The 72,089-nt window shown below is 41.5% G+C and overlaps 1 protein-coding gene across 1 annotated transcript; it reads right to left on the reverse strand.

Moving 5' to 3' along the window:
* Nucleotides 1–1,890: 1,890 nt before the first annotated feature.
* On the reverse strand, nucleotides 1,891–50,038 carry LOC134045530 (mucin-5AC-like). The gene is made up of 45 exons (XM_062495355.1): nucleotides 49,966–50,038; nucleotides 48,007–48,150; nucleotides 47,033–47,092; nucleotides 45,807–46,068; nucleotides 44,784–44,898; nucleotides 44,226–44,316; nucleotides 43,701–43,813; nucleotides 43,016–43,232; nucleotides 42,549–42,674; nucleotides 41,422–41,539; nucleotides 40,506–40,644; nucleotides 39,092–39,202; nucleotides 38,634–38,703; nucleotides 37,718–37,855; nucleotides 37,470–37,634; nucleotides 36,653–36,747; nucleotides 35,598–35,724; nucleotides 34,801–35,056; nucleotides 34,153–34,202; nucleotides 33,454–33,554; nucleotides 33,174–33,325; nucleotides 32,516–32,654; nucleotides 32,307–32,420; nucleotides 31,834–32,013; nucleotides 31,088–31,327; nucleotides 30,365–30,521; nucleotides 29,651–29,779; nucleotides 29,180–29,321; nucleotides 28,510–28,553; nucleotides 28,216–28,422; nucleotides 13,445–27,367; nucleotides 13,242–13,284; nucleotides 12,003–12,229; nucleotides 11,527–11,777; nucleotides 10,107–10,290; nucleotides 9,547–9,745; nucleotides 8,464–8,642; nucleotides 8,172–8,241; nucleotides 7,407–7,438; nucleotides 5,490–5,524; nucleotides 5,003–5,125; nucleotides 4,008–4,136; nucleotides 3,338–3,395; nucleotides 2,601–2,706; nucleotides 1,891–2,122 (listed from the first exon to the last, which is right to left on the reverse strand). The coding sequence occupies exons 1-45, from the start codon at nucleotides 50,036–50,038 to the stop codon at nucleotides 1,891–1,893; spliced, it is 19,866 nt and encodes a 6,621-aa protein (XP_062351339.1).
* Nucleotides 50,039–72,089: the final 22,051 nt, after the last annotated feature.

The raw sequence follows: 72,089 nt of genomic DNA on the forward strand, positions 1-72,089 counted from the left end.
ACCGGTGAGATTTGCCGAGACCCTCCTCAACTTTCCCTTACTGCCCCTTCTGGGCACCCATGTCCAGTGCTTGTTCCCTATGGACTCTTCACAGATGCCCCTGGTCTGCTTCTCCTGTCTCCTGGACGATCTCGGGTACCCCATCAATCTGCTGGTGCTGGCCAGCACTGAAGGGAGCTGTCACCAAAACCGGGTGAGGTACCTCCGGCTGCTCCTGCAGGACCCAGACGATGGAAGGATCCTGGATGAGTCACCAATTGTCAGGAAAATTGCACAAATGCCAGAAGTTTATGCCCAAAAAGGAGGCACAGGAGTCCTCCAACGTTATTGAAATGGAGAGAATCCACCAGGACACACACCTGTGGAGTGTTTCAGAGGGGGCACAGCCTCCTTTTATCCAAAACTCCAGGCACCTGCTGCCCTCTTCCTTTGCCCATTGCTGAGGCACCAGGAAGGCACAGCCTTCCTGAACCACCCAGCACATCTTCCCCCCTTGAACCTGCTGTGTTACCCCAAAGTGCAGAAACTCAGGCTGTGCATTCCCTTGTCTGTGTCAGGAGCTGAGCTCTGGGCTCCATCCAAAGCCAGTAGAGACACTGGGACCCCTTTCAAACACATCAACACCCACACCTTCACCCAGCAAATCATTTGTAAAGGCATCAGCTTTCCTCTCAGTAGTAATTGCATAGATTTACAACAGTGCCATGTCAGAGATTTACCTATGTTGCAGTGGGCTCTAAAACATGAGACTGGTTGGAAATTCTTTGGATAGTTTTTGCCAGTCAGATAAAAAACTTTCAGGACTACAAAACATGTGCAGACTCAGAGGTGTGTGCTGTCTGAGAATTCACTACTTGATAGCACCTGAAGTGATGTGTTTGTTTTTGAGTGTTTTTCATTCAAAGCAGTATCAAAGCTCTATAGGGGGTAAGGTACCACAGCCCACATTGACATTAGACCTGGAATTATGTTTTATGCAGCCACCAACTGTCGTGCAAGGGATTCACTGAAAAGTCAAAGCAGATGTGCTGTAAAATGCTCAAAATTTATTAATCATAATTTCTTTTTTGTTTCTTAAGGAACAAAAATAAAATAATATTCAAAACCAAAAGAAAATATACCATACCCAGACAACATGACAGAGAGTAACAAATGGGATAACATTAATTCTGAAAGAAATTTCCAAAAAAAAATCAGTTAAAAAAATAATAAATAGCAGTGGTTCAAGTTTTTAAAGCTTCCTAGGAAAGAATTTACAATTATTATTATTATTATTATTATTATACTTCTGTTTTAAAAAATCCTTCATATGCCTCTGTTGGCAAATATATATATATATATTCCTTCTGTAAACAGTTAACAACATAACAAACAAAATAAAAAAATCTGTATTTTCATACAGCTACTATGCTGACTGTGTTATGTAAACAAAATGTAGTGTGCAGCAGCTTCTCACAACAGGACTTTTTTCCTTTTCCTCATGAAATAGGGAAAATGTCCATCACAAATTGTTCAAAGTATTATAGTTTTGAAAAGCATGGGAGTACAGTTTTCCTTGGGCTTGTTTTTTTTTCTTCATTTGTCTTTTGATTTTTCTCTGTGAACTGGAATGAAAATGTTATTAAAAGTCCAGCACTTTGCAGAAGACAAATGAACAGAATATTTCAAGATGAACTTATGCTGTACTTCTCAAAGTGTAAAAGAAAAGAAAAATACAATGGGAGAGATACTGATAATGAAAACTGAAATTCTGTAGACAGACATACTGGGGGTTCATGCAGAAAACATCTGTTCATCCAAAATTTTAGCTGCTCTTGACACTTTTGTATTTTTTGAAGTTTCTTTATTTAGTCTTATGATCAGCCCTTGTCTGAGGACTTCTCTCTAGTTCTAATTTTTGACATTCGCTTGCTCCTGAGAGGTCTTTGTCTGCTGTGTCTGCTGTTGGCTGCTGTCTTGGGTAATGCACTCAGCACCCACACAGCTGCATTTCTCCACATAGGTGTAGGAGTGATCAAGGGAGGTTCCATCACTGCACGTCAGAGTCACCTTTCTTTTGCTGGTCTTCATTTCCTGACAACACGAGCATTTGTGCACCATTGTGTTTGTCATTTGAGAATATCTGATTGAAAAACCAATGAAAGCAAGAGATTCAGAATTTATGTGAGGAATAACACTGCCCCTCCCACCCATCACAAAACATAACCAGAAGTTGTGTGTGCTTACAGTATTGTGTGAAATAGAGTTAAATTGCTCCTCATTGTAAAAATTGATGACTAAGTCTTCATTAAGCCACAGAAAAAGTAAAGAATTATTCCAGATCACATAGTGAACCAGTCCAGTGAGAGAATAATGAGAAACAAATAACCTCAGTTTTAAATGGGCAAAATCAAAATTCAGGTCTATTCACTATAATACTGAACAGGCTGTTAAACACTGCATCTTGAGGTAATCAAGCTAGTAGATATCATGTTAATTAGCACAATGGAAACAGTTGATGAATGGGTGGATCACATGAGAAAAGCACTTGTGATTTGCTTGATGTAATTGGTGTAAAGAGTAGAAGACAAGAGACCACAATTATCTTTCACGCCACTTACCGTGAGTAAGCATCGCAGCTGCCTTCACAGTATGTTATCTCAACAGGTGCAGGAGATACACAGCCATTATAGTTGATGACAGTAGTCATATTGTGCTTCGTGCAAACTGAGATCACCACAAAGCAAAGGAAAATAGGTTAAAATACATGTGCATATAAATAGATAGCTGTGTACAATACAATAGTTTGCAACTGAAAACTGAGGGGATGGAGCTGAAATAGGAGACTAAGTCACTGCATTTTTCTTTTAATTGCTGAGGGCCAAATGAAGACTTGCTGTTTCTGTTATCAGTGGATGAAACTTTCCCTTTTTCTTACGAAACTTGATGCAGGATGCAGAAATTAAGAGCAGTAGTGTGGCAGCTACTCAATGTACACCCATCTCTCAGAACTGGCATCTCTTTCCTCCTTAAAGACAATGTATCTATGAAAATTGGAGAATAGTCATAGTCCTCATCCTCCCACAAAAAAAGCCAGAATTGAACTTTAGGAGGTGGGAAAGTTTGCTATCTGTTTCACAAGGACCTAAAACACGCTGCAGAAATGTCCCATTCCTTTCTTTTCTGCCTGTTTCCTTTCTCACCCCAGTGAAGTAGTCAACACAAACCGGGTCAGTTCACCTCTTCTATCTATGCACCCATTGTGCAAAATGGGCTATGCACCCATTGTGCAAAATGGGCTAATACACCTAATCAGGCACAGAAAGCCAATACTTTTAACAAAATTATTATTACTTACGTTTCGGTGTTCTTCGGCACACTAAACAGCAGCCATCATCAGATAATTTGACATCCTCCTTAGTGGGAAAACACAAAAGGATAACTCAGGTTTCATATCTGCATACTAAAGTAGACTTTCCCTGCTTCTTAATTTTCTTTGGCACAAGGGACTTTTTTTTTTTTTTATTGACACGTAATCTAACTTCAAGCAAGGCTAAATATTAAGGGCACTTCAGTAATATTAATAAGAGTTATTTGAAAGTTGAAATACTAAACTCAGTTTAGCAGTACAATTTCAGCAAGCAATAAAGCTCATAACATCTGTAAGTCAAAATATTGTGACCAAAGTCCATAGAGGTGAAGGATTATAATAGGGTAAAAAAATGAATTGAATAACTGACTTGCCAGAGGCTGATTTTAGCTTCTAGGTCACCTGAAACTTTTAGGAATCCAAAGCATTATGCTTTTCTCTAATGTCAGATCCTCAGTGAGGATTGAAATATCACTCATTTTAATTTGGAGTTGATTTTCTGAGATAAAATTAACTGGGTTCAGAGAGAATAAAAGGAGATCTACTTCCTGCATGATGCTTCTGCTAAGTTATTTTCATTGAACACCATGATCCCTCTATCATTGGTGCTAGGCACTGCAACCTTTCCAAAAATGAGAATTGGTGGAACAGTACTTACTGGATCACACTCATCAGGGTTATAGGCAGGACAGCTTGCCTTTTTGATGACTTGAATGAACTGGTCAGCATGTTTTTCACATGTGTAAACAGTACAGTTATCACCAGGTGGATTCCAGTATTCTCCTTCCTGAAAGTAGTCAAAATTAAATAAAATTAAAATAATCTTATATAAAAATGAAACACCCCCCTCTCCCCCAAATGGCTTATTGTTGCTGTGTATAGTAGTTTGATTATTCCAAGCAAATTCCTTGAATTTCAGCTGATAATTATTTGCCATATTATCATGCTGCTATTAGGTGTTTTTCATTAATCAAGTGAAGAGACTATTTTTATCTGGCTAGGGATGTGCTTTTTGTGTGAATAGGGTGAGTACGTGGACTCATTTGGAAGGAATAATTTACATTTCGATGGTTTTGTCATTATAATCTATGGATGTGTCAAAATGCCTCCACAGATAAAATTATCCTTCGAACAAAATGTGTGCTACAGTTACAGAACAGGAGGCAAACTGAAGCCCATTGCTTTCACCTATGTATTGTGCTATGTTCATTTCTGAAAGCCATTGTTCAGTATCATATCACAGTTGCTTCCAGAAGTCTTAGAACTGGCATTTTGTAGTGTAGGGTATTGCTTAAGCTATGTGGAGACTGTCCAGTCCCTGCCTGAGTAAGCATTTGTATAATATGAGAAGAGATGGAGGAAATAAATGTGACACATACAAGGAGAGGAAAGAATGGGAAGACTAGCAGAGCTTCCCAAAAGTGAACTAAACCAGAGATAATTACATGGAGCACATGTGTGATGTTGTCTCCCACAGCCACTACACAAGCTGCTGCCTTGCACGTGCCACAGCACTGTCCTGGTTCCACTGTGTATTTATAGCCCTGTTTTGAAAGAAATGGAGAGAATAGCAATAAGTCAGGTCACAGATCTTAACTGGTTGCTACTCAAGCTAAGTGGGGTAGGGATTTCTGAGAGCAGCACAGCACTCACCAGCGGGCAGTAGGTGTCACAGATTACAGTCTGGCACCTGACTGTAGGGCGTTGAGGTCTTGAGGGAGAGGATTCAGAGCAGGTACATTCTTCACAGGGGCCTGATGGAATGGCAGCTCCAGGCTAGGGCAAGTTGGGAAAAAACATTATTAGTCAGTTAAAACAAGCTGCTCTGTGCATACACATCACAGAAAATACAAAGATGAACTATGTATAGGCTAAGCTATCAATAAATAAAATTTTGGTTGTTTTATTTAAGCAGAGTTTCTGGTTTGGTAATACCAATTTTGGAATCGAATTCTGCTATTGTAGAAAGGAGAGCAGAAAATGCTTTTGCTTGTACAGAGAGTGTTAACCTCAGTGAAATAATGAATAATGTTTTATCACAAGCCTTCCTAGAAAATACGGACTGTGACAGGTGTCTCAAAAACACTGCACTGTGAACTATGTGAAAGTGTATTTTTATAGTGAGTAGCTCTGTACTTACTGCATAATAGGTTTCATTGACTACACAGCCTTGTCCTGTAAAGAAGGAAGAAGGAGGTATAAGTTTTAAGAGGCAGAAATGCATGAAAAAATTTCTGCTTTGTAGGCTGGCTTCATAGGCCTGTGGCAGCAGCCTTTATTCACATATGACCAATATGATAACACAGATAATTTGCATCTCTCCCATAAGGCTTTTGTAACTTTGAAAAATACAGCAGTAAATATCACATGAAGAGGGTGCACAATACTCACTGCAGTCAAAGACAGGACAGCAGTTTCCAGGTGGCATTACTGTGATTATTTCCTGTCCCTCTAAGCACTGGGGTGTGATGCCAGGGCAGAGGCTTGTGTTGCAGTCTGTTTCATATAAGAGAATATAGAAAATAATAAGCTCATAATAAATAATTTAATTTAAGCAATTTTGTTTTACTTAAATTTCTGAAGTTTTCCCGAGGTGCTTACACAAGATAGTTTAATGACTAACTCAGTCTACATGCCACAGTGTTTTCAATGTGATCAGGTTTTCCCACAACCTTTGTAAAACAAAACACTGCAAAAAACAGAGTGGTAATTGTTGGAAGGAGATAATTTCAAAGACAAATTTGTAGCAATGGGGAAATCTGATGACTCTCTGGTCTGACAACTGGTTCTGGAACTTTCCTGAGCAATTTTTAAATAATCAGGACTGGTTTTAAAAGTTAATTTTCCTAATATTGGTCTTTGAAATAGAAAGTGTTTTGAAGGGTTTTTGTATATTGTTTCAGATAGAGGCAGTATTAAAGGCTTTCAATGCTAAATTATGGAAGATTTTCAGTTACTTTTCTATGTCTAACTAGAACAAATCTTTTAGTCTTTTAATTTGTTATCTTCAGGCATTTACTGTATGCTCTGCAAGAAGGTTCAAAAAGCAGGATGAGGGAGAAAAGCATTATGACATCAATGCAAAGTATTAAAAAAGGAGAAATGATTGCTGTTGTTTCCTAAAATTAATATAGCACATTCCTCATGATAAAGAACTAAGACAGTACTTACAGCACTCAGTCCTAGTGCAGCATGGATCTTCTGGTATTGGTATCTGAACAGGTACGTAACCTGGTTCTTCACAAGATACTTGCTGTGTCAGAGAACATTCATGTTTTGTACACTTCACCTTAAGAGTGTTTTTGTCACAGACACATTCCCGGCAATCTTTTGTCCATTTTTCTCCTGGCTAAATAGAAAAGAAAAGCACAGACAAAGAAAAAAAATTAAATATAAAAATAAACCAAAATAATTTAATTTGCTTCCGAATGACATATTCATGCATATAATGATAACTGATTATATAATCTTTTTCATATTTTAGATTTTATAGGAGACCCTCAAACTGCTTATTAGGGGAAGATATTGGAGGCCACTAAAGGTTTGAGTTCACAAAGCTATTACTTTCTATTTGCTAATAGTGTTGGTATGAGGGTTACTGGAGTTCTAAAAGAAGTGATTGAATCGCTTCACATCCTTTTTTGAATAAGAAATTATCATATGACATACTCATTTTCACATGAGGTTGCTGATTTCTATGCATCTGAGAAACTAAGAATGCAGGCATGATAAGTATCAGGTAAATTTTGTTATCCATGTTCCCCTTCATTTCTAGTAATTTTAGTGACCCAAACTTGTGGAAATGAAATAAGCACATATGCCTAACTTCTACTATTACCATCTCTCTCTCTTTTTAAGTTTTTTTTCTGTGTGTGAGGTTATTGAAATAATATTTTATCACTTTTTACTGTTGAATTTCTTAGAGGTACTCTAGAACGTACTATTTTTAAGATTGAAAGTGAACAAATATTTGTGACAGAGCTTCGATTTAGCAGAACACTAAAGATCATCTTGTTTCACTTGTCTGTGCTCATAAAGCCACACTCGTGATACTCACCCATCTGGACATTCCATTTGGTTCTCTGCAGACTGGAAAGAAAGAAAAAAACAGACAAACGGATGGGTATTTACAACACTGAAAACTCACAAAGGAGTACATATATGCAGTTTCAAATAAAAATACTGTGAAGATAAAGCTAACAAGAAAACAAACATGCAGACTAATTTTGCTGAACTATAGAATTCTACCATCTTGGTGGGTCTCACGTAAGGAAGGATGATGGGGAAAAAAAAGGTACTATTGACTATTATTCAGTTTGTAATTGGGGCACTTAGGGAGGGTGATTTGCAATGATCTGACCATGTAGAAGATCACTGTAGAGCTCAGGCCTCCTGACTAACAATGCCAAGGTCTATTTATTCCCCAAACTAGCTACAGATAACTCACCACATTCAGAGACACAGATGCTGCTCTCTGCACGCAAAAGTGTCATTCCTTCAGGACAGAAACAGCCTTCAGTTATTCCATAACCGGGACGCTCATAGCTGGAATGGGAAGAATATATGTGCTTAAGTATAACATTTGTGGTGAGGCAGGGGGCAGAGCAGCATATTGTGTCAGATACAAGACAAAATTTACACTTTCCAAAGGGCGACAGGAAGCACATGTTCCTAGAGATGACTGGTATTTATAAACCTTGAATAAATTGGTGAAATACACAACACATTTCATAACGAAATAACTCAAATTTCTGAGGAAAGTAGATAGATAAGAAAAATATAAGCAGCTATTTCAGAGTGGGGTTTGTTTGTTTTTCCATACCTTTGGTCACAGTTAACTGGATTAATAGGCCCACATGGCTTATATACCAAGCTTGATGGACAGCTGAATGCTGTATGGAAAAAGACAAAAAAAATTAAAAATTGACAGCAAATGTATTTGTTTTCAGCAAAAAATTACTATAGTTTTGCCTTCCTCATCTGCAGCTTCTGTGAGAAAGACCCCATTGGATTTTTGTAGACAGTAACCAAGTGCCAGATATAAGGCATGTTTAGTGAATAAAACACTAATTTCTAGCATTTATCACACATATTTTGAGTCCTGCAATACTTACAACATGTATTGTTGGTCATTCCTCTCCAGTCAATGCAGACACCTCTAGCAGCACACTCTGTTGCATATATCTCCAAACTGGAACACTGCATGAATTCATCGTCTATGCGACATCCATCAAAAACACAGCCTTTGAAAAATGGTTCTGGTGGTATCACGGTATGACATTCCGCAAAAACCCTGCGGACAATAAAGAAATCAAACCCCTTCTATGTTAATGAACCATTATACAAAGTCTGTTCTTGTCAGACAATACTTTCCAGTTAATAACACGTGACTCTGCTTCAGAAAGAAAGGTATGAGAAACAAAACCCTAGGAATGGCCAATAAGCTGGAGGATAGATTCAGGAAAGACTAAGAAACCTGAAGTGTCTTTTTTTTCTGAAAACGTTAATGGTCATAGTATTTCTGTATGTGTACACAACTTTTTAGCAGTTTGACACCAGAAATTTAGTGTAAAAGGCAACTGCACCAGATTGAGGAAAAAAGGAATGAAAAAAGTAGCAATAGAAAACTCACACATAAAATAGCTCCAAACTTACTAGATACTACAGAAAGCATGTATAAGAGGATCTTTATAAATAACTTGTCTGAAAAAGGCTTTTGTCAGCCTACACAGGTAGAGGAAATATTTCAGGAAAACAAGCCTTTATTCTTTTCAAACTCCATGTTCTAGGCAAAATGTACAAAGAATGAAGGACATTTTTCAGCTGTTTGCATCTGCTCTCTTCACCTGTTTGGTAACTGGATTCTTTATGATTTGCACTGCAGACCCTGTTCAAATTCAGAGTTCAGTTTTTGCTTAATAGTTGATGAGCATACTCTGGAAGTCTTGCATCCAGGGAGTACTGATTTTAGTGCTTGCTACATCCCTGATTTTCTGACTTTACCTCTCTTTGCTCACTTATCTTTGGAATGCAAGTCATTAAGGCAGAGCAGTTTCTTTTGCAAAGGCCTTTGACTGTATAGATTCTGCTGTTAAGCTGACATTTTCAGCTGTTAACACATGCTAAAGCTTTATCTGTTACTCTTCTTTTAAGATACTGAGACAGTTTTTCTAGAAAAACTAAATTTGTTTTCTTACTTGCTCAAGATAAGCTTGCAGAGGCGAGGTGTTTCACATTGTGGCTTTGGTGGAGGTGTGGTTACAGATGGTAATATTGGTATTCCATGGCACTCCTTGTTGTTGTCAACAATCCAGTGATGAGCCATTTGGGGACAAGAGGAAATGATCTTACCACTTGGTAAGCGGCATTCATCTGCTTTATTGTTTGTACATGTTCCTGGAAAAGACAAGCTAGGTAAGTCTCATAGGCCACATCAGAGATGCACAATACATTCCTGGGCTGATATGTTTAGGTGTGATGTGTTTATGAAATGCATATTTTGTCTTGCTTCACAGGGAATGCTTTCTCTAGTTATGTGAATTTTAGGTTATGAAAAAACATATGTAAAACCCCAAGCCCAAAGAAATATTGAGCTTTTGACATCCTACAGATGTTGAAGAGCAGAACTGTACTCGCTTCCATTTGCTGCTGTTTCAAAACTTCTGTAAAATTTAAGACTGCATTTCCAGAATGGGTGAGCATAACCAAGGTAGGAGTGGGGAAAGAGGACCCCCTCCAATGTGCGCATCCTTCTTACCACATTGTCCTTCTGTGTTGTTGCCGAATTTGCTGTATGGGAGCTTCACAGAGAAAATCAGACCACTAAAGGTTATAACAGCACCAATTTCTTCTATTTCAACAATCATATTGATGCCAAGAGTGGAGAAAGAAATACCATCTTTTTTGAAGCCTGGTTCAACAATCTTTTTATTGAAGTACATCTGAATGCAGGGTTAAAAAAACAAAACAAAACACCACATCAGAACAAGCACTGCTTCTGCCTGATTGTTTTAAATAATATATTTTCTAATTTTCATAATTAGCAAAACTCCATATTGTTCATCACATACAGCTCCCATTAGCATCCTAATGATAGCATATATTTGCATTAATATCTTGGCTTGTATTACTATATTGCTAAAATGTGATAATAATCGAAGTGATCTCTGTGTACTGTGCTTGTGCTGATTGTATACACATACACAATATTCTATGCATATAAATCCAAGTATTTTCATTATATCCCTCATGATTACGTGTATTGGAAACATTTTTCGTATGAAAATGTGTGGTAATTTCCTTTAGCACCATCCCTATATTACATAGTAATTGACATTGGAAGTGTTGTCTGAATTCAGAATGAAGTCAGATGCCCTTAGTGCCAGTTTTACATAGTAGTGATCATATTTATTTGTTAAATTTTTCAGTTTGTAGCCAGTATCTTATATGAGCTAATAAAGTTAAGTGTATTTGCCTAATAGTTTTTTTGTCAGAAATTGCTCTGCAACTCTCTTCTCACTGAATCAGGCTAAAGCATGAGTTAAAATTGTCGGTTACTGTTTTACTTCACAGGGAATCACTGGAACCAAGTGCATCTGACTGAGAATTTGTCAACGCACTGTAAGGCAAGTGCCTATTCAGACAAACTTTTCTCCCTTCCTATAGATTCTCCAATGTAAGAGAGGGACTATCTTTTCATTTTCATTGGTTTGCCAGCAATACATTGGATCATGAAGGTGATGTCACCATCTTAGTCAACCCTTTTCTACAGCTGTACCTTTGTTCACAGTAGGAAATTGAAGGGGGAATCACCTCAGTGCTGTTTGCTGCCTGAAGATCCATATATAGAGAAAGCATTCTGAGTCATCCAGCAAAAAAGGGAAACATATCCATCTTCCCCCCAAAAGAAGACTCCTACTTTCAACTTGCACTTGTTTTTTGTCAAAGTGTGTTTGTTTACATAAGTGTATGGCACAATGCACCAGTTTTCATGAAATACAAATTTTGTTCTAAGCATCCAGTGCAATACTTCCCCCCCCACCAGTGATATGATCTGCCCTGATCACCTCAATGATGTGACAGACTACCTAGACAATTCAAAAAAACTACCTCAGAATAGCATCAGTAAGGCTTATAGACACTATTTCTTGGATGCAAAAATAGAAAAAAATATTTACCACATTAGTCATCACACCATTCACGAGTTCACGAGTCAGCACCACTTCTGCAGATTTGTAGAAAATAAGAATGGATTTAGGGCAGGAGAGTCCATCTTTTGCATCGCAGTAATAATTGTCAATGTAAACACGGAAGTTGTCATATCTAGGGACAATCTGTTTCACCAGGACGTAAGTGCAGTTTTCAAGGAAGGTATAATAGGTTCCATCAAAAGTAATGTAATGAGGATCACCCCATCCACTACACACACCTGGTACAGAGAAAATATTTGGAAGATTAAGATGAGAATTTATGCAGAAGAAAAGTTAAAAACTGAGGATACTACAATTTATAGAACAACCCTAAGAAATTTAAATGCCCATATAATCTGTGTAAAGTCCAGGGGTTTTTTTTGTTTGTTTGTTTTGTTGTTGTCGTTGTTGTTTTTTTTTTTTTTTTTTCAAAAAATACAACTCCTGAATCTAGTGGTGCTTACATTGACACTCATATCGATAACAGCATCCATTTTCATCAGGTACCAGCATTGGTGGATATTTGTTTGCACAGGTAATTTCCTTTACAGGTGGGCAGTACGTTGGTACTACATCTATGTCATTGTCTCCATTACAGATGACTTCTGTGCAGTTGGATAATTTGAATCTTTCTCCAGGCTGAAAAACGAAGAATAGGTTTTTGTCACAAAATTCTGCAAACAAACATAACCTTTACTCCTCTTCTTATGTTTATGCTATAATGTTTCCAAATAATGGCGATGTTGGAAACAAAATCAATGTGTTACTTCTCTTCAATTTGTGGTATTAATGATTTTTAATGGCAACTAGAGGTTTTCAAAATTCTGACCATGGTATGGGGAATAGAAAATGCTTGCTTTAATAAATCTAAAGGCAAAAACTGAAAATGAATATTCACAGTGATAGTAAAAAGTGGTCTACAACTTTTCTGTATATTCATATATCGAAATAAATATTCTCCAGGATTCATTCTTAACACTTAAAAGGATGTGGGAACATAAACTACACTTGTTTCTTCTGCATGAAGAGCTCTTCTGGGGCTTGGGGGCCATGTATTAGGTTACAGGAACTGATTTCCTCTACTCTGTGTATAGCATACTTTAAGGACAAGACAGAACGTAACAATAAAAGAAGCTTAAATGACCATACATAAAAGGGCAGGAGAACAGAAAAAGATGCAAGTTTTACTTAAATATTTCTCCATAGTAAAAAAATAAGATCCACAGGAAAACATCTACTATTATGTTAGTGAAAAGACAACTTATATATGCAGAGCATCAAAGAGTCTTATGAAAAATAAAACAACAAAAAAAAATATTGTAACTTGCCTTAGCAGTATGAAAAACTAAAATTCAGAAAAAGGAAAAATCAAATATTATATCCAATATAGGGCACTTCATTAGCAAACTAATTAAGACAATTAGCATATGTAAAGTTTAAAGACCAGAAACTGTTCCTATCTGGTACCACGCAAGAAATTATATTATATCAAGAGCAGAAAAATAACACAGAAATGACGTACTTGTAATGGAGGATAAATAGTGGAAACACAACCACGAAAATTAGCACTTGTAGAGGTGGGAGGCAGAGGAACTGATGTTGTTATTGTAGACCATTCAGAGGAAGTAATGGCTGGTGAAGTTATGAAGTTGCAATGCACACTATGTCGTTCAATATTACATGTTGGGCTACAGATAGCATACAATCTACATCCTTCACTGTCGACTCTGTTGTAAATCAAGTCACCTGAAGAAAAAAAGAGAGAGAAATAGGGAAAAAAAATTAAGGGATGGAGGGGAAAAAAAAAGGTAGAATAAAAATCAATAAAAAAAAAAAACCACAAAACAAGCAAAAATGGAAAAGATTGGAAAACAACAAAAAGGATCCAAAAAAAAATTTAACTAACCCGGAGAAAAAATAGCATCACCAATCTTGCAAAAACACGGTGTAGTTGAAAAAAAAGGAGAAGAGGTGGTAGAAAAATATGGACTTCCGGTAATAATGGGGGATGGGCTGGAAGTGGTCAAGGGGGTAGAAAAGAGGCAGTGGTAGTTGGGGGTGCAGCAGAGCACGCGGATCCTGTAGTTGAGGCACATCTTGAACTTGCCCGTCTGGTCCTCGTTCTTGCACACCAGTCCAAAGTGGACGTCGCACTGCACCACCTGTCCCACCTGCTGGATGGCTACGTCGGGGTAGTCCTCCGCCTGGCACTCAATCTGCTTTGGCTGCCGGCAGACTCGCTTGCCGGCGGCGCGGATGTGCGCGTAGGTTTCAAAGTCTCCCTGGTTGGGCCCCGAGGAGGGGAAGTCGACGTCGAACCACTCGCTCCAGCTGCACACTTCGGGTTCACAGGTGGTGCTTGTGGTGGACGTGGTGGTGGAGCTCACGATGGGGACTGATGTGGAAGATGTCGTCGGCGTAGAAGGGCTGGTGGTGGTGATGATTTCGGTGGAGGTAGGACTCGTGGTGCTGGAGATGTAGGGCGTGGAGGTGGAGGACGGGACTGTTGTGCTCGCCGTGCTGTAGGGGCCGGGGACTGAGCAGTTGTAGTTGGGGGTGCAGCAGAGCACGCGGATCCTGTAGTTGAGGCACATCTTGAACTTGCCCGTCTGGTCCTCGTTCTTGCACACCAGTCCAAAGTGGACGTCGCACTGCACCACCTGTCCCACCTGCTGGATGGCTACGTCGGGGTAGTCCTCCGCCTGGCACTCAATCTGCTTTGGCTGCCGGCAGACTCGCTTGCCGGCGGCGCGGATGTGCGCGTAGGTTTCAAAGTCTCCCTGGTTGGGCCCCGAGGAGGGGAAGTCGACGTCGAACCACTCGCTCCAGCTGCACACTTCGGGTTCACAGGTGGTGCTTGTGGTGGACGTGGTGGTGGAGCTCACGATGGGGACTGATGTGGAAGATGTCGTCGGCGTAGAAGGGCTGGTGGTGGTGATGATTTCGGTGGAGGTAGGACTCGTGGTGCTGGAGATGTAGGGCGTGGAGGTGGAGGACGGGACTGTTGTGCTCGCCGTGCTGTAGGGGCCGGGGACTGAGCAGTTGTAGTTGGGGGTGCAGCAGAGCACGCGGATCCTGTAGTTGAGGCACATCTTGAACTTGCCCGTCTGGTCCTCGTTCTTGCACACCAGTCCAAAGTGGACGTCGCACTGCACCACCTGTCCCACCTGCTGGATGGCTACGTCGGGGTAGTCCTCCGCCTGGCACTCAATCTGCTTTGGCTGCCGGCAGACTCGCTTGCCGGCGGCGCGGATGTGCTCGTAGGTTTCAAAGTCTCCCTGGTTGGGCCCCGAGGAGGGGAAGTCGACGTCGAACCACTCGCTCCAGCTGCACACTTCGGGTTCACAGGTGGTGCTTGTGGTGGACGTGGTGGTGGAGCTCACGATGGGGACTGATGTGGAAGATGTCGTCGGCGTAGAAGGGCTGGTGGTGGTGATGATTTCGGTGGAGGTAGGACTCGTGGTGCTGGAGATGTAGGGCGTGGAGGTGGAGGACGGGACTGTTGTGCTCGCCGTGCTGTAGGGGCCGGGGACTGAGCAGTTGTAGTTGGGGGTGCAGCAGAGCACGCGGATCCTGTAGTTGAGGCACATCTTGAACTTGCCCGTCTGGTCCTCGTTCTTGCACACCAGTCCAAAGTGGACGTCGCACTGCACCACCTGTCCCACCTGCTGGATGGCTACGTCGGGGTAGTCCTCCGCCTGGCACTCAATCTGCTTTGGCTGCCGGCAGACTCGCTTGCCGGCGGCGCGGATGTGCGCGTAGGTTTCAAAGTCTCCCTGGTTGGGCCCCGAGGAGGGGAAGTCGACGTCGAACCACTCGCTCCAGCTGCACACTTCGGGTTCACAGGTGGTGCTTGTGGTGGACGTGGTGGTGGAGCTCACGATGGGGACTGATGTGGAAGATGTCGTCGGCGTAGAAGGGCTGGTGGTGGTGATGATTTCGGTGGAGGTAGGACTCGTGGTGCTGGAGATGTAGGGCGTGGAGGTGGAGGACGGGACTGTTGTGCTCGCCGTGCTGTAGGGGCCGGGGACTGAGCAGTTGTAGTTGGGGGTGCAGCAGAGCACGCGGATCCTGTAGTTGAGGCACATCTTGAACTTGCCCGTCTGGTCCTCGTTCTTGCACACCAGTCCAAAGTGGACGTCGCACTGCACCACCTGTCCCACCTGCTGGATGGCTACGTCGGGGTAGTCCTCCGCCTGGCACTCAATCTGCTTTGGCTGCCGGCAGACTCGCTTGCCGGCGGCGCGGATGTGCGCGTAGGTTTCAAAGTCTCCCTGGTTGGGCCCCGAGGAGGGGAAGTCGACGTCGAACCACTCGCTCCAGCTGCACACTTCGGGTTCACAGGTGGTGCTTGTGGTGGACGTGGTGGTGGAGCTCACGATGGGGACTGATGTGGAAGATGTCGTCGGCGTAGAAGGGCTGGTGGTGGTGATGATTTCGGTGGAGGTAGGACTCGTGGTGCTGGAGATGTAGGGCGTGGAGGTGGAGGACGGGACTGTTGTGCTCGCCGTGCTGTAGGGGCCGGGGACTGAGCAGTTGTAGTTGGGGGTGCAGCAGAGCACGCGGATCCTGTAGTTGAGGCACATCTTGAACTTGCCCGTCTGGTCCTCGTTCTTGCACACCAGTCCAAAGTGGACGTCGCACTGCACCACCTGTCCCACCTGCTGGATGGCTACGTCGGGGTAGTCCTCCGCCTGGCACTCAATCTGCTTTGGCTGCCGGCAGACTCGCTTGCCGGCGGCGCGGATGTGCGCGTAGGTTTCAAAGTCTCCCTGGTTGGGCCCCGAGGAGGGGAAGTCGACGTCGAACCACTCGCTCCAGCTGCACACTTCGGGTTCACAGGTGGTGCTTGTGGTGGACGTGGTGGTGGAGCTCACGATGGGGACTGATGTGGAAGATGTCGTCGGCGTAGAAGGGCTGGTGGTGGTGATGATTTCGGTGGAGGTAGGACTCGTGGTGCTGGAGATGTAGGGCGTGGAGGTGGAGGACGGGACTGTTGTGCTCGCCGTGCTGTAGGGGCCGGGGACTGAGCAGTTGTAGTTGGGGGTGCAGCAGAGCACGCGGATCCTGTAGTTGAGGCACATCTTGAACTTGCCCGTCTGGTCCTCGTTCTTGCACACCAGTCCAAAGTGGACGTCGCACTGCACCACCTGTCCCACCTGCTGGATGGCTACGTCGGGGTAGTCCTCCGCCTGGCACTCAATCTGCTTTGGCTGCCGGCAGACTCGCTTGCCGGCGGCGCGGATGTGCTCGTAGGTTTCAAAGTCTCCCTGGTTGGGCCCCGAGGAGGGGAAGTCGACGTCGAACCACTCGCTCCAGCTGCACACTTCGGGTTCACAGGTGGTGCTTGTGGTGGACGTGGTGGTGGAGCTCACGATGGGGACTGATGTGGAAGATGTCGTCGGCGTAGAAGGGCTGGTGGTGGTGATGATTTCGGTGGAGGTAGGACTCGTGGTGCTGGAGATGTAGGGCGTGGAGGTGGAGGACGGGACTGTTGTGCTCGCCGTGCTGTAGGGGCCGGGGACTGAGCAGTTGTAGTTGGGGGTGCAGCAGAGCACGCGGATCCTGTAGTTGAGGCACATCTTGAACTTGCCCGTCTGGTCCTCGTTCTTGCACACCAGTCCAAAGTGGACGTCGCACTGCACCACCTGTCCCACCTGCTGGATGGCTACGTCGGGGTAGTCCTCCGCCTGGCACTCAATCTGCTTTGGCTGCCGGCAGACTCGCTTGCCGGCGGCGCGGATGTGCGCGTAGGTTTCAAAGTCTCCCTGGTTGGGCCCCGAGGAGGGGAAGTTGACGTCGAACCACTCGCTCCAGCTGCACACTTCGGGTTCACAGGTGGTGCTTGTGGTGGACGTGGTGGTGGAGCTCACGATGGGGACTGATGTGGAAGATGTCGTCGGCGTAGAAGGGCTGGTGGTGGTGATGATTTCGGTGGAGGTAGGACTCGTGGTGCTGGAGATGTAGGGCGTGGAGGTGGAGGACGGGACTGTTGTGCTCGCCGTGCTGTAGGGGCCGGGGACTGAGCAGTTGTAGTTGGGGGTGCAGCAGAGCACGCGGATCCTGTAGTTGAGGCACATCTTGAACTTGCCCGTCTGGTCCTCGTTCTTGCACACCAGTCCAAAGTGGACGTCGCACTGCACCACCTGTCCCACCTGCTGGATGGCTACGTCGGGGTAGTCCTCCGCCTGGCACTCAATCTGCTTTGGCTGCCGGCAGACTCGCTTGCCGGCGGCGCGGATGTGCGCGTAGGTTTCAAAGTCTCCCTGGTTGGGCCCCGAGGAGGGGAAGTCGACGTCGAACCACTCGCTCCAGCTGCACACTTCGGGTTCACAGGTGGTGCTTGTGGTGGACGTGGTGGTGGAGCTCACGATGGGGACTGATGTGGAAGATGTCGTCGGCGTAGAAGGGCTGGTGGTGGTGATGATTTCGGTGGAGGTAGGACTCGTGGTGCTGGAGATGTAGGGCGTGGAGGTGGAGGACGGGACTGTTGTGCTCGCCGTGCTGTAGGGGCCGGGGACTGAGCAGTTGTAGTTGGGGGTGCAGCAGAGCACGCGGATCCTGTAGTTGAGGCACATCTTGAACTTGCCCGTCTGGTCCTCGTTCTTGCACACCAGTCCAAAGTGGACGTCGCACTGCACCACCTGTCCCACCTGCTGGATGGCTACGTCGGGGTAGTCCTCCGCCTGGCACTCAATCTGCTTTGGCTGCCGGCAGACTCGCTTGCCGGCGGCGCGGATGTGCGCGTAGGTTTCAAAGTCTCCCTGGTTGGGCCCCGAGGAGGGGAAGTCGACGTCGAACCACTCGCTCCAGCTGCACACTTCGGGTTCACAGGTGGTGCTTGTGGTGGACGTGGTGGTGGAGCTCACGATGGGGACTGATGTGGAAGATGTCGTCGGCGTAGAAGGGCTGGTGGTGGTGATGATTTCGGTGGAGGTAGGACTCGTGGTGCTGGAGATGTAGGGCGTGGAGGTGGAGGACGGGACTGTTGTGCTCGCCGTGCTGTAGGGGCCGGGGACTGAGCAGTTGTAGTTGGGGGTGCAGCAGAGCACGCGGATCCTGTAGTTGAGGCACATCTTGAACTTGCCCGTCTGGTCCTCGTTCTTGCACACCAGTCCAAAGTGGACGTCGCACTGCACCACCTGTCCCACCTGCTGGATGGCTACGTCGGGGTAGTCCTCCGCCTGGCACTCAATCTGCTTTGGCTGCCGGCAGACTCGCTTGCCGGCGGCGCGGATGTGCGCGTAGGTTTCAAAGTCTCCCTGGTTGGGCCCCGAGGAGGGGAAGTCGACGTCGAACCACTCGCTCCAGCTGCACACTTCGGGTTCACAGGTGGTGCTTGTGGTGGACGTGGTGGTGGAGCTCACGATGGGGACTGATGTGGAAGATGTCGTCGGCGTAGAAGGGCTGGTGGTGGTGATGATTTCGGTGGAGGTAGGACTCGTGGTGCTGGAGATGTAGGGCGTGGAGGTGGAGGACGGGACTGTTGTGCTCGCCGTGCTGTAGGGGCCGGGGACTGAGCAGTTGTAGTTGGGGGTGCAGCAGAGCACGCGGATCCTGTAGTTGAGGCACATCTTGAACTTGCCCGTCTGGTCCTCGTTCTTGCACACCAGTCCAAAGTGGACGTCGCACTGCACCACCTGTCCCACCTGCTGGATGGCTACGTCGGGGTAGTCCTCCGCCTGGCACTCAATCTGCTTTGGCTGCCGGCAGACTCGCTTGCCGGCGGCGCGGATGTGCGCGTAGGTTTCAAAGTCTCCCTGGTTGGGCCCCGAGGAGGGGAAGTCGACGTCGAACCACTCGCTCCAGCTGCACACTTCGGGTTCACAGGTGGTGCTTGTGGTGGACGTGGTGGTGGAGCTCACGATGGGGACTGATGTGGAAGATGTCGTCGGCGTAGAAGGGCTGGTGGTGGTGATGATTTCGGTGGAGGTAGGACTCGTGGTGCTGGAGATGTAGGGCGTGGAGGTGGAGGACGGGACTGTTGTGCTCGCCGTGCTGTAGGGGCCGGGGACTGAGCAGTTGTAGTTGGGGGTGCAGCAGAGCACGCGGATCCTGTAGTTGAGGCACATCTTGAACTTGCCCGTCTGGTCCTCGTTCTTGCACACCAGTCCAAAGTGGACGTCGCACTGCACCACCTGTCCCACCTGCTGGATGGCTACGTCGGGGTAGTCCTCCGCCTGGCACTCAATCTGCTTTGGCTGCCGGCAGACTCGCTTGCCGGCGGCGCGGATGTGCTCGTAGGTTTCAAAGTCTCCCTGGTTGGGCCCCGAGGAGGGGAAGTCGACGTCGAACCACTCGCTCCAGCTGCACACTTCGGGTTCACAGGTGGTGCTTGTGGTGGACGTGGTGGTGGAGCTCACGATGGGGACTGATGTGGAAGATGTCGTCGGCGTAGAAGGGCTGGTGGTGGTGATGATTTCGGTGGAGGTAGGACTCGTGGTGCTGGAGATGTAGGGCGTGGAGGTGGAGGACGGGACTGTTGTGCTCGCCGTGCTGTAGGGGCCGGGGACTGAGCAGTTGTAGTTGGGGGTGCAGCAGAGCACGCGGATCCTGTAGTTGAGGCACATCTTGAACTTGCCCGTCTGGTCCTCGTTCTTGCACACCAGTCCAAAGTGGACGTCGCACTGCACCACCTGTCCCACCTGCTGGATGGCTACGTCGGGGTAGTCCTCCGCCTGGCACTCAATCTGCTTTGGCTGCCGGCAGACTCGCTTGCCGGCGGCGCGGATGTGCGCGTAGGTTTCAAAGTCTCCCTGGTTGGGCCCCGAGGAGGGGAAGTTGACGTCGAACCACTCGCTCCAGCTGCACACTTCGGGTTCACAGGTGGTGCTTGTGGTGGACGTGGTGGTGGAGCTCACGATGGGGACTGATGTGGAAGATGTCGTCGGCGTAGAAGGGCTGGTGGTGGTGATGATTTCGGTGGAGGTAGGACTCGTGGTGCTGGAGATGTAGGGCGTGGAGGTGGAGGACGGGACTGTTGTGCTCGCCGTGCTGTAGGGGCCGGGGACTGAGCAGTTGTAGTTGGGGGTGCAGCAGAGCACGCGGATCCTGTAGTTGAGGCACATCTTGAACTTGCCCGTCTGGTCCTCGTTCTTGCACACCAGTCCAAAGTGGACGTCGCACTGCACCACCTGTCCCACCTGCTGGATGGCTACGTCGGGGTAGTCCTCCGCCTGGCACTCAATCTGCTTTGGCTGCCGGCAGACTCGCTTGCCGGCGGCGCGGATGTGCGCGTAGGTTTCAAAGTCTCCCTGGTTGGGCCCCGAGGAGGGGAAGTCGACGTCGAACCACTCGCTCCAGCTGCACACTTCGGGTTCACAGGTGGTGCTTGTGGTGGACGTGGTGGTGGAGCTCACGATGGGGACTGATGTGGAAGATGTCGTCGGCGTAGAAGGGCTGGTGGTGGTGATGATTTCGGTGGAGGTAGGACTCGTGGTGCTGGAGATGTAGGGCGTGGAGGTGGAGGACGGGACTGTTGTGCTCGCCGTGCTGTAGGGGCCGGGGACTGAGCAGTTGTAGTTGGGGGTGCAGCAGAGCACGCGGATCCTGTAGTTGAGGCACATCTTGAACTTGCCCGTCTGGTCCTCGTTCTTGCACACCAGTCCAAAGTGGACGTCGCACTGCACCACCTGTCCCACCTGCTGGATGGCTACGTCGGGGTAGTCCTCCGCCTGGCACTCAATCTGCTTTGGCTGCCGGCAGACTCGCTTGCCGGCGGCGCGGATGTGCGCGTAGGTTTCAAAGTCTCCCTGGTTGGGCCCCGAGGAGGGGAAGTCGACGTCGAACCACTCGCTCCAGCTGCACACTTCGGGTTCACAGGTGGTGCTTGTGGTGGACGTGGTGGTGGAGCTCACGATGGGGACTGATGTGGAAGATGTCGTCGGCGTAGAAGGGCTGGTGGTGGTGATGATTTCGGTGGAGGTAGGACTCGTGGTGCTGGAGATGTAGGGCGTGGAGGTGGAGGACGGGACTGTTGTGCTCGCCGTGCTGTAGGGGCCGGGGACTGAGCAGTTGTAGTTGGGGGTGCAGCAGAGCACGCGGATCCTGTAGTTGAGGCACATCTTGAACTTGCCCGTCTGGTCCTCGTTCTTGCACACCAGTCCAAAGTGGACGTCGCACTGCACCACCTGTCCCACCTGCTGGATGGCTACGTCGGGGTAGTCCTCCGCCTGGCACTCAATCTGCTTTGGCTGCCGGCAGACTCGCTTGCCGGCGGCGCGGATGTGCTCGTAGGTTTCAAAGTCTCCCTGGTTGGGCCCCGAGGAGGGGAAGTCGACGTCGAACCACTCGCTCCAGCTGCACACTTCGGGTTCACAGGTGGTGCTTGTGGTGGACGTGGTGGTGGAGCTCACGATGGGGACTGATGTGGAAGATGTCGTCGGCGTAGAAGGGCTGGTGGTGGTGATGATTTCGGTGGAGGTAGGACTCGTGGTGCTGGAGATGTAGGGCGTGGAGGTGGAGGACGGGACTGTTGTGCTCGCCGTGCTGTAGGGGCCGGGGACTGAGCAGTTGTAGTTGGGGGTGCAGCAGAGCACGCGGATCCTGTAGTTGAGGCACATCTTGAACTTGCCCGTCTGGTCCTCGTTCTTGCACACCAGTCCAAAGTGGACGTCGCACTGCACCACCTGTCCCACCTGCTGGATGGCTACGTCGGGGTAGTCCTCCGCCTGGCACTCAATCTGCTTTGGCTGCCGGCAGACTCGCTTGCCGGCGGCGCGGATGTGCGCGTAGGTTTCAAAGTCTCCCTGGTTGGGCCCCGAGGAGGGGAAGTCGACGTCGAACCACTCGCTCCAGCTGCACACTTCGGGTTCACAGGTGGTGCTTGTGGTGGACGTGGTGGTGGAGCTCACGATGGGGACTGATGTGGAAGATGTCGTCGGCGTAGAAGGGCTGGTGGTGGTGATGATTTCGGTGGAGGTAGGACTCGTGGTGCTGGAGATGTAGGGCGTGGAGGTGGAGGACGGGACTGTTGTGCTCGCCGTGCTGTAGGGGCCGGGGACTGAGCAGTTGTAGTTGGGGGTGCAGCAGAGCACGCGGATCCTGTAGTTGAGGCACATCTTGAACTTGCCCGTCTGGTCCTCGTTCTTGCACACCAGTCCAAAGTGGACGTCGCACTGCACCACCTGTCCCACCTGCTGGATGGCTACGTCGGGGTAGTCCTCCGCCTGGCACTCAATCTGCTTTGGCTGCCGGCAGACTCGCTTGCCGGCGGCGCGGATGTGCTCGTAGGTTTCAAAGTCTCCCTGGTTGGGCCCCGAGGAGGGGAAGTCGACGTCGAACCACTCGCTCCAGCTGCACACTTCGGGTTCACAGGTGGTGCTTGTGGTGGACGTGGTGGTGGAGCTCACGATGGGGACTGATGTGGAAGATGTCGTCGGCGTAGAAGGGCTGGTGGTGGTGATGATTTCGGTGGAGGTAGGACTCGTGGTGCTGGAGATGTAGGGCGTGGAGGTGGAGGACGGGACTGTTGTGCTCGCCGTGCTGTAGGGGCCGGGGACTGAGCAGTTGTAGTTGGGGGTGCAGCAGAGCACGCGGATCCTGTAGTTGAGGCACATCTTGAACTTGCCCGTCTGGTCCTCGTTCTTGCACACCAGTCCAAAGTGGACGTCGCACTGCACCACCTGTCCCACCTGCTGGATGGCTACGTCGGGGTAGTCCTCCGCCTGGCACTCAATCTGCTTTGGCTGCCGGCAGACTCGCTTGCCGGCGGCGCGGATGTGCGCGTAGGTTTCAAAGTCTCCCTGGTTGGGCCCCGAGGAGGGGAAGTCGACGTCGAACCACTCGCTCCAGCTGCACACTTCGGGTTCACAGGTGGTGCTTGTGGTGGACGTGGTGGTGGAGCTCACGATGGGGACTGATGTGGAAGATGTCGTCGGCGTAGAAGGGCTGGTGGTGGTGATGATTTCGGTGGAGGTAGGACTCGTGGTGCTGGAGATGTAGGGCGTGGAGGTGGAGGACGGGACTGTTGTGCTCGCCGTGCTGTAGGGGCCGGGGACTGAGCAGTTGTAGTTGGGGGTGCAGCAGAGCACGCGGATCCTGTAGTTGAGGCACATCTTGAACTTGCCCGTCTGGTCCTCGTTCTTGCACACCAGTCCAAAGTGGACGTCGCACTGCACCACCTGTCCCACCTGCTGGATGGCTACGTCGGGGTAGTCCTCCGCCTGGCACTCAATCTGCTTTGGCTGCCGGCAGACTCGCTTGCCGGCGGCGCGGATGTGCGCGTAGGTTTCAAAGTCTCCCTGGTTGGGCCCCGAGGAGGGGAAGTCGACGTCGAACCACTCGCTCCAGCTGCACACTTCGGGTTCACAGGTGGTGCTTGTGGTGGACGTGGTGGTGGAGCTCATGATGGGGACTGATGTGGAAGATGTCGTCGGCGTAGAAGGGCTGGTGGTGGTGATGATTTCGGTGGAGGTAGGACTCGTGGTGCTGGAGATGTAGGGCGTGGAGGTGGAGGACGGGACTGTTGTGCTCGCCGTGCTGTAGGGGCCGGGGACTGAGCAGTTGTAGTTGGGGGTGCAGCAGAGCACGCGGATCCTGTAGTTGAGGCACATCTTGAACTTGCCCGTCTGGTCCTCGTTCTTGCACACCAGTCCAAAGTGGACGTCGCACTGCACCACCTGTCCCACCTGCTGGATGGCTACGTCGGGGTAGTCCTCCGCCTGGCACTCAATCTGCTTTGGCTGCCGGCAGACTCGCTTGCCGGCGGCGCGGATGTGCGCGTAGGTTTCAAAGTCTCCCTGGTTGGGCCCCGAGGAGGGGAAGTCGACGTCGAACCACTCGCTCCAGCTGCACACTTCGGGTTCACAGGTGGTGCTTGTGGTGGACGTGGTGGTGGAGCTCACGATGGGGACTGATGTGGAAGATGTCGTCGGCGTAGAAGGGCTGGTGGTGGTGATGATTTCGGTGGAGGTAGGACTCGTGGTGCTGGAGATGTAGGGCGTGGAGGTGGAGGACGGGACTGTTGTGCTCGCCGTGCTGTAGGGGCCGGGGACTGAGCAGTTGTAGTTGGGGGTGCAGCAGAGCACGCGGATCCTGTAGTTGAGGCACATCTTGAACTTGCCCGTCTGGTCCTCGTTCTTGCACACCAGTCCAAAGTGGACGTCGCACTGCACCACCTGTCCCACCTGCTGGATGGCTACGTCGGGGTAGTCCTCCACCTGGCACTCAATCTGCTTTGGCTGCCGGCAGACTCGCTTGCCGGCGGCGCGGATGTGCGCGTAGGTTTCAAAGTCTCCCTGGTTGGGCCCCGAGGAGGGGAAGTCGACGTCGAACCACTCGCTCCAGCTGCACACTTCGGGTTCACAGGTGGTGCTTGTGGTGGACGTGGTGGTGGAGCTCACGATGGGGACTGATGTGGAAGATGTCGTCGGCGTAGAAGGGCTGGTGGTGGTGATGATTTCGGTGGAGGTAGGACTCGTGGTGCTGGAGATGTAGGGCGTGGAGGTGGAGGACGGGACTGTTGTGCTCGCCGTGCTGTAGGGGCCGGGGACTGAGCAGTTGTAGTTGGGGGTGCAGCAGAGCACGCGGATCCTGTAGTTGAGGCACATCTTGAACTTGCCCGTCTGGTCCTCGTTCTTGCACACCAGTCCAAAGTGGACGTCGCACTGCACCACCTGTCCCACCTGCTGGATGGCTACGTCGGGGTAGTCCTCCGCCTGGCACTCAATCTGCTTTGGCTGCCGGCAGACTCGCTTGCCGGCAGCGCGGATGTGCGCGTAGGTTTCAAAGTCTCCCTGGTTGGGCCCCGAGGAGGGGAAGTCGACGTCGAACCACTCGCTCCAGCTGCACACTTCGGGTTCACAGGTGGTGCTTGTGGTGGACGTGGTGGTGGAGCTCACGATGGGGACTGATGTGGAAGATGTCATCGGCGTAGAAGGGCTGGTGGTGGTGATGATTTCGGTGGAGGTAGGACTCGTGGTGCTGGAGATGTAGGGCGTGGAGGTGGAGGACGGGACTGTTGTGCTCGCCGTGCTGTAGGGGCCGGGGACTGAGCAGTTGTAGTTGGGGGTGCAGCAGAGCACGCGGATCCTGTAGTTGAGGCACATCTTGAACTTGCCCGTCTGGTCCTCGTTCTTGCACACCAGTCCAAAGTGGACGTCGCACTGCACCACCTGTCCCACCTGCTGGATGGCTACGTCGGGGTAGTCCTCCGCCTGGCACTCAATCTGCTTTGGCTGCCGGCAGACTCGCTTGCCGGCGGCGCGGATGTGCGCGTAGGTTTCAAAGTCTCCCTGGTTGGGCCCCGAGGAGGGGAAGTCGACGTCGAACCACTCGCTCCAGCTGCACACTTCGGGTTCACAGGTGGTGCTTGTGGTGGACGTGGTGGTGGAGCTCACGATGGGGACTGATGTGGAAGATGTCGTCGGCGTAGAAGGGCTGGTGGTGGTGATGATTTCGGTGGAGGTAGGACTCGTGGTGCTGGAGATGTAGGGCGTGGAGGTGGAGGACGGGACTGTTGTGCTCGCCGTGCTGTAGGGGCCGGGGACTGAGCAGTTGTAGTTGGGGGTGCAGCAGAGCACGCGGATCCTGTAGTTGAGGCACATCTTGAACTTGCCCGTCTGGTCCTCGTTCTTGCACACCAGTCCAAAGTGGACGTCGCACTGCACCACCTGTCCCACCTGCTGGATGGCTACGTCGGGGTAGTCCTCCGCCTGGCACTCAATCTGCTTTGGCTGCCGGCAGACTCGCTTGCCGGCGGCGCGGATGTGCTCGTAGGTTTCAAAGTCTCCCTGGTTGGGCCCCGAGGAGGGGAAGTCGACGTCGAACCACTCGCTCCAGCTGCACACTTCGGGTTCACAGGTGGTGCTTGTGGTGGAGCTCACAATTGTTATGGGTGTTTTCGATGTTGTTCTGGTGTGTATGAATTCTGTTTTTGGTTGTGCTGTGTATTTTGGTGTTGTCTTATGTTTTGTTTGTAAACTAATAGTCGTTGGTGCTGTTTTGGATTTAATAGTTGAGGAAATTATAGTTGGCTGTGCTGGTGTAGTAATGCTTTCAGTTGTTGTTTCACAGGGCACTGTTATATTTGTGCAGCATTTAAATCTTAATTCGTAATTATAGCAGATGGGTGGCAGTTGATCTTTATTGTAACATTTTAACCCTTCATCTGTATTACATGTTATGTGTTGCTCTAGTAGAGTATATGGTGTATTAGGAAACCGCACTGCTCTGCATTCTACATACTTTCTGTTTTCGCAGACTTTGTATCCATTATTTTCAATGTTCTGAATGGTGTCAAAATCTCCATCGTTGTAACCTGATCCTGGATAACTGACATCATACCATCTTGACCAGTAACATTTTTCTTTCAAACAAAGAGGAACTGTATTAGGTGACGTTGTGACAGGTGTTGTGGTTGCAGTTGTGGCTGTTGTTTCTTCTGTAGTTGAAGTTATGAAGGTTGTACTTTCAGAAGCTGTTGTGAATGTATACGTTGTTTCAGTAGATGTTTCTGTCAGAGGTGGAGTTGTGACCCAGGTTGCTGTGCTCACAGGTGTTGTGGAGGAGCATGGTACAAAAACACAGCAGAGGATTCTGATTTCATAGTTGTTGCACATTGTTGAAATTTGATCCTTGTTGTAACATCTAAGCCCTTGTGTTGTACTGCATTCTACTTTTTGGCCAAGGTCTTTCAGTGGTATATCAGGGAACTTTTCTGCTCTGCATTCAACAGCTTTTGGGGCTTTACAGACTTCATAACCTTTTGATCTTAAATCATCAAAAGTTTCAAAATCTCCCCCATCATAGCCAGGGGTTTGTAGATTACCATCATACCATTCTGACCACTCACACACTTCATGAACACATACTGATGTAATTGGTGACACTGTGAAGGAGGGAAAAAAAAAAAAAAAAAAAAAAAAAGACCATGAAATTAAGAACAAATTCCTCTAGATACTATTTTTGTTAGTTTAAATGGGCTGGCAATTTTCATTTTCCTTCCATTATGCACCTATAGTGCATCAGTTTATTATCCATATAATTTACCATGTTGTAGAACGGAAAATCCATCATCCAGCAATTTAATGTAGTGACATGCTTGGAACTGTCACTTCACAAGATAATATTAATTATGTGTTACAAGGTGCTGACATAAGGCTCAGGCCTAATTTTATACTGGAAAAAGGAAGTCTCAATTTTTTTGCATTAATTTCAGTGTAGTTGCTTTGGCTCCGTCTTGCTTAACTATATACTAGTTTCTCTGGAATGCATTGAAATCAGTGGAAAGAGTAACATTTAGTGTATTCATTGAGATCCATAGCTACTTTTTTTCTTCCAAATCAGTTGACTCCTCACTGCATTGCCTTTGCTCCTCCATTTCAAGCATCCCTACACTTTGCATTTTAGCTTTGACCTTAAGAAACCATTTATTGGTAGTAGAGTTTTGCAGGTGAACTCTCATTATGAAATAGATGGGAAATAGCTATTGAATTCCAGCAATACTGATATTTTCTGTAATTTCAAAGCCTCTATATTTTCTACTGAATTATGATTTCACACAACTTATGCTCAGAGTAACTAGATACTCCCAACCTGAAGAATGTTTTACAGGAATTCTAAAACACCAAATTTCCTCATCTCGATGCCAGTATCTGAGCAATCCACTTAGTACTGTCAAATTTTTTTTTCTCACTAAACAAGAGAATACACTCTCATGGGTTACAAAGAATGTACCTGTGGAAGTAGTGGTAGGTGGCGTAGAGCTGAAGTGAAATGTAGTTGCTGTTGTAGGTGATGTTGAGTTTAGACATTCATGGATAAATCTTTGAAGTGTTCCATTGGGACCACAAGTTGCAACAATACACCATCCTGTGCCATCTGTGGTGTTGTAGACCACATCTCTGTAGTTGTATTTCTGCCCCTCATAAATGCAGACACATTCTGTAGATTAAAACAGGATGTTATTCCTTGCTATGTGAAACACAGGGTACCCTAAATGTTATTCATATAAAAACTTCTTCAACATACCATGTTCATCATATCTGCATTTTTTGCCATGAATTGTGCATTCACTGAAAAAAAAAAAACAAAAAACATATTATGAATATGTACATACTGGTTTGGACATATTTTTTTTGTTTTAATTTTTCTTCTATCAATCCTTTGCTATTCATTGCATATTTAAATATAAAATGACCCTATCTTCTGAGTTAGGCAGCCAGTTCTGCTGTACAAATTCAAGCTAGCTATCTTCACATAGTTCCCTGGCAAGAAAGGTAGTATATTTATATACTGGCTTCCTTAAGCCAGTATATAAAATATGCAGCATCCCTACCAGTGCTTTTGGGAACAGGACAAAAGATGTGAGATGGATGATTTGAAATAAGAATATCCCCCCAGTAGGTCTATTTATTTTTTGGAAGCAGAAAGGACAGTAAATGTGTCTTTTTCTCACTTCATTTAATAATGATTATAATAATTGACAAGGACTTTAAATATATCAAATAAGTAATAAATCTCTCAATGATAAAATGTTTCACTATATTGCCATTTAATGCCCTGGGAAGGGAAGAAAATCCGACATTGTTCATCAGCCTTTGACTGGCCTAGTTCCTGTTTGTAAATAGTAAATTTAATGTGTGATGCATTACATCCCACAATTTAAAACTCTACTTTTAAAATTATTTCCTAAACCTACCATGATTCACAGTTCTGCTTTGAAGGCATCTCCATTCCTGGTTTGTAATTTTTTCCATCTTCAAAGCAACCACAATTAGAAACACAGGTCATTGTTTCCTCATCAAAATAGGGCTTATTCTTTGGACACTGTGGATAGCAGCCTGCAATGAAGAGAGAGTCAAGTTGACACTAGGCCTTTCATAAGTAACTCCACACTCATATCTGCTTTTCCCAACATGTCCCACATGGTAAGTGGAATTTCAGACCCTCTTACTGCTATTCCTTTGATTGCACAATATACTTTGGAGTATTTTGTCCTCATCTTCAATCCAAACAAGCACATAATCCATTAGGTCATCCAGTACTAATCAGAAAATATCAACTTACAATTTCTAGTGCAAATATGTCATACACTGAGTAATACAAATTTTGTTCACCATACTGCATTTTAACCTTTCAAGCAGAATGAGATATACATAATTATGTTTACCTTCCAAACCCCTCATCTCATGAAGGCATTTCCCACTTGGATTATTGCAGGTCTTCATACAAGGTGCTCCACATGGCTTGTAGTGCCACTCACATTCCCCTTGTGGATTATAGTAATCACAGAACAGAGCTAGAAGAAGAAATGTCAGAAAAATATCTTTGTATTAAGTCTATACTGATTCAATTTTTCTAGGTAAAAACCTAATGGGATCAGCATAATCACAGAGGTGGTGAACACTATATTATCTTATGGCTAAAGTAATACAATTGTTATATTTGTAAAACCTTTTGACACCAATAAATATACACAACATAGAACAGAGATACATTAAACATGAAAAATAAGTTGATTGAGTCACTGGTCTTAGTATGCACTAGTGCTTTACTTACATGGAATCTGATGCAGACAGGTGGCAGTGTAATAAAATATCATATTTCACCAGTAATATATCATGATTGTCAAGTTAATTAGACACTAATCACACCACCTGTAAAATTATTACCTGTGGTTTCATTTTATTAAGATAGATTGCCTTCTAGAGATTTACCCAACTGCTTTGTTGGGGTTTTTAGGTGTTCTTTTGATTTTGTCTGTTTGTTTCTTAAGCATACAGCTATCCCTCTTACAAATACAGTTTTATACTTCCTTTCTTGTTCTACTTGGCTTGTTTCTTTCCTTCTGAACCCCTTAAAAAAGTAGTGGGTTGAAACTCACGACAAATGGATGGGGTTCTCCATGATATGCAGATGTCCAGCTCATTACATGCTTGAGCATAGGCAGCTACTGCTGTGCAGAAACATTCACAGTCTCCTCCCGTGTCACAGGCACAAGCATCATCCACACATGCTTGGTAATATTCATTTGGTTCAACCTGATGGAGAAAACATTCAAGTTTTCATGCCCTTGTCCTCTTCACACTGTCCTAAAATAGCTAAATAAGATATCTGAAATTCACAGCTCTGTATGTAAGAAAGCTAAGAGAATGCTTTGGAAAAAATCAAGAGGAAAATGTAGAATAAAGCTATTGCTAGTAGGCAAAAATATTAAGAACTGTTTGATGTTGAAGACAATTTCAAAACAGTGGTCGTTACTACAACCTAGCACAGACTTATACATATCAGGTGGCTAATATTTGTATTAGTAGAAAATAATGCCATTAGGACGTAAGCATATATTGAAATTTATCTACTCCTGTTCCTTCTGTTAAAAACAAACAAATCAACCCTAACAAACAATTTTACTGTACTTGCTCAAGACAAAAGCTGAGAAAATGACAGTGAAAACATTTCTATGCAGTCTCCCTATGCAGAAACTTGGTCTAATTTCACTTTGTCAAGCATGAAAAAAATCTATTTTAGAGTATTTTTTAATCTATTTCACATAAAAATAGATACAATAAATTTTGTTAAGAATTTACGACTAAATTTTTTGTCATACCTGTGAGTGACACTTTGCAAATACTTCACTGGTAATGATGCTGCATTGCTTCTGTGCCCAGGCTTTCCTGTATGGGTTTGTAGTGCATGGGTCCAGTGTACGATTGGCATTTGGGCAACTGGAAGACACCTTCCAGCTGTTGGCAAATTCCAGCACACTTCCTACCACAGACTGACTGCGAGTAGTGAAGTCATTATTTCCATTGCCATCATAGTTTCCACAAAGTCCACACACATGGCCCTGCATCAGGATAAACAAACAAAATTATATGGATCAATAGGGTATAATTACTTAGTGAGTAACAGACCTCAGGATGACTCTTATGTAACCCATCTTATTTAAGGTTATTAATGCTTATTTAGTAACAGGGTTGGACATTCTAATAAAATTTTTTTCATTTAGAGATGTTTAACTTGCTGTTAGGAAAAAGGAGTAGACTGATGGGTTTTGTTCTAGAGTATTAAGCTATTCAGTTTTAGTTGATCCTAAATACATCTCTTCAGAGAGGGTTTTCATGAAGAAAGCTACTGATAAAGTTGCTGTTATGCCATTGCTGAAAAATGTAATTTAAGGATAATACATAGCACACAATTTAAGTCAACACAGGAATGATAAAAAATATGAGATTTCTGCTCTTTTGACTACAGTCTTCTGGTTTACAGCCTAAATTTTCACCCGTTTTCTTTGAGAGATAATATGAATGTTACAGAATTCCTTTTATTTATGTTTTCACTTTTAAAGTATACCTGAAAGCTGGGACTAAGTTTGATGAATATACTGGTCTTCTTGTCCCACATGAGTATCAGACCAACAGTAGTATCAACCACTAGGTAGATGCCCATGGAACGGATTTGGAATGGCATTTTTCCCCCAGGTGTCCTCTGGATGACATCAGAGTGTCCATCACTGAGTACCAGCTCATAGTTCTAAAACAGGAGAATAAAAAGTTAGAGGCCAATTTAAAAAGTCACCTATTTTGTAGTTTTATTTATTGACAGTAACTTCTTGAAATAATATTATCATCAAAAGGATTCTACTCAACAACCTCATGTTAAGAAACTTCTCTGTAGATTTCCCTCCTTTGCTTTCTAGAGCAGAGAGAAAAAAAAAAAGTCTAGTGACATTTTCATCGTTTTGGAAGCCACTTCTCCTGTGCAGTCTATCTGGGACAACTTGTTCTGTCCTTCTGGCACAACTTAAAAAACAAAACAAAACTTACTCCCAGGAAAACTTTAATAGACTTAGAGCAGGTAGTTCCTGTAGTGCCACATGGAATGTTCTCAGTGATGACTCTGAAGGTTCCCTGACTCATAGCCTGTTGACCACAGTAGTTCTGAAACAGGAGAGTGATATTCACTGTTAACTATGTCACATGTTCATAAGTAAAATGCAAGGTACTTAGGGCAAAAATCTAGATGGGACTGTTACCTGGACCAGAACATATTCGCAGTCCCCTTCAAAATCAAAGCGTTTGCCATCAAAGGTATTATAATGCCCATCTCCATAAACAGAACATGTTTCCAGGCAGGGTTCCTCAGAGCACTGCCATTTTCTGTTTCTACATGTGCTACACAAGACAAAAAGCACTCCAAATGTAAAAACTAGACAAACACACAATATGAATATAGGTACATTTCTGTAGTTTAAAATGCACTAAGTTTCTAATGAAAAAATAAGGTTTGCTTATTCTCAAAAATGCAGCATAGCTCAAGAACTACTGGAATTTATCCAAAGACTGCTATTTAATAATGTAATTAATAATCTGCATTAGAAAAAACCAATTCTTTCACATTGACAGATCCTATTGGAACTATTGAAATGGAAAGATTTCCTTGGAAGAAAAAAGACATTTTGACTTGAATGAATATGGCATCAAAACCATGGTGGTTTTCTGACTACTTGCAATTTCTGGATTGTGTCATTGAGAAAATTAGAGCTTGCTTTTTAGGTACTAAGTGAATTTTTTTATGCAGGATTCCTTCCTAGAAATCTTGATACTGCTAGAGCGAAACAGTACTATTTGCTTAGAGCTTTAGCTGTTTTTTTTTTTTTTATTTCCAAAATATTTTTTTCAATATGCTCTTACCAGTTGTTACAGCCAACTCTGATTGATTCTCCTGGACTGTATGAATTCCCATTGTGAATACATGGACAGTCTTCTGGAGCTATACAGCCACCTTTGCCATCCAACACTTGATCATCAGGACATACACAGCCAGAGACACAGTGAGTTTTGTACTGTAAGGACCACAAAGAAAATGTGTCTTGAAACATTTCCCTGCTGGAATAGTCCAGCTGTAGCTGGTAATTGTAAAAGAGATCTTGATTAATATGCTTTCAACTAGGTATAAGGAATCTGTACTTACACATTCCATATCTAGAGTCTGACAGCTCTTCTGGCATCCTGCTCCTACCACGTTTGCAGTGACATTGCCACAGTCGACATAAACCATGGGAGGCACACAGACTGAAAGAGAGAACAGCCATGAGAAATGTGAGACCAACCCTACATTTGCATATTTGTGCTTCAAAGAAAAAATGGAAATACTCCTTTGTGAATTATGTGTACCTTAATGTGATGCATGTAGCAAGAAAGACAAACCAAATATTGTTTTCATCTCATATTCACCTAGTTTTTGTGATTATGCTTGGACTACTCAATAAAATTTATTTTTAGCTAGCTTCATGAAACATTTCCTTTCAGAAAAGCAGAACAAAAGAGAATAACATTTGGGACATTTTTCTTTTGTTTGGTTGCTTTGGGGTTTTTTGCTTTTACATTTTAATTAAAACATGAATAGTTTCCCCCTCACATTGAGTGAGGTGACCAAGTATCCTTTCACCCTATGTAACCCAAGGGATTCTAACTTGTTTCAGCCACCTGAAAGGCAAGACTGTGTTTCTTTATCTTTTGACAATGTCCTCTGCGTTACAGAAGTCCTCATTTCATTTTCTTGGCTAATTTCAGACTTGTACAGTTTGCATCATTATGACAAGTGAAAAACTAAGTGAAAATAGTGAAGATGGAAAGGGAGAATTAAAGAAAATCTGAAGTGATACGTTACCTGGTTCAGGCTTCTCTCCAATGCAACTCAGCTTTCCATAGGTGCAAGTGCTATAAAAAACAAGGGAATGGATATTTTTTAACTTGTTAAGTTTCAGCTCATTTTCCAATGAACTTGAAATAATGAAAAATTACTGTGTGATAAATAAAACATGTCCTTTATCAAATAGTTTCCACATTTCAAAAATATTAATATTAGAGTAGAACAAAATACAAGTAAATTCTATATAAATAAATGTTTGCTCTGTCTACATGCCTGGTTAAAACCATCCTTAAGAATACTTCATATTCCCATGATAATGGGAATAACCTGTAACAGAATTACCAGACACCTTTCACCATGGAACAAGCCTTTTACAGTCATGGATAAGAAAAGTATGTGTGAAGGGCAAGGAACAAAGGAAGGCAGAGAAAAAGAGACAGGGTGGGAGCTTGGCTGTTAGCCAAGGCTGACCCACAACAGGACTGTTTGTTGAATTCCTGTAGTTGTTTATGTGCAATCTTCCAACCATGGGCAGCCCTAAGAATTTTTTAAGAACCTGTGATTTTTAAATTGAAAATTTTAGGTATAGAAATTAGACTTCATAACATTTATATGGTTTCATGATTGCCTATACCAGTATTTTTTTTTTGTTAACAAGTCTCTTACCAGACAACACCATTATCATGAACAACTTCTCCAGAAGACAGAGGCATTCCTTTATAGTAACAAGGACAGCTAGAAGCAGGCACACATTTGCCACTGTCATCCATGTAGGTTCCATTTATGCAGGTACAGCCATCAACTGGGACAAACTTGATGTTGCATGTGACATCAGGCTCACTCAGAGAGCGGCAGGTGGGTTGACAGGAATTGACAATGTAGGTGTACTTCAAGGACTTCGGACACAAGGTGGTGTATTTTGCTTGAGAGTAAGAAGGTGGGTTATGTTTGTTGGTCATTCAAGAATCAATATCGGTAAAGTATTTGAGATAAAGTATATATGATAAACATGGCATTGTATGCACACATGTTCACTGATATCCCCAGTAATGTAATTTTTTAATACCAGAGCAAAAATTCCCCTTCTAAATGTATCAAATGTTCTGTCCAAATTAAAAAAAGAAAAGTTCAATTATATTAAGATGCAGCATGTTTCTTCTTCTATGCAATTTCTATACTTTTTGTCAAAGTAAGTTGAGAAACACCCTACTTATTTTATTCCTATCGCAAGGGTATTGCTCTTCAGGTTTTTTTCTGATGGCTCTCAGCAAGTAAACTAACAAAGCCTCTTTTTAATATTTCTTCTTGTTTGTCTTACGACATTCCTTTCCTCCTCAGCTTCTTGAAAGTCAATGCTATATTTAAACCCCAGTTCAACATCATTTACTGTGGAATCCCTGAGACCTGTATTGTGGGGCCTTCTGGGTGATCATTTTCAAAAGGCAGAGGGGTGAAAAACTTACTGCAGGCTTTGCTCCTCCATCCACTGAGAAGAACTCCTTTAGCAGCACAGGCTCTGACATAGCTGGAAAGGGCAGCACACATGCAGTCCTCACTCTTCTCACAGTTACAGGTGTCAAACATACAGGTCTAGGAACAGAGGATGACATATGATCATTAAAATGTCATGTCAAAACCATGGCAGTCTGCAGTTTAAGAGTTTATGTTCATTAAAGGTCAAAGTGAGTACAAACCACATGTATAAGTAAATATATGCCTGATTTTCATTGAGCTCTTTCAAAAGAGATTATGTGAGAAAAGAGTAATTAGAGGTCCACTATTTCTATCTTTTTTCAGTTTTCCAACTGCTTCAATTTTTTTGCCACTATGCCATATATATATTTAGAATAAATAGAGATTATTTGATGCCACCCAGCTTTTGGAGCTTATGTTTAAGAGCCTGAGCTCTCTGCAGCAGGTTATTTGATATGTTTCCATGCTGGACAGGGATAGCACAATATTTTGAATTCCAGATGATGTTTATCAAACATAATCTTCCAAATTTCCAATAACAGGAAGATTTTCTAAAGTACCCAGGGTCTCTGTTACAGGGTTTTACCACCTTGAATTCCTAGAACATTTTCATTCACATTTTGTCTAATTCTCATGGCTGCTTTCTACACACATTGCTTGCCTTGTCCTTGCATATATACAAAGCAGTTCAGAGGAATTCAGAGGAAAAGTGCCAGTTAAGATTCTGGCTAAAGCTTTCATTATAGCTCTCAGAAGGGAGAAGCTTTATCCTTTCACAGGGAATCCAAACTCCTAACTTCATCTAAAGTTTACACCTAAAAGTAGGTGCAGGAGGAATACACCTGTATGTTTATACTCTGGGGAATGGGAAGAAAAATAGCTTCACAGAAGAGCAAAAATTTCATGTTATGCAGATAAGAATGAACTCTTGGCTTGTAAAGAACTATCATGAATGTGTCTCCTCACAAATGGCAAGTTATTCTCTCATGTGTTAGTATCAAGAATGAGTTGTTTTCTCCCATATTGGATACTTAGAGCCAAGTACCTTCTGGTAAACTTCTGGATTCACTGTTGAGTGACATTCAGCAAAAGGTCCCATGGTATCAGAAAGCAGTCCACACCAGTGCTGAGCATACTGATCTGTGAATTGAAAACATGGTAAAGATTTCTATGGCACTTCATTTGCAAAACTTTCGTCTCAGTGTAACTATACCTCCTCCAGGGAAATTACAGAAGCTTAGTATTACAATATAATTAAACTCTGTGTTTGCTGAGGCACTCCATCTTTCACTTCTAGGCAGAAATATGAACTCTTCCTAAATGGAGTGTTCTCTAATTCATGAAAATTGTCATGGAATAAACTAAAGATACCCTTAGCTGAATTTTAAAAAGGAAGGTTCAGACTAAATTAAGACTATGCTAGTTCATCTCAGAAGACAGAAGAGTAGCTTGTAAATACTCAAGAATTATGTTTTTTTTGCCTGAAATGAAGCTTGAATGCTTTCAATCTCTGAACTTCAAGTCTGTTTCTTAGTTTAACAGCAGAAAAGTCACAACCTTCAGAGAGGCTAGGCTCAGCTTTTCTCCCTGTGTGACAGTCAGTCTGTTCTGGGGATGAATCCCTAATATGTTATATGGTTCCAGTTTCCCTTAAGTAAGTTGACTTGCTGTCTTTATCCAAAGGAATATATCTGAAGATCTGAAATATTTTGATAGTTATTAATTGAAGACTTCTAGTGTCAACTGAGGAAAATTTTGTGCATGTGCAAGTAGTTCTGTTATTTTGGCTAAATGCTTGGTGGTTGATCAGCTTATTCCTTCTTTGCATCTTAAAGGAGAATAGAAGAGGTTGCTGAGCTTACCATTTTGTATGCTGACAGTACAGGGGTCCTCAAAGGTATTTTTGGCATCAGGACAATCAGCCCGAGTTTTCCAAGTATTGCCAAAGGCAGCTGAAGTGCCCTCTATCACACCACTGGTGGTTTTGAAATCATCTGTCTGTACATCATTGAAGTTTCCACAGAGACCTAGAAGGAAGCAGATGGTCTGTGCATGTCTCCTACAGGACCAAGGCACTGGTGAAGGCAGTTGTTAAGACAAGGTCACTTACCACAGGTCTGCCCTTTATGTGACGGGTCTAAATCTATAAAAATTTGCATTGAAGGCACAAGCTGAACCTGTAGCTGAAGACCAAAAGTTGTTTGCAGTATTATGAAGAACGATGAAGGCCTGAAGATGGTGACATTTGCTAGGGATATAAGAACAAAATAGTTATAATTTCATTTGCAATGAGCAGTTGAACTAATTGTTCATTAGAAGAACAATACAGTAGAGGAATTCTACAGCTGTGATTGATATGATCCTAATTTCTGAAGAACTGGGAGGAAAATGATCCTCACAGGATTTCAAATCCAGCACCAAAACAGTCTAACCTAAACACATAAGCAACAAATATATACAAGACCTCCACTTTCTGTCAGGTATTTTTATATGAGTGAAGAATAAACACTTCTGTTGTTATTTAAAAGGTTGCTTTTGTTTGATGAAAATGCTATAGCACTATATAATTGAAGACTCCAGCCTGGACCTATTCAGTGCTTTCATGGTTTGCTTTGTGTTCAGGTGCAGTAGTGTTTGAGAAGAACTGGCATATGAGAAACATCAGTGATGAATGTGCTTTGAGAACAAGGACAGGGGGAACATAGGGAACTAAACTTGAGAAATTGGAGTCTGGTTGCATGTCAGAATTTCTCTTTCCTCTCTTATGACAATGTTTGGATCTGAAAGTGTACAAGTACACTATTTGCTTGAGCTAATTAGATATTGCTAAATTTAAACCATGATCTTGCTAAAATTATTAGTGCTGAATAGGCAAATCTTATTAGGTAAAAATGGGAGACAGTGCACTATGGTAGTGCTCTGGGTTTGCTGCAGTGTAACGAGAAGTAGAACTTGGCTTTAGTTCAACTCATCTAATAACATTTTTAAGCAAAAATAAGAAATAGAAGTTTTTCAAAGTAACTTACCTGCTGAGAATGGTAGCTGTGTGTAGATCATATTCACAAATACACTCCCAGAAGGCTGGATCACAATGTTCTGTCCACAAAAAGATAATAATTATCAAGTAGATAACTTAAATACTTTCCAAATGTTTCCTATCCAATGCTACTCAAGATAAATGGGGGGAAAAAAAAAAAAATCGAGGGAGACTGATGATGTTCTGATTCTTGTACTATTTCTTTAATCTTTATTACTACTGTCCAAGAAAACAAAATCCAGAAATTATCTAAATAACAGAGAGCTACTAAGATCCTCTCTTCCTATACACTTACTTTATTATGAATTTTTCTTTTAATAGCATTTGAATGAGCTAAAACAGAGGCAATGTAAATTTCCTGTCTGTGCCGTTGTGCCTCTTTTTGTTTGTCTGTTAATCTTAGAGAACATCCCTATAGAATGTCAGGTATGTACACCTGCTGCTCACCGTTTGTCCTCCATTTAGGCTGATGGCTACACCCTTGAGGCATGTCTCAGTGTCAGTCAGGCCACACTTGTGGATATCTCCCAACACCGTGAACTCATTGCTGTCACAGAGCTTGAAGAAGAAAGCAAGAGATACTGTTAAAAGGACTTGCTATATTGAAATATTGTTATTTCAAAAAAGACTCACAAGCAATCGGAATTTAATATATTGTTTGTTTCATTTCTTCTTGCTCATATGGTCTAACATGTCTAGAGTCACCATGTAAGCTGGCATTCGTGCAGTATTGCACACTGGAAGCCATACATTGCTTCTGGAATTCAGGGCTGAGTTAGACATATTAATCTGAATATTAAAACTTCCTCATGCATTAGTAAGACTAGTTCCTAATGTGTAGGTAATACACATTAATTATGCTTGAGCAGAAAGAGGTATGCCTTTCTTGCCCACAGGTTATAAAGTTTACCAGGGAGAAGAAAGATTGTTTCCAATGTCTTCTGCACCAAATAGATTATTCAGGACCCTGGTGATTTGGATATTCTTTTAACAGGTAGCAAATGTGGATTTAAATACCCTCCCACAGGAGAAAATTAAACTAAAATTGTTATTCAGGAAGTTACTGCATAAAGGCTCAGATTTTGACTCAGCTCTGATTTTCCTAAGACAGTGTTTGGTTAGCCATTTACAAAGTGTGCCTAGTGATCAAAACAGAATAGGGAAAGACTCAGAGAAGGCCGTGACTGCTAACATATCATATCAGTTTTTTTGACCTATTGAAGACTAAATTGAGGACAGCTGAGATGCAGAATTATAGCCATCTAGAAATTCAGTATTAGATTCTGGGGCTTTTTGAACATTCATATGTAAATTTAGGGGTTTTCCTCTGCCTCCAGAGACCCTGAGAATCTAATTTTACATGTTGGTGCCAAAAGGAGTTCAATGTGTAAATCTGACCTATGCCGCCATTCTGCATCAAGGCAGTTCTTGTGAATCTTATCCTGAAAATTTTATTGATTTAGGCTAATCTATTTCTAAATCATCTCATTCTAGCTATTTCATAAGATTATATTGTTCTTTCTTGTTCAGATTGATCGTGTCAAGAACAGATTTTATTTAATACAAAATCCTTATGAAAACAGTTTACCTTAGTCATCCAGTAAAAATAAAGAATTAATAAACCCAGGGTTATGAAATCTAACAAAAAATCAGTGCAAATTCTAAACAATGATCAAAACACAAAAACACTACAAAATTATTTAGTATAACCCAAACAGAAAAGCCCCTGAAATCCATTTAGGGATGTTAACCCTCTGAGATTCAGAAAACTGATGTGATTGCCAGTAGTTTTCATAAAAAAAACCCCATTATATATAACAAAAACATTTTTCTCTAGCAAGAACTGTGACTCGTTTTTTACCTTGGTTAGGACATAACTACAGTCTCCAAAGAAGGAATAGTATTTTTCATCAAATGTTGAAATGTGGGAACCTCCTTCAACACTGCAAGTCCCAGGGCATGACTGTGTGACACAAGACCATTCACCTCCAACACAGGTACTGAAATGAAGGAGGTATTCAGTAACATTGGGTAATGCAAGTGCAAATGAAATAAAGAGAAAATAAGAGTAGATGATGACTAAATTTTCTTCTTGAAACACTGATCACACTGCCAAAGAAACCAGCATTGCTTTGAAATCTCAGAAAAATATGAAGTAGGCACACTTATATTAGAGTGATAATTTTCTATATATACATTGTTGTTAATTTCCAGTCTTTGGACAGAATTCAGCCCTGGTGGACTTGTAATCCATGTCAAATATGTTAATTATTTCTTGGAAAAATAAATAAATAGGTACAGTTGCATGCACTTACACAGTAATACTTTAGTAATTACAGGGATATTAAAAATATATTATTGATTTTTCTAACATGCCTCTCAAATGTTATCTTCCACTCTAAATGCAACATGCCCCCAAATGTCATGTCCTCTATAGTATTTATACAAGCAACTTAGCATTACACTGTGGTGCTGTAAATGTATAACATGAATACACATTTTTAAACATATCTGGTATTTGACTTTGATTATCTTCCTTCATTGGTATTTCTTGAAACTGAAGCACCTGTTTAAAAACTCTAATTGTTGTTCCAAGTGTGAAGAGAAAACAGACATCAAAGCAGCCTTTAAAGCAATGCAATTATAGAACTTCAGTTGGTAAGCTCATTTGTTTTTTAAGGGGAAATCAGTAAATATTCAGCTAATGCACCAAAAAAACCTCAAACTGCCCTCCCACCAAAAAAAAAAAAAAAAAAAAAAAAGAGAAAATATGTTACCATGATCTGCATTTAGATGAGAAGGAGGCACCAGGAGCATAAGTTTCACCTTCATAGGTACAGTGGCATTCTCTGCGGGGAATGCATCCAGCACCATTAACATCATCAAACACCATTCCTGGGAAAAGAAAGGGGATATTACTTATTCTGTGCACTGCAGAACCTGTCTTTGAACACATATCTAGCAGATACCTATGTCCCATTTTGTCTGTACTTGAAAATAATAGCATATGTAGATATGTAAGCTATGTAGAGATTGAAGGGCTATATTCCATTTAAATTTTTTTAAAATACTAGCATGAACAAAAGGGACTGCTAAGAAAATACCTTTCTGTTATGGACTTCATTAGAATTAAAACTATTATGTAATGATCTGGAATAGATGAACTATTTGTAAGACTGTCCAGGGACATATCTGTACCGTAAATATTTCTATGCCCAGAGACAGATGATTGCCTTAGAGAAGTCAATGCTACTACAAAAACAAGTGATAGTGAATTCTGTGAGACATCATGGGGATAAGCAGAATAGTTGCAAGGGGTGAAGCTCCTGCGATACACAGTCACAACAAGAACAAAAAATTAGACTCATAATTATGCAGAGAGAGAACACATCTATCTTGTACTGATACACAGTTCTAGTGTGCAATTCCCTGAAACACCAGACCTAACACACTGCCTAGGGCTCTGTCAGCTCCTTGTTGTTTTGACACACAACATTTGACAAGAAAGATTTGGTCATTTGTGGAATCAGCTTTGCACACAGCGGTAGTTATGATTGTGTGCAAAATCTGCTTAAACACTTTATAGTTTCTGTGCACTGAGTTTGAATACTGAGAATAGAAGACTGTTGTTAGGAGCAAATTATCTTATTCTTCAATCATTATATATATATATATATATAGATACATAAAATAGATATATAGAAAGCATACTTATTGTTTAGAAGAGCATATTTAGTAATTTGAATAGAAATTGTGCATCCAGGGAGAAATGTAACTATTACTTCAATGATAATAACACTGATGATGTGATGGGAGGGATCCAGAGTATAAAAGATGTTAAATGTGTACAGGTAGGTATTCTAAGGGGTTTTGGCTATGAGAAAAGGGCAGGAAATGAGCTTGCCTGGAGGACAGACGCAGCCATCTGTACAGTGATCTTCACAAAGTGCAGAACGTTCCGGGTTGCTGCACGTGTCAGAGCAGGGAGAGCCACACTCATGGTATTGCATGTTGAATGGACATGATTTGGCTAAAAGTAGAAAGTATTATAAAGCTGATTTTTCATTTAAAAATTTGAGAAAACAGTATTTGCCATTTAGGGTGGTTTGTGTCAAGATATGACAGGGTATCCTGATCAAAACAGAAGCTGAAACATTTTACATTTTCTGATTTATATTGAAAATTCCCTAGGCAAAATCCCCTAAACATCCATATTCACAAAGTCTTGCATATGACCAGATAAAAACTGATTTCATTATAATTGCATGCACTTTTAAATCACTGTCTTCTCCATGAAAAAAACAATACATACTGAAGTTTGCTACATGTGTGTAGTAAGCACAGGTGGAGGTCCCTTCCCAAGATACTCACGGCACAGGTCTGAGGTTCTCCAGTTCAGGGGCTGTCCACCTGCATGAGCACACTGCCGGGAGTACTCAGCAAAGGTGTTGCACATGCAGAAGTCAGCCATGGAGCTGTCACAGTGGCACAGGTCTTGTACACAAGTCTCAATGTAGTCCTGGACATTCACAAGCATGTTACAATTTGTAAATGCTTTGCTGGTTAATACTGTCTCACAGATAGAAGCCTAGGAAGGAAAAGAGAGGAGGTAAACAAAGGGTTAAGAAAATATGAAACTAATTGTTTAAGGCATGGAACAGAACAAGCCAAAGATTGATCTGGTCCATCAGTAGCCATAAGCTGATATTTAGCGAAAAATGTAACAATAGGGCAAAACCACATGGAAGTCCTTTGACTAGCTCTACTAGCTTCTACATCCTTAATTACCATCACCTCAGGTCACTTTCCTTATATTAAGACACTCTCAGTAATTTTCTCTTTCAGGAAAAGATGCAGTCTTCTTGTAGAAGGAGAATGCAAATTTCTGGCATTCATTTTAGCAAAGACTACAATGTGGAATTTAGGATACTTTTCTTTTGAGACCTACAGCTGTGGAATATTCAAATCTCTATTTTTTCCCCATCTAAAAGGTTTTCTCCAGAAACAGAGAACATATTCACATTGATAAAACAAGTTTTGAGAGAGAGATTCTTACAAATTCTCTTGAGCAGTTCATCAGAGAAGTAGGAGGAATAGGATCATCACACTGCTCTGTGGGTCCATCCATCTTCTGCCTATTACCAAACTGTATGGGGGTCAGTTTTGTCTCTGTAAAAAACAGTTCAAAGTCCCAACTTTTCAGTTATTCAATATTAGAATAATGCTTACTGAATTTTGCATAGAGGTCTTTTTTGTGACACTACCTGCTACAATGTGAACAGTGATTGCCAAACATTATCACTATAATACAAAACGGAAAAGATGAACAGGATAGATGAAGAACTGGATCCTAACTATTGAAAACAAGCAGAAATTTTTATGTGGCAGGTCTTAAAATATCTAACTGTGATGGAAGCCATCTCCAAGTCTAATGCATCTCAAAGTCCCAGCTCTGCAAAATGGACATCACAGGAATACATGAAGTAGTATCTCCAGTTAATACAACCCACAACCTATATTAAAGTGTATTGTAAGAAGAAAAAAAACCCACTAGTACTTAATGATGTTTTTTATTACTTACTCCCTGAAATAAATTCATTGCTGACTGGAATTCCGTTGAAGTCCCCACAAAGTCCACAAGTTTGATTGGCATATTTCTTATCTAGTTCCACCTTAAAAAAAAAATTAAAAAAAGAGGAAGGAGGTTTATAGAAATGGCAGTCTTGATGGTTAGGAGCATAGCCTATATCAGTATTGCTCACATACTCAAAATTTGAGATTATTGTGGAAACTATGCTATGTGATAGCAAGGTTGGCACCATTGGAATAGTCAGCGACAACCAAAGAAACCTTGCTCTTATCCTAGTCCTGGGTTGTGAACATCAATATTTTGCCAGGCCTGGAATCTGAGGAGTACTTCATGGTGAGGTAGGAACAGTATAATTCAGCATCTATTGATTCTGAGCTGAGCTTGATAGGGAAAAAAAAGGGAAATTGAAAAAAGACTGGATGACAGAACAATACACTAAAATTGGACACAAATCCAAGAGTAACTAACGGCTGCCTGGCTGTAATACTGCAAAGCTGCAAACAAACTATTCTCAAAATACATTCTGCTGTGTTTTGGATGTTTTCTTACCAGGAGGGCATCTTGTCCATTCCAAAGGAAGGTCAGTCCCAACTTGGCAGAAACTTTCAAATAGTTGTTACTTCTCTCTATTAAGACTCCCATATGGCTGTAGGGCATCTGGACCCTGGGGAAAGATCATCATAAGTCAGCAGGGGTAGGGACAGAATATCCACTGAATGTCCACAATGATATCCTCTCTCATTCTCTGAGAATTTTCAGCATATGTCTATGAAGAAATTAGAGCAACATCTACTACAGACAACACAGGTTTGTAATACTTTGTCCATTTCCTATGCAATTGCCTCTCATCATGCAAACAGACTGGCCTTGCTTTCCCCATTAAAGGTGCTTTTCTGGGCAAAATGTGAGCATATATCTGTGGTTGTATTGTTCAAAAAAATGCTGGGAGGTTTTGTTTTGCAGCCAGTGTGCTTCAGGATATTGCTATTTACTCCTTGAAGCATTTGATAATAAAGGGATAGACTGCAGGCTTTCTGTGACATGAGTGTCATTCAGGAAGCTGTAACCAAGATAACCTTTAGACTAGTTCACTGTACATAGCTGCCATAACAGACAACTCACTGTGGCATAGCTGCCCAAAGATTTACCTGGCCTTTTGGGTAGGTTTCACACCCTATGCCAAAATCAGTGCTACAATTTCTGCCTAGGTAGCAAGTTTCCAGAACAGATAATTTTAAATTAATTCAGGTACAAGCTGAAGAGTAGTCACTGCTTTACTACACACTGTTCAGTGCAAGGACAAAAGCTGTCAAAAATTCCTCTTGGAGTAGAATTAATAGAAAGTACTAACTTCAAAGGTGTAAAGAATGTGGCTTATAGACTTAATTGCCTACATACACTATGGTAGTAGTGAAACAGCATATTGGATATAGCTAACCCTAACCCAAACCAGCCACAGGAATAATCTGCAGAAGTGGCTGAGCCCTCCCACTGCTTGGGAGCAATGTGAGATCAGAGGAGGGAAAGGGGTACTTGCTCAAAGAGCCCACTGGGAACATGGTAGGAACATACAATTTGTCATCGAGCAGGACAGAGCTGGGGGTCAGTTCGATCACTACTCCTTCCAGCTTCATGATGACATGAGTGATCACAGTAGCATTTTCCACCATTGCACGCCTAATCTGGATGTTGAAATCCTCATAGGAAGACTTGCAGTTGGAGGCAAAGATGTAATTGCAGACCCCAGGGAAGTAAAAGATGTCCCCATCAAAGGTCTTGAAGTGGAAGTTCCCCCATGTGCTGCACACACGGCCATTGTGAAAGGGGTTGCCAGCTGTGGATTTAAAATAAGCAGTAAGAGTTTTCTGTAATTTTTTGTAATACCCTCCCTGTAGATGCTTTATCCCTCCTGCTTCTTTCACCTATGCCTACGTCAAAAAAGCTCCTCTTGTTTTTTCTGTTTTGTCAAGCTATATGTTTATCATTATGATTTATTCCGTTCAGTTGCTTTTTGTGCTTAATCACTTTCACAGAGATATAGGACCGAGCATCAAAAGAGACCTCCTGGGTCACTAGATCCAGTGCTCTAGTTCTGATTACTTCCCTATCCCATAAATCCTTTCCTAAATGTCCAGAGTCCTAAAGTTTCACCATAAGACCATTTTAAAGCTATTTTAGAACTAGCTGATACTCCTGTTTGGGCAGGCCACTCATACCCACAACCTCTGAATGGCTAGAAGACTTCTGTTAACATCTTCCAAAACATACTACCATCCTGTGTATGCCTGGTTGTTCTTGTGCCAAAATTATATTTCACCTTGAACGGGTTCAACCTCTCTGCTCCTCCCCCTGCCCATTATAGAAATCTCTTCTTTCTTTTCAGTCTTCCTTTTCTTATGAGCATACTCTCCAATACCCCTGATTATTTTCTCAGTCCCTTTCCACATTTACACTCAGCCTGCTTGAACTGTTCCCTATTCCCAAAATAAGGTGTCTTGACAGTTTTCAGCACACTAGTATTTTCCTCTCTTTATTGGAAATACATATAATGCTGGGGGAAAACATGTACAATATGCAAAAACATATATTAAATTTCTTTTTATGGCTGCATCATAAAACAATGAGGCAAAGCAATGGATTCACAGTTAGATTATCCACATTGGGAATGAATTAATTTTCTGCTAACTTTTTATGCTGCTAAAGGACCTTCCACAATTTATTTATTTTTTCAGTCACTCCATGCTCTTTGTCATTAACAAGAGCACAGCTATCTGAGCCATGATATTTGCTTAACTTACCCTTTACTTTCAGTGTATTTTGAAAAGATGGAATAATTGTCACTCCTTGGGATTTGAGAGCTGGTAGAAAACAAAAAGGAGAAAAAGTGACCAGGTTTAATCTTTTTGAAATCCTAAAACATGGGTAGAGATTCCCTAGTCTTTTTAATGATTGACATTTCCTGCTACTAGTTACACTCTAGGGGAAAGTTTCCACAAGGTTTTATGGGTGGTTTTTACACAATGCTTTGTGTTCTATCTTTGTATAAATTTCATTAACAGCTAAATTGCACAGACTGTAGTACTTTCTTCCATCATTTGTTCAAGACTCCCATCTTCATTCTGGCCCTGATACTCTGAACTGAAAAGCAGCAATATGATCCTCAGAGCACTGTATTGCAATAGTGATCACAACAGCTATTTTTAAATTATCTGTGGCAAACATTTTGCACAGCAGACTTAATGATCAATTATTTCAGCCTGTCATCACTAATGCACCAGTCAGCTTTAGATCCTCCCACCCTTATCATGCACTGTCCAGTTGTGTCATGCATGATCTTGTAGTACTTAATTATTCCAATATTTAAGGTAGTTACAGTTTTCTTATTCGCTTGTGAGTGATGCAGTCATCTTGACACAGTGTAAAAAATGTACTTTTTATTACCTACTATCAAGTACCTTGGTGATATATATGTAAACACACACCTCTTCTGAAAATACACTTGTAGATACAAGTTATGTACCTTTCATGAAGTTAAAGATTAGATAACTCTATCATATCAGTAGAGCAGATCCACTGGGCCAGATCTCAGAGAAAGTGCTCATGCTTTAAGCAGTCAGAGACTGCCTGAGAACTACATATATTGTACAGAGGACTTCTCTTTTAATGTGTGTGGTATATTTTAGCTAGGAATAAAAATATTCTAGTAATCTTACTATTTATCACCTTTATTTAGAACAAAACCTTGGAAAGAAATCAGCATAAAAATACCTACAGTTTTGTCGCTGCAGGAGAGATGGAGAAACATAGTCTGACTTTGTTGGTTCTTCACCACCCTGGGCTTGAACTGCATCAAGAAGAGTAGTAAAGGAAATGTGAATGTCAATTTTCTTGAGTTCACTCAATGTCTCAATTATATCTGTTTAAACATGCAACACTCAGTATGTCAAAAATCATCAATTATATGTTTATGTGCAAAAGGTCAGAAATGCATCAGGACCCATGCTACATGGAACCATGATGGCCAAACACCACTCCTTCAGCGTTTTCCTTCCTGTTTTTTAATTTTTGGGTAATAAATTACTGCAGGGAAGCCATCAAAAACATTCCTGTGGTGATTTGAGCAGGTGCTTCTTCTGCCACAGTAAATTCCTGGATTCCCTTATAAGCATTTCAGACAAAGGACCTAAAAATTCTTAGGTTTTATGATCGCTGTGCTTTAAGCATCACTAGAACTTTTTTTCCTAGCTAGATGGCTTTAAAATAAGTCCCTTTCATACAGGAAGAATTCACTTTAAGGTTAGAGGACTGATCTTTGTTAAAGATAAAGTTACTCTGTATTTTATAGTTTCAAGCACTCTTTGTAACATCCACAAAAGGAAAATAAATGCAAAAGCCACACCGCATAGAAGGAAATGGCTTTTCCAATAGATACATTTGTGCCTGTTGACTTTGCCCCAAAGCAAAGAAACCATTTTTCATTCTGTTCCACTACAGCATCAGAATAGGAATACATGCATTATCTGCAGGGGCCAGAGGGGCTTTCAAGGCACTTCTTAGTGAGAGTTCATCAGAAGGCAGGTTGAGGTGAAGACTATTCTGGCCAGAGCAGGTTCACCCTCTGCTGCAGCTTACAAGGGCAGTCTGTGGATAGGACCACTAGAGGGGCTAAGGCTGAAAGCAGAGCTGTAGGGAGCTCTGCAAGTCCCCTCCCAGGGAAAGAGCTGGGGGTCTGCAGCTGGAGTTAGAGGATGTGGCCACTTCTAAGGTAGGAGCTTCTGGGATCCTTCAGTGCCCAGCCTCAGAGAGCTTTTTGCTTCTCCCTCCACACTGTGTGGCTCTGCTCTGTCTCATGCACTGCAGATCCCTGCTGCCATTGCATGTTGTGCTAATGCTACAGTCCTGTCATGGGCTGTTCTTGGACACTACCACTTAAGTTGCTATGGAGCTACCTAGGAGTAGGAAAAATACGAAATCATACAATAAGATCTGCACTTGAGATCAAAACGCATTCAAAACTAACCTTGTTGTTACCTTAAGCTTTAAAGGAAAATATGAGATAAAAAAAGAAAAATTAAAAAATAATTAAAGCTACTTCCATCCATCTATGACTATTAAGTGCCCACAGAATATTTACAGCAGTTCCATTTGTTTTCAGCCCACTGCAAACCAACCCTGTGCGCTAAGTTTTTGTGCAACCTCATAAACAAGAGTAAATTAATTTTTAAAATCTATTGCCTGATGATTTTCAAGCAAAATCCTCCCTTTTTTCACTACTCTATCATCAGCTGATAAACAGAGTCTTTAAAAATTCATGCAGACATACTCCTCAACTGATTTGTTATTTCCTAGAAATACCACTGCACCTTCAGGTTTGTAATTTAGAAATTCTATACCACACTGAAGTGGATATTAAAAGCTAAATGCCTATCTTGAGGCATTTTTGTAGAAATGTAAGTTCTGAGGGAGCTCCACTCAATACAATGGAGCTGTTCCAGATTTCAACTGGAGAAAAAAAAAAAAAAAAAAAAAAAAAGGACAACAATTTCAAAAGAGTTAATTTTCTCTCCTTAGGAAGGAAAAACCTCTTAAGCAGAAAATAAAATCTTGCATGAAGGTAACAGGTTCATTAACTTCACAAAGCCAATTAAAAAAAATAAAAATGCTTCAAACTCCAAAGCAAGTTATAAATTCTTTAAAACAATAAAAATGCCAAGCAAGTGAATCTTCCTACCTTTGATCTGTATGAAGACCAGGGCTAGTATTGATATCCATAGTGGTATTCGTGTCCCCCCACCTTCGCCCATCTTCTGGAAGCCCAGTACAAACTACCAAGCTACCTGCCTCTGAGGAAATACCTCTCTGCTCCCAAGTCTTATATAGTGAGAGAGTAAAATTTGGCTCAGTTCCCAGATTGTTTCACAAGGCTGTTAAAAGGTGGGGCTTCAGACATTTTTGTTTTCTTTTGCAGGTGCAGAGGTAAATAGAGGATGCTCTGACTTTCCCTCAGCTATTTGCACTCTAGGAGGAGTCTTCTTTCCACATTTTTGATGAAATGTCAAGAAGTGAGCAAGAATTTTTGCTTAGGCTTAATCTTCCCAAATTATTGTTTATTGTGAGATAAACACAATTTAAGAGACATCTGGGTCATTTCTGAGGAGGAAGTTTGAGTGAATTATTTCACTTTTTTTTTCTTTCTTTCTTTTTTTTTTTTCTCCTTAGGGCAAGTGATGATAATTAGCTTCTCAACAAAACCCAAAGAAGTTTCACCTGATACAAATTTTTTAAAATGAGTTTGCACCTGCCTATGTAGTTACTTTACTTGTGAAAATGAAGAAATCAAATGCTATTTGGGGTCAGCAGTTATTCCACTGGCCAGGCACAACACAGGTGTAAACATTGAGAATCCTTCTGTGTTGGCAAATCAGTAATATGGTCCTTTTCTTGAGTGACTCTTTCACATGAGTAATTTTAGAGTTATTTCAGCTGTTTCCCTTCTGAGTAAACGTGATTTCACCATTAAAAATTATTTGGATTCTACCTATGATTAAAAATCAAAAAAAAAAAAAAAGTGATTTATAACCCTAGAGACATTAAGGGACAGATACGCAAGAATTTTTTTTAATATTCCTTATCTTAGGAACAATGAGAGAATGAAGGATGCTTTTTCAGTATGTTAAAACAGTTATTTACAGCTACATTACTTTAGGAAATTAACCTTTTATAGTGTTTTACCCTAGGGTGTAGAAATTAACCTTTTATAGTGTTTTACCCTGGGGTGTAGAGAAATGGATCTTTCACTAAGTGAGCAGGTCCCATAACCCCACATGGGTTCAAACAGTTCCTGCAAGGAAGAAGGTACTGGGATTGTCTTAATATTCTTTGGAGTCATAACTATATTCAAAATGGAATGAAGTTTAGCCATTAGGGAGGGACATTAGAAGAGCATTGAAAAGTTAGTGAAATATTCCTTTAGGTTGCCTAGGAATACTGTCCAATTTCCATCACTGAATTAGTAAAACACCTCCATGAGAATGGTCCAACTACTATTGATAGTGCTCTGGAGCAAGCAAATAGACTAAATGTTCATTTGAAATGTTCTCAATATGATTTTCTATTACATTTTATGAAAAATTATCAGGGAATCGTAGAATGGTTTGTGTTGGGAGGGACCTTAAAGATCGTCCAGTTCCAACCCCTTGCCATGAATCGGGACACCTTGCACTATCCCAATGTGCTCAGAGCCCTGTCAAACATCATCTTGGACATTTCCAGGGAATGGAGCATTCACAAATTCTCTGGGCAGCCTCTTCTGGTGTGTCACTCACCTCACAGAAAGGAATTTCTTCCTAATATCTAATAAAAGTCTACTCTCTGTTAGATTTGAAGAAGTAACTTCAACACAAAGAGGAAAATAAAAGGCACATTTTTTTCCTAAACAGCAAATAAAAGCAAGAAAACATGCTGGTTGTCCTGAACGTTTAAGAGTGCATCTATTTAAATAAAGGTGACATAACAAATTTGAATTAGAAGTTTTGACAGAACGAATTTTTCTGTTTCAGTCATGAGTTATACCTTTGGTAACTTCATTGATGTGTAGCTCTGTAGAATTTACCTTAGCATTATTTAACAAGGAAAAGAAGATGTTTACAAGATATTTGTATATATAGAAATATAAGCACTTAAAATTTAAAGAAGTATCATTGTCTCTAATGGTTATTATCGAAGTTCCAGGATGAAGGTCTAGAAAAAATAAAAAAAATTAATGGATTTAAATGGTATGTAATTAAAATAATGATAAAATAGTATGGTAAACTTCTGTGGGTAACATACATAAGCTTATTAAGAGATTATGCTTGCAAAAAGAAAAATATGCTTTATGAATCATTGTATTACTTACCACTAAAAATCATATCAACAGTTGCTATGCTGTGGTTTCATACACATTTCCTGCATATTCAGGGAAGCACTGTGATCTCTGAGACATCCCAGTCTGGTCATCACAAATTAGGCTGAAACTGGTTTACAGTTCAGTTTAACTCCTTTAACTGAGCTTTAAGGCACCATCAGAAGTGCTTCTCTATATCTGTATTTTTGACTGAAATTTCAAATCTCATATATGTCATTAATCAACTGTCCTTACACTACTAAGTGGTTGATTCATGGACTATGACATGTGTCTCTTGCCATATTAAATTTCTTATCTTTTGCTATTTCTTCTCAGAAATTATTATAAAATGTGTTAAAATGTATGAGGCTTGGCAAAAATAATCTCAAATATTTTGCTAAATTGATTTAGTAGCATTATTAATTATTCTAATATATAATTTCTCTTCAAATTGTATTTCAGCTCCATTCATTCAATAGACATACATGTGACATGGGAGAGTATTTTTTAAAATTTAGTGGGAGTAACACGTCAGATTTTTGTAACCTCCTTATAATCAAATCCACACAATTAACTATATAAATGGAAATATTAATATGTTTGAAGAATTTATTGATGTACCTATTTTAATTTCTTTTTTACAGAAAAGATAGAAGATTTTGCCATTGCATTTGATCTGAAAACCCTAACATTTGTTTCTATAGTTTCTCTTCTTTTCTCATAGGTTCATATTCCTACTCTCTGCATCTGCAATATTAAATGGAATGAAATATTTCAGTAAAAGAGTTGTTAGCATTTTCAGATCCATTCCTTTTAACCCTACATGATCAAATGCTACATGGTGGTGATGTTATTTACACATCTTACTCATTATTTCTGAATCTCCTTCTTCATGAAATAAAATGAGACCATCATACCTTATCTTCATAGATACCCACTGTAGAATGCAAATACAGTGTGATAGCAAACTTGGTTAACTTTGGGGTGCAATAATGACTGAAATCAGGGTCTCCATTTATAGTTAAAAAAGACAGAATTATTAACTCAAGCAGACATGCACAAGGTTGTGTAGTCCACCTGGTGCTGTACAGGGGTATGGAGTATTCATTTCAAGGGAAGGAGGGAAACGAGTAATTGACAGGACTTACAGCACTTCCTCTGTGTGAGTGCTAAAATGCAAATCATCAAGGAGCTGCCTGCTAGACTTTTCTCTGATGGGTCATTTGGCCACTTCTGAAGCCATGTTTAAGCTCCAGAGTGAAGCTGGGACACTTGGCGTGGAATTCAGCTGAAGTACCATTCTGATTGTCCCTGAATTTTGACCTGTGCAAATTCAAATGCATGATTTTTATCTAAAAGTTTCTATGGAAAAGTGAGGTAACTGATCAATTTCAGCTTAAAAGTTGTTCATTAATATTACAGGTGTTCTCTTACTTATGTAAAGATGAACTACATTTCAAACAGCTGCAATAAGTATTTCAGAATATGATACAATAGAGTCTATCTAAAGTAAAGCTATATTTAAAGACTAAAATAGGGATACAGCACCTTTTATGTTCTTTACTAGATCTTAGTCAAACAGAGCCATTGATTCATTTCTTTACTCCCTAAAGCTTAGATAAAACTAATTAATTGAAAATCAAATCACATTATAACTGAGATTTTAAGCCATTTCATTAACATGAGTAGTTCTCCTTCTGTCTTGTAGTGTGTGCATTGTAGAGTAGTAATACATAATGCTTTAACCTCCATTGCAATCTTTGTGTTTTTACTGCAAAACAATATGTAACTTAGGATCTGTTTCTGGTCTGTTCATTTCAAAATTTGAAGTGCCATTTATAAGAACCCAGGCAAAGCAGCATAACATTTTAAATCAGGCACTGGAGACTGACTAGTTGCAACATAAGAGGCTAACACTGATATAACTAGGAAGTAAAAGATATTGAGTAGAATACCTCTCATTTTATTTAACAGTTATCCTCTGGGAAGCAAATCTGTCGAAGAACAACTAAACGTACTGTATTAAGACATTCCCCCTATGGAAAATTAGTAAAGAACCTGTGCAGAGTCAGCAAACAAAAAATAATGTGCACCCTGTACCATGAGAAGTATGAACATGGGGGCCAGACTAGGGTTTCCATGTTGTCTGAACACATCCAGGATATCTCTGTGTATAAAGGGGATCAACACTTAAGCCTCTTTACAGTTTGCAAACACAGACACCACAACTGTGCATGCCAATATTTGCAACTGGTATTATAGACTAAAAAATGGATGTATACACACATACTGGAGGGCATATTTACATTGTGCAGCGGTGCATGTTGCAGAGATCCCTCTGTTAGCAGCTGCCAAGGTAAATTCATAATAGGAAATAGTGTCACTGCATCAATATGAAGTTGCACCTAAGAGAATTTGTTTTTTTTCTGAGTCACTGACACTGCAGCATTGCACTTGGGATCAGAGCTCTACCTAGAGCTACACAATGCCATAGGGCCATTGTAGCACTCTGTAAAGCTGGCTGAGAGGTGGGGTCTTCTATGCAGTGCCTTGGTGAGCCAAATCAAAAATCAGTCTTTAGAAACAACTGGTGTTTGCTGGCTTAGGGTACAACTATTCAAAAATGGGTGAAATGGAGTGCTGTGCTGAGCAGTATTTATAAACCCTCAAAGGAACCTCAAAGGTTCCTCAAAGGAACCTGTTGGTGATGCACAAGCTTAAAAAAAATCTTCATTAATATACTCTGATGGACACAATTCTGCTGAATGATACTTTGTTTGTTTGTAATAATATAAACTACAGACTGTGTATAAGTAGAAATAGATATGTATATATAGTATTACCACTAGCAAGTTTTTCAGAAGTTCTATTATTAGTGGATCTTTGAGTATATTCCCTTATCTTAAATCAGTAGCAGACTTATTCAAAAATATAATACATGGAGGATGGAATTAAATGCATACAAGCAAGGACAAACATGGAAAAAGAAACAAAATCCTATGCTCTGCATATTATTCAAGACTCAGAGAAATTAACTAAATTTATAAAAGTGGTATGAAAGTTAGCAGAGACCTCTTTAGTATTTCAGTTCAAATATTGCCAGTCACATTAATAATTTAAGCTTCTGTTATGTCATCCTCCTTGAAGGGAAAACATATTGCATGGGGGTATATGTGTGTGTATGTTCAATCTCTATAATTTCGCTATAATTTCTTTACGACCTTATTGCAGTAGCAGGTATAAAAACCATAATCATTTTGGAGACAAACCTGAAGCTCATGTATGTAGTTGTTAATATGAGGGTTTATTGTGTTCATAGTTTTTATCTATTGTTTTATTTTTATTTTAGTAAATTTTAAGGAGAGCTTATTCTTATAAAGTATTATGAAGTTTGCAGTGTCAAAACACTAGGAGGTGTTGATGTTAAGATCATCAGTGCAGTTCCAAAAGACAGTTTTAAATTACATGCATGAAATACTAGGTTTCTTAGAGGGTCCTTGCTTTTTTTAGCCAGAGCTTAGATAATGAATGGGTTTTTTTACCTGTGTGTCCTAACACTTTGTTACTGTGTGTTATTCAATCCTCACTGAACACAGTCAGCAATTTCTTCAGTTACTTTTCTGTGGTGCCCGCCACTGGAGTCCCTGAGAGGTTCATCAATAGTAGTGTATTGCTTTTATAAAAATATGTTTTTAAGTACTTGGGATATATTATCTTTCTTATATATTGCTAAAGAAGGCATATATTATCTTTCTTACATATTGCTAAATAAGTCATAGTAATTTTGGGGGGCAAATGGTCTAACACCCCTAGGATTAATTTTAAAAATACAGAACTTTACTTTGGTAGTCACATGTTTAGTATGTCATCTTCAGACAGGACTGTGAAGGTCCTACAGTTCTGCAGATGAGATGTTGAAGAGTCCAGCACAGAACTTAGAAGAAATATATTATCAAGTGTGAAAATTCCAGTTTTAATGAATATGCGCAGCATCAAAACTATTCAAAATAAAGGAGACTTTGAATCAATTTCAACATGGTGACATCTGTGTGCCATTTGCAGTGGCCAAATTCTCCAGACAGTGAGAGAGGACTGTGGACAACGATCACACTCAGAGTATGCTCTCATTGAACCTCGAATCCGGGTTCAGCTCCCTGCAGCAGGTGCCTGATGTGCACACAGTCCAGTGGAGAGCAGCAGGATCCAATCACAGGCCAGGGTTGTGCAATCCTGTGTACGCACAAAGATGGCACACTGTGACTTCTGATAGCCTGCACTCCCTGCTCACGTAAGGAACCCTTCCTCGGTGAGTCTGAGCAGGGACAGGAGAACTACTCATGAGAAATTCTCATGGGCTCTGTGTTGCAGTTATCACAGTCTGTGGGTTTTAGATATATCCTCCAAATGTGCATCATGGAGGTGACTAATTGGGCTTGCATGGTTTGCTAAGCTGAGCTGTCAGACTCCTTATCATTTTGCAGTGCTGAAGTATGATATAAAACAAGAATGCTGTCAAACTCGAGCGGCTAGACTTGTACTGTATTGAACATTCAGCACGTCAGTGGATGAATTGTCTGTTGACCTTTTTATAGAGAGATTTTTGCTTTATTGATCTGAAAACCATGAAAATCCTTATCTGCTTTGGTTGGTTGCTGCAAGTGGCTGAAAACTGGTGTTGCATGTTCATGTTTTAAAATAGGAATTGTATGGACTCAACTTTCTTACCATGACCTGAAATGACTTGCAGAGTTAGGGATGAAGAGATTATTCTGCTCTTTTCTGTTGCCATCATCAAGCAAATTTTATCTATTGTAGTTTGACTGTCAGTCTTCAGTAGGAGATTGATGTTGTAAACTGGTAGTGACTGTTGCAGATGGTGTCTAATTTTGAGTGTACATCTTCGAACTCTTCACCTTCCTTGAGTGCTAACAATATTTCTGATGAAATGAAGGTAGAGTCTGAACTATTAGTAATAAATAGACTAGAGAGAACCACATGTAGATTTCAGATCTGAAACCGATTTTTGTGAGCTGCTGATTAGGAAAGTCAGGACACTGTCTACAGTCATGCTAGATGTGACATTCTGTATGGTTAGTTCTAAATACATGCTTATGGGCTGATGCCTTCATACAAATACAGAGTAGAAGAGCTATGATTCCTTTTATACAACACAATAAAAGCACAGTTATCTCTTGTTTCTATTGCTTTTAATAATTTAGGAATGTTGTTAAAATTTCTGGAAAGCATTTTGGACACTATAGATAGAAAACACTGTACTAGATCAATTAAAATAGGCAGTAATGAATGCATCAAATGCAGATCTGAACTGAGAAGCTTACTATCTCTATGCAGTGGATGCTGAAGAGATTTGAAGAAAGCTTATCCGTTGTTGAACTAATTACATGATCATGGAAATGGATGCAAAATATATTTCTGTAAAAAGCTGAGTCTTTTGGAAACTGAAGGTGAAGTAGGATTTCTCACTGAAATTTATCTCAGATTAATATTGACACAAAGGGCTGTTTTCCACTATGAGCCTTATCAATGCAATAACATTTTTGATAGAGAAAATATTGCCATGAAATTAGTAGACTTTTTTCCTGTCTTCACAAGAATAAACAAACAAATTACTCTCTGCAATCTTAGAAAGAAATAGAAAAGTTTGATGTATGTTTCATATCAGGTAGTGGGCTCTTAAGCCTTCTGAAACAAACACGATCCAGAAGGCTGTTCATCTCCATTTTGTGTTTCTGTCCAACAAGAAGAGAAACAGGAAAAGTAAGTTTGCTTTTATGGTGTGGATCCTGCAGTTTTGGAACTCCTTTGTATGCTCATTTGTTCTCTCTGAATCATTCTTGCAAACAGGTGGGGAGCGCTTTCTTTTCTTGCAGGTTTTGGATTGAATTCAAGGTTCCAGGAAACCCAAGCCTCTTAGGCTGGTGAATTTGAAAGCAGTTCAACATAACTGAGTTGGGCTGCACAGAAGGAAACCTGCGAGTCCCACACATTGTCAGAGGTATTCCAAATACTACATTCCTTGACTCAAAGACTTAAAACCATCAGGTGATCACTTTTGTTGAATCAGACTCCTTTATACCTCATGCAGATTTTATCCTGTACTTTTTTTTCATGCAACTTGCCAATTTACATTTAGGGCACATCATTTAGGCAAATATCCCTTCTTGGCTCAGAGATTCCCAATGACAGAGAATTGCCTGCATCTGTTGAAAAGCTGTCTTCGTTGTTATATACTCAACATCGCTACATTACAGTCTTCCTTTTCTAAGGGAAGAATCAAGGGGGGAAAGCCTGCATTGCATACATCAGCAGCTGAAGCATTTCCCAGCTGAACACTAAGTCAGTTTGCAGAAAGATTTATGTGAAAATCTAGTTAAAATCGGTTTGACAGCCTTTTTTTTCATATGGAGTTTCAGTTTCCAGGATATCAGTCCAGTTTTATCCCACACAAGCCAAGGTGGATCAGATCAAGAAAGAATATCAACTGCAGGTGAAAAAAGTGAGAGAAGCCTTTCACTGTGTTAGGAATTGTTCGGGATTTATGTGTAGCCACATTGGGACTGTACAAGAATCACTTGTTTTGACCACATCAGAGCTGTACAAAAGTCATTTCAGCATGTTCTCTAGGCTCTGTGGTGTACTCCAACTTTGCTGTAACTGCTGCATATTGAAAGGTTTAAATGATTTTTTTCTTTTATGATTTATATAACAGTAAGTACTGAGTGATTTGTGCACATTATGGCTTGAAGCTCTATTAAGCTAGACCCTCGTGTGAACCATCTTGTCATGGGTAGCATTAATTCATTACATTTACACTGATTACTGTGGCCAAGGAAATACAACATGCAATGTTGTAAGTAATAATGTGAAATCACTTTCTCTTCTACTGGTTACAAGCTGTATTGATAAGTATCACTAAGCGTTCATAATAAAAAATTTATACATTTTCTCTCATGCAACATTATAATATCCTAGATAAGTAGTAAAAAGAGGTTCCAGTGTATCTGACCTATAAAATCTTGATATTCAATTAAACTTTTTCCACTGAAGGATTCCTTGGAAGATCATCACAAAACTTACTATGCTGTTCTCAAAGCAAAGGCTTTTCTCAGCATGCTCCCAAGTCTTATGGAAGTAATTATTATCTCTGTGTTGTGCAATCCACTAAATTCAGTGGTCCTAGGAGATGATCCACCTTGATAAGCAATATACTTTGGCAATCTACTTTACAGAAGGTGGAGGAAAAATCCTTCAGTTTAGAACTTGCATTGTTTTAACTTCTAAACTGAGAAAAGCAGGCTTGGGGTTTAGTTACTTTTTCTTTTTTCTTTTTTTTTTTCCTTCGGTACGTGTGTGTTAAAAATGGGTACACTTTGGGGTCCTACCTTAGAAGTTTAAAAATCAGAGAAACTTAAAGGATGATTTTTGCTGTTTCCCATACTGGTAAATAAAGGGATAGGGTAGAAATGCCTGAAGAAGCAGGTCAAAACCAGAACTACACATGAATAAGTAAATAAATGGGTCTAAGGACATTTTCCCTGTATAAAGAGCAATGACTGTTTTACACTGCACAGTTACAACGTGCAAGATTAGCCAGGACAAATCCTATTAAAATCTTAAATACACAACAAGCCTAGCCACTGTCTAGGGCAGTGTATAACAAAGCTCAGTATTTAATAAATGTCAGGTCAAGTGCTAATAAAGGGTGGAGGCCAGAGCTACGGCACTCGTGAGGATTTTAGGTGCCCACAGTCTGTGCACAATCACTCCTGCTTTTTCCATTACCTGAAAGCAAGGCATTTAAAACTCAGAGCCACATTTCATAGTGTGAAAACAGTATTTGCTGAAACACTGAAAGTCAGAAACAATGCTTTTGTTGGCAGCCTTCTTGATATGTGCTTATTCAAAGCAGGGAAGAAACGGTGCGATACAGAGTATTGGAGAAACTGCTCCAGACAGATCTCCCTTGCATTTCTACTTCTCTTCATTCCAGTAACTACGAAGAATAAAACTACTCATGATGGAAGTGCCACCACACTGTGTCCTGGAGGGTGTGCAGAGAACCTATTTGTTCCCCTCACATGGGAATGTTGGGAGATTAAGGAGGAAAAATGGAAGGAATGGTAATCTAGGTAGTATGCTGTACAATGCTGCATCTTAAACTCTGGCCACAATCCCAAACCAGATTTGCTTAGAGCTCACCATTTCTTGAAAGCATTGCAACTCTGGTTAAGGTGAGCTAGAAGAGTAACATCTAGAAATGGAATTGAGAGGGGCTAGGCTGAGCAGGAGGTGTTATGGGATAGACTACTTCCTTCATGTGTCACTATCGTCATCTGCAATATCACAGAGCCTAAAGAGAAGGTTTACCCTCTACAATGAATAATGCATTTAGAGAGATTTGCAGCTATCCCGATTATTGCCAATTGGTCCTTATATCCTCAACACCTGGAGTCTGACTAGCATATCCTTGACTGCATCATTTGAGAATAGCCATAAGTATTTTCCTATTGCTAACAGGAAATGTAATCATCATAAGAACCACTGGTAGTTACAAATTGAAGTCTGATTTGAAAATCTCTTTAATCGTGATCAAACTGCAGTAAAAATTCCTGGCAGCTGACATACATAAGGATGTGCAGCAATGCCCTGAAAGCATAAGACTTACAAGCCTACCTCATGTGACATAGGAAGTAAAAGGATGCATTTTACAGATGTGCTAACTGGATATTATAGCAAACTGTATGCACTTGCCTGGCTGGCTTCTGGCATCTATTTCCCTCTGCAATTTCTGAATACTTGTTGCCCATCCAAGGTTGATATCGTTCAAGAAGTGGTGTCATCAAAACCATGAATGAAACATTGAATGGCTTCATGTCCAGAACAGATTCCAATTTATGTGTTCATACAAAGAACTAGAATGATTTGTGATATCAGTGTAATATATAATGAATTGCTATATTAATTTAATAAACTATTAATTTATATAATTCCTATCTTAGCAATTTCCAGTTCTCTTAGGTATTAGTGCAAAATCTGTGCTATTTGAAATTGGGGAGAATAGCAGATTTTACCATGACAGTATTTTTAAACAAAATATTGAGCAAGTACACAGTCACAGAGATTGCCAAAATATTGTTCTGTTTAGTGCCTAAACACTAAATTAACAACTTCAAGTCAAGAGTCATAGAAAACAAAGACTAGCTCATTCAACCATTATCTAAGAGAACAAGAACTACAGGAAAGAATACAATTTTGCAGTTAGTTTCCACCCAAAAGTCCATACTTAATACTAAGATGTGTACTGCAGAGAGGTGTCTGAAAGAATATTTCTCATGTTCAGTAAGAACAAAGTAGAGAACTCTCACTTAATTTTATCAGAGATTAATGCAAAGATTTCTCTTGATAGTAACCATATATACACCACACAGGTCCCAAATATATATAACTATATATATATAACCACACAGGTCCCAAATTTGGAATTCTTGTTCAGCCAAAATGTCTCATATGAAGATCTACAAGGTTAAATCCATTTGCTTCCACAATGACTGCAAAAAATACAAAATTGTACTTTAACCCAGAGAGGTCTCTTGGTTCATCTAATGTGGATGGAAGAGTAATTTATTCCTGGTGGATGTTGTTGTGTACTAAGGAGTTTAAATATACTGAGCTGAGCACCAGTCTGCACATATGAGGAGCATATCAGTTTACACAGGGCTTCTGCAGGTGTCACACAGCACCTTTTCCAAAATGGAAGAGACAAATATTACTGTATTGGTCACAGGTTCTTCGAAACAACCCTGAATACCAAGAGTTTTCCTCTTGGCTGACTAAACAGGGAGCAACACACCTGAAAAGGCAAGTTCTTATCGAGAGCTATGGCGCAGCAGCAGCAGGAAATAAGCAGAGTCCTCAGAAATCCGTGTTGCCAATGCGCAAGTCACAGGTTCTTTCCATAATTGCATTGTCTAAGGTCAACACATTTCAGCCAGGAAATTTAACTCTATTTTGAACAAAATCACTCTGGTCAGGTTAAAACCTGGATTCTGAAGTATATTCTGTCTCTATCTGTAGTAGAACCTTCAGTTGAACTAACAAGATATACTGACCCTATAGTCCCTGTAATTAATTATATCAAGCTTCTGTGCAAGTATCCTGTGGCTTGTGATTGTTTGCTTTGCTGTTTGAGACCATGGATACCTGCAATGTGCAACATCCTGTTGACAAGATCACACATTTTCACATCTCAGAAATGCTCAGATGCTGTCCCAGTGAAATTCAGTCCAAATCAAGCCTTGGTTCCAAGTCCCATTTCCCACTTGTTAGGCAAGGATTTGGCTGATGATTCCTGACTATGCCTCCTAGCAGGGCTACAGGGGGCAACAAGACTGCAGCTGAGGAAAGGCAGAGTCTCCCTTTAGCTCCTTTTCTGTACTGGCAAGTAGTGAAGCAGGGATTCAAGGAGCAAAGCTAATGTGAGAATGGAGTGAGGATGCTGAGGCAGTTTGGATGAAAGACTTCTTTGGTGCACAGAGGTGGAAAGAGCCATTTTTTGAGTTAGTTGTGTCAGAAAATAAGGGAGGAATATTTTGACCCTTCTCATTATTAATCATAATTAATTATTATGATACAAGTTAGTATGAGCAAATGTAAGTTAAAGATGAAATCCTGCATTTGCGTGAATTTAGCTACTGATGGTTGTGGTTAGAGGTACTTACTCTGATAATTATTTGTTTCAACGAACAACTTCTAGATCACTTGTTTGTACCTGCCATCTTTGGGAGTTATAGAATGTTTGTCTACTTTTATTTCACAGAATTACAGAATCAATTAGATTGGAAAAGTCCTGAGATCATCGAGTCCAACCTTCTTGTTTGTTTTTCCATATTTGTTCAAGGTGCCAGCTGGGAAGTGGCTTCTGCTAAGTTTAGAAAGTAACACCTACCCTGCTGTAGAAAAAAAAGTTATGTTAAATTTCTAACATGATTGTCACATTGGGGAAATGATTGAAAGTGGTGGGTTTCACACAGTGATGCCATTTTGGGATTATGTAGGATAGTCAGGTTTATTGCTGTTTAAGAGGAAAACAGGATTTGCCGGTTCAAGATCAAAATGAAAGAAGAGGAGGAGCTTACAGCAGAGATTTCAAGTAAAAATGTGAATTTCCTGAAAGTGCTACACATCTCCACTCAGTTAAGGACAGGGATGCTGGAGTACTTACTGTTTCACCTCTGTCTCTTGCTTTTTGTAGAAACAAGTAGTGCAAAGGATTGGAAAGAGAGCTCTAATCACCCAAACAGTGAGGCAACAAGAAAAACTGCCTCAAGGTACATTGGCCCTGCAGATCTGTTGCTGAAGGAGAGAAAAAAAAACCATCTGGGTCTCAAACAAGACAAAGTGAATATGTAAACCTTAGACAAATTCTGTTTTCATATGAAAGCATATAAAAGTGTTGTATAGAAATACGATTTTTCATATGAATGGTGGGATGAAAGAGTTTTTTCCAGAACTCTTACGATTTCTGATTTCTGCTGTTTGATTATCTAGATGAAGCAAAGAAGGTAGTGTCCTGGACCAGTTAACACTGGCTTTTTCCTGCCAGGTCAGACCCTCTGGCTCCCCTGTGAAATTTTTTCCTGAGATATTTGCTGATCTCATTTAATATATATTTTGATAACCAGGCTTCCATAGATATCTGACCACTGCAGTAAATCTTCAGCCATCCAGGCAACAGACAATAACCTTTGCAAAAATCCTGCCTCTGAAGCCTTCACTGAATTTTTACAGAGAGTGACTTAAAAGAAATTCTGTTGACAGTATTTAATTTGTTTTTACATTATGTAATAATGCAAGACTTTAAAAATATTAAAATATTTATAATGTGAATGAGTCTTTTGGGAATTCTCTTTAAAAGAAAAAAAAACAGTCAAACCAGGATCTGAGGTAAAGTTCAGTTAAAGTTGTGAGTTAGACCTGGTGGAGTAATTATTAGCCAGCTTGATTTTTAATAATGATCATAAATCCACTGAGTTTGATATATAAGCACATAGCATTAAATTTGCATTCAACTTGTTCTGTAGAGTGGAATGCTCATTATATCAGTGTATGGACAATTTTTAAACCAAATATAATGCTTTAGGTTGGATAGGAATCCTTTATCCCACATTCAGTGTATGTGAACCTTTAGCTGTAAAAGATCTGTATTTCTTGTAAATTATGTCCCCAAATGGGATCACATTGATCCCTTAAATGAGGTTTCAGAACAGACTGAACACTTCAATCTCCCACTTACACTCTCTAAATACTTAAGTTAAAGCAAGAATTTTAGCTGGGTATTTAGTCTTTTTGAATTGAATTTTGTTATTTGTATTTTGTATTTGTATTGTTATCTATACAGAATAATTTAATTTAAGTTAATGAGAATAAGCATCTATTATTTGAACACCCTTGACAGTCCTACAGTCTTCTACTACTGTTCTGGTACAAATTCTCCCTAAACCCCTGGAAACTTAACATAAATTTAAATAAATATTTCCATCAAATGTCTCATAGGAAGCCATTGTTTGGATACACCTAACTGGAAAATGTCCATTCTGTTACCAGAAATTAGTAGAGGTAAATACTTGGGTAGTGTGAGCCAGCCCTCTTCTACTTACTTCAATGTAGCTCTCTTGATTTAATGATAAGTTGGGTTCATGATCACCTGTAAGAGAGGAGCACACAGCCACTGGTGTTCCCTGGAAAAGAGATGGTAAACTTGGATTCTTTGCCCTCCACTGGGGCCACTCAGATATACACCTGAACATTAACACCGAAAGCATAATTTACATCTTCAAAAGCCTGAGAAAGTTTGGATCTGTACCCTTTTCTCTTACCTCTGATTACAAACTGGGCTTTGCCTGTTCCACTTCTGTGGCAGGCAAAGGTCTGTTATTTTACAATATATGGCTCAGACCTTATGTCTAGTAAAAATGAAATGTTGGGAATTTAGAGAAGATGGCCCAGTACAGGAACAATGACCTAAGAAAAATGAAGGTGTTAGATGACCTAAAGCCAATCTTGAGAAGCTGACTATGGACAGTGGTACGAAGTTATGAACATATAAAGAGAAACTGAATGGCTGTCCTTATATATAAGTACAAATATCTTGGTCTTGGACAAAACCTCTGCTCTACTAGGTGTGTCATTATGAGGCAAAGTATTTCCACAGTGGTCTGCAACAAAAGACCAAAAAAATGGACAGCAAAACAGGCACAAATAATAATGTATAGGTAAAAGGTAGAAAGTGTGGAAGCAGGATGTAGTACAACATACACAGAATGCAACTCTTCGAGTAAATATTAGCAAAGAATTACTGCAGATATCCATCCAGGTCAAGGAAAGTGGTGTGTGTGTGTGTGTGTGTGTGTGTGTGTGTGTGTGTGTGTGTGTGTGTGAAATCAGCTCATCTGTTCAGCCACTGTACACCTGTTCTCTTGGAGGCATTCCACAGACTGGAAGGACCAAGTGCAAGACTGAAATGCCAAAACAGCCTGCCACAGCCCGTTCTGCTGGGCTCATAGCATTGCACAAGGCAATCATAAAAGAACTTCATGAAACTGTGTGCAAGGTGGAAATACCCTGCAGAAAAAATGTCTGCCCCTTCTGAACATTTACCTTCAAGATGTTACAGTTAAGGCTGGGACTAGATCAAGGAGGGAAATGAGCTGCGTTTTAAATCTCTGTACCCTCTAATCATTTGTGTTCAGTCAGTCATCCACAGCTAATGTTTCTCCTTCTTTTATCTCTGTTATGACAGATCTGAGCTACACAAGACATACCATCTGTAGAAACAGCTCTTCAGGGCATGAGGAGGTCCATGAGAACCTCCTTCAAGATGCATCCACTGTGTGATGGTGCTGATGGCAGAGGCTTTCAGTCACTGACAGATAACATATACTGCCACTTCAGCAGTCATGGCAACAGAAAGCAGTGTTCAGAGCAGAGAATGGTCTTGATAATAACCCATTTACATTTCTTCAGTAATGCTTTTTAGAGCAGATTTGACAGTGCCACACAGATCACCAGGAAGGAAGAATTGACTGAGTAGGAAGGAGCAAGAAGAAAGAGAAGAACATGGTAGCAATGAAAAAGGCTGGGAAATAGCTGGTTTTATACTGGGGTGGAAAAGGAGATGTTCACCAGTGACCAGCCAGCTCTTATAATACCTTTTGATGGTAAAGACTAATTGTGACAATGGCTCATAGAGAAATAACACATCTCCTCCTGCATACAGAGATACAATCCAAAGTCACCTTTAAGTATATGGGATTCTTGTTCTGCTCAACGGCTTTCTGAAACACTGTATCAGTCCTAGGATTAAATAAGGAACCCTGCTCCATGTCAACATGGGTCTTTATTTTACTATTAACCCTATGTCTATTCAGATAGGTGATGGATCATACCTAGATCTCTGGGAAGAAATTGAGATGGTTTACCCCTTTGGAATCCACAGCAACCCCCAAGTAATGCTCCCAGGTACAAAATGGTGCTTGACCTTAACAGAGGTAACACTCTCTGGTTTAATTATGTCCAAAGTCCATGTGATTTCAAAGTTGCACTTCTCCGAGTAAGAGCCTCATAGCCAGCAGCTATGAGAATTCAGAACCCAAAATTCAGATCCAAAGCCCAAACCAGTTTTACCTTCCCGAGGATGCAGGGCTGTGTTGTATTTTTGTGTTTGCCATGCAGAGGAGCAGAAGAAACATGTCAGCCTATTACCTGACACAGCAACCAGTGAGAGGTTCCTGCTGTCCTGGAGGTTGTGGAGCTCACCCATAACAGCTCCCTATCTGGGCAAACTTTGGATTTTATGTGTGCACCCAGTGAGGAGGGGAAAGCTGCATCACCAGCAACGAGAAGGGAGACAGCAGAAAAAAAAATCTTGAAGCATATAAGCCTTTCACTGAGTAATTTTTTTTGTTAATGCACTAATATATCTATAAGAAGATAGAAGTTTTGCTGCCTCGCAGATATTGTTTTTTCAACTGATTTTGGGGGATAAATAGATTGGCCATTTGCATGTCAGAATTACAGCCAAAACCAGAAGACGTACGAAGCCAGAGCAGCATGGACCCCTCATAGATAATTATAATGGGATGAGGTATAGAGGAAAAAAGTGTCAACTATTTCTCAGAAACTGGTAAACCATTTTTAACATATAATAAAACAACAGCAAACTTATTTACTCATCCCTCTGACACACTAATGTGTGAGCTCATATTCTCTATCTGGCCAATAAAAATATTTCCAGTGCGTGGAAAATTAAAGAGTTAAATTAATCCTCTTCCCTTTAAAGAGGATACAGAAACAATATTTTAAAAGTAGAATACACATATATGAAACCCATAAATGTTACAATAAAGGGCTTGAGATAGGTATATGTATATCAGAAGAAATCAAACGAGAAGCTCTTAAAAAAGGGGACATGAGGAGGAAAAAATTATCTATCTGGCATTAGCTGAGAAGATATCAAGAAGAAAATTGCCTGGTTTAAAATAATTTAGAAAGAGAAATTAATAATTTTTGAAGGAAAATGCACACTGAGGAAGGAAAAAGGGTAAAAAGGCCAGAAATACAGTTTAATTTGAAATAAATTCCTTTGGAAATAAGCCTAATGGAGGTGGTTTGTGAAAGACATTATTTTCATGCAAACAGGAAGCAAAGAAATATTGAAAGCAAGTATCTAAAATAATGTTCAGGAGTAAAGATGAAAGTTACAGTTATGATTCTTTTTCTTTTACAAACTTTCAAAATTCCTCATTCCTCCAATACTTAGACCTGATTAATTTTGAACATAGCTGTTTGGGGTATGGTTGCTTGTTTTTTTTTTTATATTCAATGCTATTATAATTTAGTACAAGTGCATGCCAGTGCTATGAATGCCCACTGCTGGTAGCTCTGACTGTAGCACTGTGTAGTATTAAGAATTGACTTTATCACCCACTTGGCACTTAAATTCTCAACCTGCTGCTCATTTCATGTGCCTTGTAAGAGCCAAATTCCTTGGCTTTACTTTTGCATGTGTTGCTCAAGGAAGCATATAGTTGGAGACCATCTCTGAAAGTCCATTTTATAGGTTCAAAAGAATGAATATTCTCAGCCAAGTCCAACAAGAGTTACTCTCCCCATCAGTGGAACATACTATTCCTGCACTAAGACATTAATAGAAATACTTCCTTTCAGTCAAGAAACCTCATAATTCTCTGTCTGGGCTGAACATTGAACCACGAACTTCAAAGGAACCTAAACTCTCCCAGGGACTGGAACATCCTGATAAATGATTCAACACAGTCTTGTCTTCCATGACAGCTTAATAAAGTAAATGCTAGAGATTATTTTCCAGGTATGATAGAAAAATCCACACTCTTTTGCTCACCTCTGTGACACTTTCCCCTTTATTCACTTTAAAATAGGACCCACTGCTGCAAGAAAATTCATACAGTGAGTGGGAAACCACCACCTTTCCACCAAATATGTAGCAATGGTATGTAAGAGGTGTCATATTAACATTTGCAGTATATTATCCTCCCTGATCTTTTAGACATTCATGAAAATTAGAATGGGGAAAAAAATAACTTCTCCTAATGTTTTTTCTTTCCATTTCCTTTGGAGCTGTGTTTTTTGAAAGTGCTTTTAAATTAGCTCACAAAGGCATTTTATCTTTAAAACTGTTTCAGATGAGAAATCCTTTAGTTGTGTTATTGCATACTAAAACTAAAAATAAAAAAGTAAGAGTAGCAGAATTTTTGCTTGCTCTGCATTTATTTTATGTCTTTTGAGCTTGTCTCTGTCCTGGTGTTGATATTACTCTGAAACCTGTGGTAAAATGCCTGGGTGAGAAAAGAGCTTAACTCTTTGAAATGATTGTGGTCAAATTTGTGTTACACCCTCTGTGATCTGATAACAACAAATCTAACATGTAAATCTTTACAGAGACATATACACTCAGGTAATCCATTTATTTGCAGACTTGAACAAATATTGACAGAAGCCACTTCATACCTGTGGTAATGACCCACCACAGTGGTGACAGATCACAACCCTAACTAGAGCCTGTACATGAAAACACAAGAGCTTGGCTCCATTTCTCCTGCAGTACAATGTGCTTTCTTCTTTTGCATTAAATTTGATCAAGACAAAGGAATGACACTGATCTTCTTGGGTCAGGTGTCAGAAGCTACTTCTAAATGCTGCTTTTTAATGGTGTTTTCTACAGAATGGTGTAACCTCAGGTGGAGCTATGCTGCATGTTCCAGTCAGATCCTAGGTGGGCTGAAAGATGGGGGTGGTGGGGGTGTTTCTCTCCACTCTCAGTAGAGGAGGACCATAAAACTCACTGCTGGATTTAAGACACCCAGTGAGTGCATTTCACACTGAGTTTTTCACTCCTTGGATTCCTTTTTGGCTAGGATGCTACAGAGTGGGTGGAGAGTTTTGTTAGATCAGTGTAAGCCAGCATACATATGAATACCCACCTGCTTTTTGGAGAATAACCCATCCAGTTTTGTAGATGCTAGATATGATGTGATACCTATAGTAGAGGTATACTGCACTGTGAAATTATTATTGCATTTTTTGCTATATGGAGAAGTTTTAAAACGTAGCAGTAATATTTTTGTAATAGCAATGGTCTGAAGATATTTGTAATGTAAATCTTCTGGGCAATAACCTTAAAACAGACGCAAGTATAAAAACTCTTAGGTTTAATAGGTTACTCTTCTGCTGGTAGCAGTTTGGACACTTGCAGGTTCCTAAATTTCTTATAATATCATCCTAAATTCAATCTGACTTTTCATTCTAGAGCTCTATCCCCAAAAAAGGTGTTGAGTCTGAGATGGACTATATCATTATGGTTCAACAGAAGAAAAGAAAGGGAAACTGTTTTGTTATTTTTAGAAAATAAACTGCCCTCCTTCGTGTTCACCAGGTACTCCTCCCTCATCTTGCGTGCCTGCTTGATGAGGAACCACAGGCTTTATTGTATCTGACTCTCCAAAGGGTGTATTTGTAGGTGTGATGCCAACGTGCAGCTGTGCACACCTCAAAGCAAGGGCCTTCTTGGTTTATTCCAATCTATACAAGAGTTGCTACTGGAAGAACTAGTCAGGAATATTATGCCAGGATCAACTTGCTAAAAAGATCTTTCTAGTGACCAGTCAGCTCCAAGAAAGAAACATCTCTCCACCTCTATCTCTTCACCCCACCAAAAGAAGTTTTCCATCCACTCACTTGGAAGGCTCACTTTTGGCCTGCAAAGGACCTTAATATTAAAACCAGCAAGCAAAGACACTGCAGGTTGATTTTTTTTCCCCTTTATTTTTATTTTTCTCTTTTTTTAAAATCCTGATTTTGGGCAAACTTTTCTTCCAGGTGCATAATACCTTTTCCTTTTAAAAACATGGAAAGTATGTGTCATTTTAATACATCTCTAATTATATTCCATAGCTTGCTGAAGAAAAGTTTAAATTATTCATGATGACAGTGAATCAATTTTTCTACCCTGTGTAGGTGTATATGAAGGCTAATGTCCTCCCAATGCCATTGACTCGGGATTGCTAAAGGAAATCTTGTGAAGTAAAGTCTCTTATCACTTGGCATTTCTGACTTGCTAATCTGATTTCAAAGAAAAATTGTTTATAGGAGTTCCTGGTTCAAATCCTCCACCTTGCTAAAGTTGATGTCAAAGCATGTGCAACAGTAACTGGATGAGCAAGTCAAGCTTGTTGAGTCCAGATCCAGAAATGCTAACAATTTACTGATTTAGCAGCTCTCAGATGCCAGTTAATAACCAGAGAAATAAGAACCCATTCAAATTTATTGGGTCAGATAATCTGACTGTTTCCTGTACTGGTGCTGAAATCCAACTCTGAGTGATGTTCCAAATCAACAAACCTCTGGGTTAATTATTATATTTGTTTGATGTCCCTGGCTACATGAACAAACAGCCTGCATTTTCTACCCCTTCAAACCCTCCCTTTACTTCCCATTCATACTTACATGACTTTACTACCCACCCTGTGTCTCTTGCAGCTTAGTCTGACCAAGCAAGTGCTATGGTGAATGAGGAATGGAGCTCAGGCTACTTTTTGTGTGTCCAGTTCGCCTCTTCCTGATAGCAAGTAGGGGAGTATCAGCAGTCAAACACATCATACTTGCTTGGGGAAATCATGGGAGTGGGCACAATCTACCTGGTACCCCTCACATGATCACATGAGAGAGAAGGTGATGAACCCACCACACACTGAACAGAACTGTTAGCATTTTCCAGATGTTTTCCTTGTGCCCCATATCAAGCTTCCAGTTCAGGTTTTAAAGGTCTGTATTTCTGACAACATATAAAATGTATTACCAGAACTGTGGTCACAGAAGATGGAAGTTTTCTTGAGTTTTCCATTTTATATGTACATATTTTTAACCAGCTGTATAAAGTCATCTGTCTGTAGTATTGATTCAGCTCGTTCAAGAATTGACTTGGTGAAGTCAGTAATAAGAGCATATTCTTATTTAGTCCTAAGTAGCAAAGGCTTCTCTCTCATGATACTTTTAGGGGCTGTATTGATTCACCTGGGCATGCCCACCAACAGAAGGCTCCCATCACTCCAGGTCCACAAGGAGGTGGATATGTTTTGGGAGATAACAAGATTCAATTCTGCATGGCTGGTATCAGCACTCAGAGCCCATGGGGTCAGTGGGTCAGCTTGTCTGCACCTGTGGCTAGTGGCAAACCAACTTTCCACAATGGTAACATGGACCACACTTCAGTTCTCTGGAAACAACACCAAAAAAAAGTGTCCATGGAGGTGGCCCACTTGCATCCTGTTGGCACGGTCCACATTCAAGGTTGTTCCTATTTGGCTCCATTCCCTTGAAAACACAAGGATCAGCTGTGCAGGAAAGGAAGTAAGTGA

Source organism: Cinclus cinclus, chromosome 6 (assembly GCF_963662255.1).
Source record: "Cinclus cinclus chromosome 6, bCinCin1.1, whole genome shotgun sequence".
NCBI classification, from domain to species: domain Eukaryota; kingdom Metazoa; phylum Chordata; class Aves; order Passeriformes; family Cinclidae; genus Cinclus; species Cinclus cinclus.

Bases quoted from the DNA above. Each gene is read 5' to 3' on its own strand.
- LOC134045530 (XM_062495355.1), bottom strand. From the start codon at position 50,038: ATGGGCGAAGGTGGGGGGACACGAATACCACTATGGATATCAATACTA. The intron at 46,069-47,032 runs GTAAGTTAAGCA...TTAAATCCACAG, and splicing joins AAATACACTGAAAGTAAAGG to CTGGCAACCCCTTTCACAAT. The intron at 37,856-38,633 runs GTAAGTTACTTT...TTATATCCCTAG, and splicing joins ACAGCTACCATTCTCAGCAG to CAAATGTCACCATCTTCAGG.